Source organism: Humulus lupulus, chromosome 1 (genome assembly GCF_963169125.1).
Source record: "Humulus lupulus chromosome 1, drHumLupu1.1, whole genome shotgun sequence".
NCBI classification, from domain to species: Eukaryota; Viridiplantae; Streptophyta; class Magnoliopsida; order Rosales; family Cannabaceae; genus Humulus; species Humulus lupulus.
Genome location: NC_084793.1, coordinates 181857305 through 181929393, shown reverse-complemented (window position 1 = coordinate 181929393; position 72089 = coordinate 181857305). Strand labels below are relative to the sequence as shown.

Genomic DNA, 72089 nt, shown 5'->3' with positions numbered 1-72089 from the left:
ATACTTTTAATTCCAAATTCATTTACCCATTATTTCCTTGAATTGGTTATTGTCTTTGTGAATTGTTTTTAGTTGATTTTACAATAATTTAGTTTAAAATCCCTGTGGAGACGATCTCACTTTACATTATATTATTTGTGCGGCTACGTATACTTGCGTATTTTAATTGCTATAATTTTCGCAACAAACGACAACAGCGGGAAATACACGAGCAGGTCCAGAGGATGATCCAGAGGGAGCAGGATGCTGACAGGAGGCACCAGAAGGCTGGTGTGGCCCTAAAGGCGGCTACCCAGTTAGCTCGAGCTAACGCTAAAGTTTGGCTCAGGCGGTGAGGGAGGCTTAGGCCAAAGCAGCAGGGATGCAAGACAGCAGTAACATGAAGTCCCAATGGAGGAGTCGAACCCCAAGGACGCTCTCAGAGCCACTTTCCTAGAGATAGGATGAAAAGGCGCAATCCAAGACTGCTTCCTCCAAGACTATGATGAATAACACTTCACCTTGGAGTAAGAGTGTTACCAACCCGAAGGCCCTCTCCCAAGGGGATAGACGAAACGGCACAGGAGAAGAAGGTCAGAAAACTGAGAAGCGTGACAAGAATGGAAATGGTTGCTCAAAGTCTCGTAGTCATATAGGAGGAGAGGCTAGAGGACAGGATCGCACTGGCAAGAGCAAGGCGGACCTACCACCCCTACACCCTCAGTCTCGTAAGGCAAAGAAATCAATGAACAACACCAATTCCATGTTCGATAGGCTAGGAAAAGATGCACAACCTCAGAATCTGAGGGAGGTCATCAACAGGAGAACAAGCGCTCAAGAGGGGGTACCACAGATGTCTACCCCACCTGGAGCAGTGATCCCACCAGCAGTGTAGGCTCAAATAGATGCACTCAACATGGTTGTTTAGGGCCTGACAAAGAAACCTTCTGATAGCGAGGTGGCTCATAGAAGTGGGAGTCCCTTTAGTGCCAAGATCCAAGCTACTCAACCATCACTGAAATACAAGACCCCGACACTTCCAACATACAATGGGGAGGAAGACCCAGTACGAAACATTGGAAAGTTTGAGGATCAGATGGAGTTACTTGGTGTGGAGCATGATTATAGGTACAGGGTATTCCCTACCACTCTCTCTGACTCGGATCAGGAATGGTATTGGAAATTCAAACCTGGATCTGTCACTTCTTGGGAACAGTTCAGGAAATAATTTTGTAGGGTCTTCAATGCTGGATGGATTCAACCAGTTTATGCCAATTAGCTAGTTGAAATCAAGCAACAGAATGATGAATCCCTGAAGGACTACATCCAAAGATTCATGAGAGAGGCAAACCAAGCATCCACAGTAGGAGATGAAGGGAAATTTGTTGCCATCTCAGTAGGAATAATTTATTAAAGTCCCTTATGGGATGGCATACAGAGGAACCCCATCAACACCTTGTAGGAGTTCCTGGACCGAGCAGACAAATACATGAAGCTAGATGACGGTATCATAAAGGAAGATAAAGGCATAAACCATCTGACCACTATCAAGGTAGGAAAGAATGGTGCACACCCTCAGGGCAGCAATGGGGGCAATGTTAAGAAGAGGAGTACCTCAATGGTCGATCAGAGTGGAGAAAAGAAGGCTAAGTCAGCATGAACTGACAAACAGCCTAAGCATCAGCCCTACCAACCAAGGTTCACCAACTATGTTGTCCTGACTACATCAAGGGTTGAGATTTACTTGGAAACATACCAGGAGGTACTATACCGAAAGCCACCACCCTTGCACTCAGAAGGAAAGAGGGACAAGAACAAGTTTTGTCGTTTCCATAATGACTATGGGCACGACACAAATGAGTGCAAACAGTTGAAGGATGAGATAGAGTTTCTCCTTCGATCAGGAAAACTCTTGAGGTATAGAGTCAAGACCGAAACCCCAAGCAGGAATCCAGATTTCCGAAGGCAAAGGAGTCCACCACTAGAACCAACGGCCGTGGACATCACATTGAATACCATATGTGGGGGGCCCACATAGCACACAATAGTAACAATGCTCGTGAGCAATATGCAAGGACCCTAAGACATGAGGTAGGAGAGTCTTCCCAGTGCATGGCAGTCGAGGAGAGGTCTCCAAAAAAATCGGAAGTATGAAAGTGAAACTCACTTTTATGGAGAATGACGCCAGGCACGTGAAGTACCCCAACAATGACCCTCTGGTCCTTACCATTCAAATCGCAATGCTCGGGTGCAGAGATGCTTGGTGGATATGGGAAGCTCAGTAGATATCATCTACACATCATCCCTCGAGAAGATGAAGTTCGCGGTCAAGGACCTGACACCTTGTTCCCAAGTGATATATGGGTTCACGGGAGAATACCTAGCACCAGCAGGAACTATCAGACTACCAGTGACGGTGGGGGATGAACCTAGGCACGAGACTGTGATGACAAAGTTCCTGGTGGTATATTTATCATCGGCTTACAACGTAGTGCTCATGAGACCCCTCCTGATGGCATTACACGCAGCAATGTCTATATGGCATCTGTCTTTGAACTTCCACATAAGAGTAGGGCAAGGTTGCGTACAGGGTAACCAAAGGGAGGTACGGGAATGCTATAATGCGTCATTTGTCAAGGCAAAGAAAGGACCATGCACAAATAACATGGTAGTAACCTGCTGCGAAAGGAATGAAGAAACCGATGAGGTTGTCAACATGGAAGTTGACATTGAAATAAACACTCTATTGGAGTTGGGGGCTCCTTTTAACGAAGATTTGTTACTATAGAAATGTTCCCAAAGTGAGGGAAACGACATCAATTCTCACTTTGGGGATGATTTCATGGGGGTTTGACCAGTCGAAGATCTTGACGAAGTCTTACTAGATGAGGAGGACCCGACTAGAGTAATCAAAGTTAGGAAGGAGCTAAAGGTGGAAATTAAGGCACAGTTGGCAGAAATTTTGAAGACGAACCAGGACGTCTTTGCCTGGTCACATAAGGACATGGTTGGAATTTCTTCATACGTGATAAGCCATGTCCTCAATGTGGACAAAAGCTACCCACCAATTCAATAAAAGAGGAGACTACTTGACAAAGACCGATCTCAAGCTGTAACGCCCTACTTCCTTAGAGCCGTTACTAAGTGAGTTTTAAGAAAAAATAGTGTGCAAAGAACTCGCTAACCGAGGTTTTGAAACAAAAGTGTGACTAATTAAAAGTTAAGGCTGTAATCTTAGAAAAATGTGTTGTTTCAATAAAACTTCTAGTATTACACATTTGGGATCCCAAAATAAGTTTACAATTGATCAGTTATAAAAATCATAGATTATTACAGCCATTTTCGAATAAACCCCCAACCAAAGCAGTCGGGCAGGCCAAACATGTACGCGTCGCTTCACGCTCTCCGTACTCATGGTTAGTTGACTCAGTCATTGCCCTTACCTGCAACACAGAGCACCCGTGAGCCGAAGCCCAGCAAGAAAACTCATGCAGAACATAACATATGCAATGTATACAGTTTATCATAACAGATAATCCACAAATAAACAAGTCAACCATTAAACTAAGCAAACACGGCCATGCCGCCCCAGAAACCTTACCAAAGCCCTGGGGTATCGGTTCTCACCGTAAGGATAACTCATGTATCCACCGGGCCCTGCCCTGACTATAGCATCCCATGTGCTAGGTGTTACATCTGGCCCCGCTGCCGTACCCGGCCTACGCCGTTCTCGGCCCTTGCCGTTCAATTTACTATAATCACACATAAAGCATAACACAACAACATTCCAATAAATATTAATTCATTTAAGTCTACACCCTAACATGTAATGCAATATAGGGCCATGCCCGGCAATCATCTCATCATGCAATATAGGGCCGTGCCCCGCAATCACACTATGGGCCCACGCCCTATCCTACGGGTGATATAGTTCTCTTACCTGTATTCCGAGCCACCTGATGCACTCACGCCGCGAGCACGGTCCTCTAGCACGAGCCTCTCCAATATCCTAGTCACAACACACAAGAATCTTCCTTAAATACTAATCAATTCACAACCACTTCCCGGGACCAATCCCGCACTCTCGGGACTCCCAAATTCCTAAAACAACACCCCGGAGACATCCCCCGAACCCCCGGAGCAAAGGCCTAAAATTTCCCAAAAATGACATCCTGAAATTGGCCTTGTGCCGCGGCACAACTTTCTTGTGCCGCGGCACCCAGCAAGACAGGGGCTCCACGCCGCGGCACGCCTTCGCAGGCCCAGATTTCTGGGTTTTCTCTTGCGTTTTCACCGAGCTAAAACCTTCCCAAATCATACCAAACCAATACCCAAACCCCAAAATCAATTTCAAACATCAAATAGACCATCTAACAACCCATAAACATCATCAAAGACATCCAAACACACAATCAAATCCCCAAAATCCACATCCTTGATTTCAATTTCAGAAAAATAAAAACTCAAAGTTCAAACTTAAACCATGCTCAAATTTCTTAACCCATAACATAATCAAGCCTTAAATGTGTACAAAATTCCTTACCTCATATGGAGAATCCATCCCTAAGCTTCCTTCATCTCCTAGGTCTCCAATTCAGCTCCTCCACTCATCTTCTTCTTCTTCATGCCCTAGCTTTTCCCTCTCTTTTCTCTTCTCTTCAAACTCTATCAAGACCAAAATGACTAAGCCCCAAACCGTGTACCCCATATAACCCAGCTGCCATTTATCTAATTCCCAACCAAATGACCATTTTGCCCCTCCTTGCCTAACCTTTCCTACCTAAACCTCAAGGGCACTTAAGTCCTTTCATTTCTATTTCATATCTACCATTTTCTTTCTAAAACTTGTTACTCTCAGCAGTAACTAATGGTTACTCAGGTTACTAAATCTCCAATAACCATTACCCGCTAAATCTCAACTTAACCATAAAATTCCCGAGGTACCCCTAGGCTCCTCCCGAGCCGGGTATAGAAATCCCGTTGTGACTCTTGAGTTAACTAGCTCTCTAGGACTGTCTCGGCACGTGCATCACAATAATAAAACCACACTCACGTGGTACAATTCACAGAATACAATTATCACATATCAATACAGTTATGCCCAATCATGGCCAAAATTACAATTACGCCCTTCTAACACGATCCGGGCCTACATGCTTACTAATATACATAGCCATGCATCTCAGATAAACACATAGCCAAATAACATGCTTTAAATCATAACCATGCATTTAACTCATAAAATCACACATAATCCCAACCTGCCCTCCTGGCACACTAATCAAGGCCCTTAAGCCTTATTAGCTAATTTGGGTCGTTATACAAGCCCTAAAGAAGGAGGTCAAACGGTTCAAGGAAAATGGTTTTACAAGGGAGGCCTACTATCCAGACTGGGTACAAAACCCTATGCAGGTCCCAAAACCTATCGGGAAGTGGAGGACATGCGTGGACTTCACAGATCTGAACAAGGTCTGCCCCAAAGACTGCTTCCCATTACCCATAAAAGACCAACTGGTCGATGCAACTGCATGACATGAAATAATCTCGTTCATGGATGCATATTCTAAGTATAATCAGATAAGTATGCACCCTCCCGACGAGGAACATACCAGCTTCTGGACAGACAAGGGATTGTATTGTTATAAGGTAATGCCATTTGGCTTAAAGAATGCAAGAGCCACATAGTAGCATTTAGTGAATGGCATGTTCTGAGACTTGATCAGCAAAAATATGGAGGTATATGTCGATGACATGTTGATCAAGTCCAAAGAATCTTGAGGGCATATTCAAGACTTGGAGGAATGCTTTGCAATACTTAGAAAGTATAGCATGAAGTTTAAGCCTCTCGAGTGCTCGTATGGAGTTGGTTCTAGTAAGTTTCTCGAATACATAGTCAATTCACGTGGAATCAAGGCTAACCCCGAGAAGATCAAAGCATTGATCAACATGAAGTCACCTATCACAATCAATGGAGTGCAAAGCTTAACAGGGAGAGTAGCTGCCCTCAGTAGGTTCATATCAAAGTCTACGGACAAGTGCGTCCATTTCTTTAACTTATTGAGGGGCAGCTAAAAGATCCAATGGAGCGAGGAATGTGAGAAAACCTTCCAAGCCTTGAAGGATCATCTCGCTCAACCTCCCGTCGGAAGCCAATAGATGGTGAAGTACTATTCATCTATTTGGCAATCACCGAGCATGCAATCAGCGCTGCTTTGGTGAAAGAAGAGAATAGGGTACAACACCCTATGTACTATATCAGCAAATGGCTAGTAGGTGCGGAGTCTAGGTATCCCCCTCTTGAAAAGCTAGCCTACTATTTAGTAATCGCCTTTCAAAAGTTGCGCCCATACTTCCAAGCTCACTCGATCCGAGTCCTAACAGATCAACCGCGACAAGTTCTTCAGAAACCAAACGCCTCAGGACGATTACTCAAATGGGTGGTGGAGTTAGGAAAATTTTATATCACTTATCATTCAAGGACGGCGATAAAAGGACAAGAATTAGCAGACTTCATAGTTGAAGGCATCAACCTTGAATACCCTTTCTACCAATCAGAGAATGGAGATATCGAGAAGGAAGATACTCCCATATGGAAGCTATATGTTGATGGAGCATCCAATGAACAAAACTCAGTTGCAGGAATCATACTGATTACTCCGGAGAATCATTGAATCCACTGTGCTCTCAAATTTGGATTTAACGCTTCAAACAACGAGGCTAAGTACAAGGCATTATTAGCAAGATTACGCTTATCTTGTGCATGCACACTACCTGGAGATATTCAGCGATTCCCAGCTAGTGGAGTACTAGGTACTGGGGGAGTATTAAGTCAAGGGACTTAGGATGGTGCAATACCTGAACAAGATGAAGGACTTGTTGACACATTTCAAGAGATACTCGATTACACAAGTCCCGAGGGACCAGAATGCCAATGATGATGCCTTAGCCAAAGATGTGAACACCCTGAATGTCATTCCGGTCGAATACTTGGAGAAAATAAGCATAATCGAGCCAGAGGCACTACCTGTTGAGTTAGGAGATACATGGATGGCCCCTATTATTAACTATCTCAATCAAGGAGTAGTACCCAACGATCAGAACAAAGCAAGAAAGTTGGTGAGATAAGTCGTACGATATATGACAGTCAAAGGAGTCCTATACCGATGAGGGTACTCCCTACCACTGTTAAGGTGTTTTACACCAGACTAGTCAAAGGTGTTAATGATGGAGGTACATGAGGGATTTTGTGGATATCATGCTGGGGGACAGAGCCTATCAAAGAAAATTCTAAGACAAGGATACTTTTGGCCAACAATGACCAAAGACTCGATGGAGTATGTCAGAAGATGCCACAAGTGTCAAATGTTCTCCAACATACCCCGGGAGGCACCTAATGAATTAACACAAATGCAAAGCCCTTGGCCCTTTCTTGTATGGGTAAACGACATGATCGAAAAGCTACCCATGGGAAGGGGAGGAGTTTAATTTGATGTTGTAGTCATAGACTACTTCACCAAATGGACTAAAGCAGAACCACTCACCACCATCACCTTGAAGAAAGTCCTAGACATATTGGTGAAGAATATCATATGTTGATTCGGTCTATCGAAGAAGATAGTCTCGGACAATGGGATTCAATTAGACAGTGATATGTTCACCAACTTTTGTACGAGGCATGGAATCACAAAGGGCTATTCCTCGGTAGGACACCCCTAAGCTAATGCTTAAGTATAAGCAGTGAAATAGATTGTGAAAGACACTATGAATAAACGCCTTGAACAAGCCAAAGGAGCATAGTCAGGATTACTTCCAAAGGTCCTATGGTCACATCGAATGACGGCCCGAATGGCGACAATCCATACACCATTCTTTTTGGCATTTGGGTATGAAGCCATGTTGCCAGTTGAACTCACTCCCCCATCGCATAGATGAGAGACATATGATCAAGGGGGGAACCATCAACTAATAGAAGAGTTGCTTGATTTAATCGAAGAAATGCAAGAAAAGGAAAGTCTCAGAGTAGCAGCACATAAAAAAAAAAAAGTGGCCAAATACTTCAACTCTAGAGTAAAAGATTGAAAATTCCAAGTCAGAGACTTAGTACTCAGGAGGGTTTCCTAAACACTAAGGACACTGCAGCAGGGGTACTAGGACCTAATTGGGAATGGTCATACCTTATGGAGGAGGTGATCCCACTAGGGACGTACAAGATAGCTCGACTGAATGAAGAACTAAACAAAAACTACTAGAATGGAAAACACCTCCAACGGTACTATCAGTGATGCAGTTCAGCAGCGACACAAGTTTTAATTTGCAAATGTAGTATTTTCAAATTAAATATGTAACAGCCATTGTGCTTCAATGAATGAATGAATTTAAATTCTTAAGCTGCTCTTAATTCTTTAAATTACGTTCAACATGAGACAGGTTCTAGGACCTTGTCGCCAAACTATTTGATCATGTTCGATCCCGGTTCTTGAGGAACCTATCGACCCACACAATCAACAAGAGAAACAGGTCCTAGGACCTTGTCATCAAAATATGGATCAAGTTCGATCCTGGTTCTTGAAGAGCCTATCGACCCATACGATCCAAACAATAGACTGGTCTGAGGACCTTGTCGCCAAGCTATTTGATCATGCTCGATCATGGTTCTTGAGGAACCTATCAACCCACACGATGAACAAGAGAGACAGGTCCTAGGACCTTGTCTTCAAATTATGGATCATGTTCGATCTTGGTTCTTGAGGAGCCTATCGACCCATATGATCCAAACAAGAGACTGGTCTGAGGACCTTGTCGCCAATTTATTTGATCATGTTTGATCTTGGTTCTTAAGAAACCTATCGACCTATACGATCAACAAAAGAGACTGGTCTGAGGACCATTCTCCATTATTTGATCACGTTCGATCCTTGTTCTTGAGGAACCTATCGACCCATACAATCAAAAAAGAGACTGGTTCGAAGACCAGTCACCATCATCGGATCATAATCGAATCTGGTCCTTGAGGGACTGATCAATAATTTTATCTATGACTCGTTACAGGCTCGATTAGCCCATCTAGACCCATATGGTCCAACTTAGACACTTCTGTCTACAATCATTATAACTAGTACATGAGAGATTACGTAGATCGTGATCGACACTTGCTACCCAATCTGCATCTGTGTATAGGTATCATTACTACTGAGTATGAAACCATCACTCGACTACCAATGAGGGACAAGCATTTGTTGCTTGCATCATTTGGTGAAATAGATAGTACTATGTGTCTAAACGCTCGAAGCAAGGCATGGTCAAGTAGCAAGTGACCAAGGCTTTTAAACCCATGATCACTTGGGGACATATAGTACATACCGATCGGGGTATACACAAGCAATGAGGACGTGACCTTAAGTACTAAGCAAGCTCAAATTTTTCTAGGACATTTGTTCAACATATGTTCCGAAAGTGAAAAAATAAAAACAAAAAAAGGCATTGGTGGGGAGACTCCTAGCCAAGTCCCTTATAGGGTGGTCGGCCAGATCATCAACCCTATAGGGTGGTCGGCCTATCACCCATGGGGTGGTCGACCTGACTGTTTTGTTCATGGTACTTGGTGAAGTATCATACTACTCACATTACCAAGGTTGTTAGCATGAAAAACGTAGAGTAAGGTTAGTATGGCACGTGAAATACATGTGTTCAGAGTATACTAATACCTAAACTGATGAAGGTTTTGAGTTGATATACTTAGTAAGCATTGGAAATAAAAAAATTCAATCAATACATTGAGTACTCATAACAAAAAAAAATGCATAAAGGCATAAAATGTCATATGTAAAAATTGTCAAGTACAAGGTGCCCCACCAATGGCACGAAAGGAAAGACAGAGTAAAAGATCAAAAGAAGACTAACTAGGGAGTGGAGTATCATCCGAAAGACCACCCTAAGCCTCGGAAGCCTCACGAGCCAGACATTTCCTAAGCTCCTTCGGTCGCGTCTTCTCGGGGAGGAAATCCAAGTTCAAATCTTTATTGGACTTCAAAATCAAGTAGAAGCAATAGAAAGTCATCTCTGAATACTCCTCTCATCCCTTGTCCCAGGCAGCCTTGACCTCTTGCTCCTTCTCTACAAGAGCATCCTTCCGCAGTTGGTCCATGTCGGCAATTAACTTTTCTTTCTCAGCTTCAGACTGTTTGAGCTACTTGGCAAGTTTCCCCTCCATCTGGATTACCCTGAGAGTCAACTCGGTCACTTCCTACTATCTAAACTCCACGGTACAGCGGAGAGTGTTGATCTCTTCACCTTTCAATGAAATGTATACATCCATAGAGCCAAGATCGCGCCTAAGGTCCAGGCCTCCAGGTGGACAACTTCAAGCTCAGAACGAAGGTTGGAAAGCGTAGAGGTATCTCTACAAACCTATCATGGACATGGGAGACCAACATCAGCACCTGCAAAAAACATACAAGTGTTAGATAACGTCAACACACAAGCTAACCAGACAAAAAGAAAACTATATAGGACTTACACTCTGAATGTCAAGGAGTGACTTAGTGAGGATGGTGCTCAAGTCCTTATTCTTAATCTCCTTAAAATTCGTTGTCGTCTGCTCCAGATGGGACGTTTGGTCCATGATGGCACCTATATTATGTATGGCAGACTGGTGTGGCTCAGATAAGAGAGGCACCCACATCAATGATACTGGGAGGAACCGGTGTAGGCAAAGATGGCTCTACCTCTGTGACAGGACTAGACGCCAAAGGAGTCGGAGGAGGCACCTTGGGAGGAACCTCCGTTATCAACTCAGCATCGACCCTGGCCCTCTTGGCCACTCAGACGGGAGGGCTAGTCTCAGTTGGAGTCGACCTTTGTTGGGTGTGAACAATGTCGAACTTATCTGAACCTGCAAAAGAAGATCAAATATTAGCGAGATATCAAATACATAAAGTAAAGATGATAAAAGTGTCAGACCTTCTTAATGAGATTCGGGTTCGAACGTGGTTTCATCAAAATCATCTGAAGCAAGCAGCGAATGCATGGATGCACCCACCTCATCACCCTCCTATCCAGCTAGCATGGCTGAAGAGGGTACCTTCTCGATATGAATAGGTCCCAGGGAGTCTATGGCATTCATGGGCTCGGGACCATCTTCATCTGGAACATTGGCGATAGTAGAAGGAAACAGCTTAACCTTCCTAAGGTTCTCTGAAGTAACGAGGGTCTTGACATTCTTCTCCTCGTGGGTCAAGGAAATCAACGCCTTAGTCCTAACAATCATAGCCTGGGTCGAGAGCAGTCTATAAAAAGGCATGACGTGCTTAAACTTGGAGTAGTTGGCCTCTGCATCCTTAGTGAAGAAATAGTTGTCAGCATATATAAACGCCTTGCTATTTCCAAAGATCTCTTCCAAGAAGGTGTCGGTACCCTCGCTCGTATAATGTTGAAAGTGGAAGTACCCCGAGTTGCGCTGAGAAGGGTTCGTCTTCAGATCAAATAATTAGTGAATCTCAAGGGTGGTCGGCCTAGGTTAGGGTTTTACAAAGCCTAAAAATCGCCCAGGCTAGTGAATCTCAATGGTGGTCGGCCTAGGTTAGGGTTTTACAAGCCTGGAAATCACCTAGGCTAGTGAATCTGAAGGTGGTCGGTCTACTAACCTCTAAACCCTAAAGCATGATGTAGAAAGTGGCAAGGATCAAGCAATTTTTTTATGAAAAACAAGTTTTTGGTTCAGACAAGTCAGTTGTTGTGAATCAAAGTAGTGCAAAGCAAGAGATTCATACAGATTTATCAAATATTCAAAGTATTTCTACTAAATCTAACACATTTAAATTAAATGATGTGAAGATGAGGAGAAAATACTTACCCAAGTGAAGATATACAAAGTTGATGAATAATTGGATAATCACGCTCATAATACCCTACACTCTATGCGCATGGGTTTGAGAATGTGATGAGTGAGTCTCTACTTATAGCCTCTCAGGCTAACCATATTTTTAGGAATTCAAAATCCTTGAAAAATATCTGGTATTGTTAGAAATTCAAATTCCTTTAAGAATATTTTGTATTTTTAGGAAGCAATATCCTTAAAAATATATTTTATTTTTAGGACTTCAAAACTCCTTGAAAAATATAATTATTTTTTGGAATTACAATTATCTTTGAAAAAGATAATTATTTTTAGGAATTACAAGTATCCTTGAAAAATATGTGCCGAGCAAATTATCGATAGTTGATAAAAGTACTGCGTAATGTCCCGAAGGACTTTGTTGTTAGAGTACTGCTACGATATGTTTCTCAGGCGAGATCAAATTTATCGTAATGTTGAACACAATACGATAAGCTTGGGGGGGGCAAATGTTATCCCTCAAAACCCAAAAGATGACGTGGCAAATAAGAAATCGGCACGTGGCATCACAAGTCATGGAAAAACAACAAAGTATTGAGAAAAGACCGATGAGAAAAAAAAAGGATAGGTCCAGCACTTATAAGGAAGTCAACCAGGCCTAAACCCCCTAGGGGTGGTCGGCCTAACCCCAACCCCTAGGGGTGGTCGGCCTGACATGCTCAAGAGCCACATGGGTGGTTGGCCCACCCTATTCTTCATAGAGTGGTCGGCCTAAACTCCCAAATACACATAAAGTTCACACTCGTTTCATCAGGCCTAGCACCCAGAAGATCAGCAGGCCTAGTACCCAGAGGTTCATCCAACCTAGCACCCAAGCTCTAAAAGGTCATCGGACCTAGCACCTAAGTCTCATAGACCAACCAAGACTTAAAGTTTTCCCGAAGGTTTCACTCGTGCATCGTCAACCACGATCTGGAGAAACAACAAGAAGATCCACGATCTCATAATCATGGGGAGGTGAACACGTATCTCCACTCACAATGATCGTGTACCAAACCATGATCCCTCGTCTCTTGCTGATCATGTAATAGCCCCTGGGTACTATAAATAAAGGACCCAAGGCTTCATAAAGGGGATTTTTTTGGATCTTTCTTTGAACGATTAGAAGAGAGATATTTTTTGGGGAGAAACTCTAGGCAAATTAGTGATGAGTGAATACTTCAATTCATCCGTGTAATTGTCTGTCGAGTGATTCAATACTAAAGACTAAGTGGATTAGATTATTACTGTTCATGGACTGAACCACTATAAATCTTTTGTGTGTTTGTTTAAGATATTTGTACTCTGTCGTATATTATATTTATTTCGCTCAAGAGGTGTTGTATACTATACATACAACCGTTGGCCAATTTCAAAGGTCAACAAGCTCAAATCTATAATATGATTATAGATTAATTGTTCACTGGTGAATTAATTGTACGTAAGGAACAAGAGGTAATTAGAACGGTAAAACGGTAATTCTTGACTAGCTTTAATTAGCAAACCAATAAATGGAGGACAGAATAACAATGAACTGCAAGATATTACTCTATAAATATAATTCTATAACTACTAAGAGTGCAATTCCATAATTATAGAGGATTAATAATGGAATTAATAAATAAGATTATTTAATTAAAGAGTTTAATTAATAGTCTGGTTTATTGGAGCTTAGTATTATAGGTTCATGGTCCCCGAGTCGTCTCTGTACTACATTGTTAAGGGTAAGATGTCACAGGCAAGATTAATGAAGAAAATGACTAAGTTGCAAAGGAATTAATTTGCAAGGCCCGAGTGATAATTAATTAATTATTTGACTAATTAGTTTTATTTGAAAGACTTTATATTAGTTAAAATTAATATTAATCAGTGTTTGGATTAATATTATAGAGAGTTAAATATTTTTCTTAGTATAAGATAATTATTCAAACAGATAAATTAAGATAGGGTAAATTTTTAATTAACTAATATTTATTTTTGAAATAGTATTTATGTTAATTTTAAATTAATATATTATCTTTAGTTTTATTAAACAAACAAATGAAAAAAAATTAGGGACACTCATGTGCCAAGTGTCCCTGAGATTTGATTTTGAATTTCAAATATTATTTGTTTTATTTAATTATTGTTTTAATTTGATTAAAATAAAGACGTAAAATAAAAATCTAATGGATCAGTTTTGAATTAATGAAATTTAAGAAGAAATAAAATTATTTTATTATCTTTATAAGTTTAAAAGATACGATCTTTAATTTTAAGAATCAGACATATCAATCAGAAAGGATCGATAGAAATTTTCTAAGCCTCAAAATTTTCTAGAACTCTCTAAAGCCTTCTCTTCTCCAAATCTCTAGATCTCATGTGTTGAGAATATCTAGAGAGCCTAAACAATCAAACCAGTGAATTTTATGTGCCCACACACATCCTTGTGTGTTTGAGGAACGGCTTGAAAGACTGTGGTGTGAGTCTTCACGTGGATAGGAAGATCATTTGATTATACAAAAAGATTCAAGGACTCTTGATAGGCTACAAGAGGTATTCTTCTTTCTTATTTGTATGTAGATTTAATGTATAAATATATGTATTGATCCTGGATCAGTATTAATGATTTTTAAAACAACCACACCCTTCTGCTGCATCCCTGATTTTATTCAAATTAATACCAACAACTTCCTTACTAGGATTTATAGCTCACTCAATTACTATGTGTGCAAGTAAGAATAAAACTTTGTTACTTAGGGCCAATGTGGCGAAAGGGGATCTCGTTTGAAGTATGCATATTGTGATAAACCTGACCACTAGGGTAGGTGGGTTCTAAGTTTTTCGTAATTGAGTAGTTTAACTATGATTAAGCATAAGTTTGCTTTCTAAACTATTAGTATGACTTGTTGGTCAAATGCACTCTATTTTTATATGCTATCAACTAGGTTTTGTTTTAAACTATTGAGATATCAATACTCTATCTTGGTTTATGTTGAAAATACTTTGAAAAGGTTTATGAAAGTTAGTAAAAAACGACTGATTTTTAAATGTTTGTCTTTTCTTATGGATGTTGACCACTAGGATACACTGTTGTATTCTACTAAGTCAATAAGTTAGAATTTTGGGTTGTTACAATATCACACTTGTATTTTCTAGATGATAGTTTGGTATTCTTTTGAACTTTAGTGTAGAGTTGTCTACAAATTAGAAAAGTGGCTAGACTTCTATGAGGTGGCCTCTGGATAGGTAATCAACTATGAGAAGTCTACTCTTGCCTTTGCTCATAACACTTTGGATTATGTGATTAACAATAATCGTGGTGCATGGTCATGAGTTGTATTTATGACTTCCCACCTTTACTTTACAAAGTAAAAGACTGCAATTTGGGTATTAAGGGAAAGAGCTTTTTTTTAAAAAAAAAAGTTCAGGGGTGGTCTTCCAAGTGTTTTTTCTATTGGGGAAAGGAAGTTCTGGTTAAGTCTATCATTTACGAAATATATCAACCTATGCAATGTCATGTTTCAGAATTCTAGCCTCTTTGTGCCATGAGATAGAACAGGATTGTGCTAATTTTCGGTAAGGATGGAGAATGGAAAGTTGAAACTATATTGGAAGACATGGGACCTTCTTTGTAAACCAAAAGGTTCGAGGTTTAGGAAACTGGTCCGTTTGGCTAACAACTTTGAAGAGTTATCAGGAATCCTCACATGTTAGTTGCTAAAATTTTGAAGGATAAATATTTCAAACACGTTGATGTCATGGAAGTTGGGTTGGGCACTAAGCCTTTATTTTTATTTTATTTTTTTGGTGTTCTATCTTGTGGAGTATGGACTTGGTGTATAATGGGTTAACCTAGAGAGTAGGCAATGGCAAAACATAATGGTTTATAAAGGATCCATTGATTCCAACATTTCCTAATACTAGAGTCATCTATCCAAGAAAGTTTGATAAGGATACTAAAGGTAGAGACACTATAAGAAACGAGACTTTTGCCAAAGCGTTTTTACACCGTCAAAAGTCCCCAAAAGCAATGGAAATTTTCGAGAACCCTTTCCCAGCAAAACCATCAGCTAAAGTTCGCCACTAAATGCATTATTCCCCATCAAAATTGACAAGCACTAGAGAAAGGTGACATCACTGATGAAATAATGTACCAGGAAAAATTGACACAACGGGCAAAATATTCCACAGACGAAGTAGATAAAGTGACTTTTGTCAGCGCATAATGTGGCGGTAATTAGGTCGATTTTTCCTGACACTTTATTATGCCTAGAAAAAAATGGACTTATCTCGACGCTATTAAGCACTGACAAAAGTGGGCTTTTCCTGGTGCAAAAAGGTGTTGGGAAAAGTGCCTCCATATTTTAATTTATTTTATATAAATTTTTATAAAACTAAAATTTAAATTAATAAGACATAAGGATAATTTAGAATTAATATGTTTTTTCTTTTAAAAGAGATAAATGACAAAATAATTAATTGTCTTTCATACATTAGAACAAGAAAAAGTTATACTAGATAGTTAATGTCTTCATATAAAGAGATAAAATAAAAGTAATATTGTGACATCCCGTATTTTGAACACACATTAGTTGCTGGTGTGGGCTGGTGAAAGATTTTGTGAAATATTTTTTTTAATAATATTATATGAATTTGAGACAATTCGTGATTTGTTATAGCCGTTGTGATGATCTGGTGAATGATCTAGTCTTTTTGCAAAGAAAAAATTAGTCTTTGACCAAGGGGTAAACCCTAATGGGAGAAAAGTCTCGGATTAAATAGGAAAAATACTATGGCATAATATTATTTTCAGACAATTGGAGAATTTATTGTTAAGCCAATAAATTTTAAGAAATTGGTTGAGGTTTGAATTCCAATCAATTATGTTTAAGGGTTTCTTGCTTTTGGCCTTGAAGGGTATTTTGGTCAATATGAGATCAATTGACAAATTATTTTAATAGTGTGACAAATATTATTTTTGGTCACAAAATATTCAAATTAATTTATGTATGAAAATTTAAAAAATATACGTTAAAAGATGGAAAATACATATTTAGCATATTGGTGAAAATTAACTAATAGCTAGTTTGGACATTATTTGAGGTATTAGTTTTAAAATATATATATATAAGTAAATATATTAGGGTAGGGTTCGGCCAATAGGGGGATTGAAATGCATGAGGTGTCACTCATGCATGCAATAGCAAAAAAAACCCTACTCCTAGTTAGTCTAGAACCAATCACATAACAAGACTCTTCCACTTCCTTCTTTCCCTCTGTTTCCTTTTCATTTTCCAACTCTGAAAAAAAATCAGAACCTTTCTCTCTCCCTCTCACTTTGGTTCTCTCTCTTTCTCTCTCAAGGAGAAACTCCGTTGGAGCTTGAAAGCAAGCTTGAGAAACTAAGTTATAAGGTTAGCTCTTGATCTCTTCTTTCCCTTCTACATGCCGAACCTATGGCACCCCAATCTCCTTTTTTTCTTCTCTCAGTTTACTCACTTGTGTCCATGGTTCTAAGGTCTATAGATTTAAAGAGCAACCCCAAGTCATGCGAGCCCATTTAAGTACATGCATGCAACCTTGAGCACCAAAAGATGTAATTTCTTTAGAGTTTGAGATGTCAATCCCTCTCTATTACTTCCTCATTTCCTTGTGATACAATCTGAACTTGTGTATTACTTTGAGAGTACTTGACGTTAGGCTTTGGAAAATCACAGAAAGGTATTTTTAAGCTCAAGTTATGCACTTTTTGGCATTGTGATGCAAATCTGGAAAAAAAAATACTAGGCAGCATGCACTGCCCAGATTTCATTAATTATTTGAGTAGGTTATACTATCCTAAAAATTATGAAATTTTATAGGATAATATTCTATGTGTATATAAAGGTCTTTGTAAAATTTTAGAGAAAAATAACTTACGATTTAATAGAAACAAATTTTTAAAGTTTGTCCTAAAATCTGGAAAATGTAAAATACTGACCATAACGAAATGAGGTTTTTGGGATGTTGGTTCTCCCAACCTGAAACGTGTTTTGACACGAGGTTTTTCCCTAGTTATTTTTCTTATGGCAAGGAATAGGTGGAAAAAAATTTAAGGACTTTGGCCCAAAATTCGAGATATCTAAAAGGTTTGAAAATTTACTTTTATTACTAAATTAAAAGTAAAAAGTTAAAATTGTAAGAAATAAAAATTTGTTCTTTTTATGAAATTAATTAAGGACTTGGGATATTAAATCAATCTAAATCAGTTTGAGATAAATAAAATATTAGTTTTACCATTTTAACAAATTAAGGCTTCAATTGCCTTTCTTTTCAAAAATACCATAAATCAGGTTTTAGGCTATCTTTTAAACTTGGTAAAAATTGAAGGATGTGCTAAAAAGAATCTTTATAAACAAATGGTAAATTTTCAAAAAAAAAATTATATATATATATAGGAGTCAAAAGAAGTATTTTAGTATTATAAATGAAAATGGTGAATTTCCTAAAAGATGGAAAAATTATGGTATTTTTCTAGAAAGAGATTTTGTAAACTCTTTTGATTCTAAACAAGAGTACATAAGTGTTGACCCAAGATTTGGCCAACTGACACGAAGTCGGAATATGCTTGATATGAATGAATATGTAGAGAAGAACTTAATGACAAAAAGTAGTAACAACACGATATTTTTATAGTGGTTCGGCCCCATGATCTAGTAATAACCTACGTCCACTTAGATTGTTATTGATATGAGAACCAAAGGAGTGATCAAAGAACAAGGTTTCAATGAGTTTCACTAACCTCTCAAGAACAATACAATATCACTAGGAGAATTACTATAATCTCAAATGACTCAAAAGCCAAAAAGTCCCTTCCTTGAGCTATATCTTGCTATTTATAGGCTCAAGGGGGATTACATAAAATCGTTACAGATATTCTTTCCTGAATAATCGAATACTTAGGAGATTGTGTGAGTTAAATTCGGGATTTACAAAGATCTTCTCATTAATGTTGCTTTGTATGCGAAACTATCGACCAGACTGGTCGCAGGTAAGACTGGGCTGCTTACTGCTTCTAATGCGTCTTCTGGTCGATACTCTAGCAGAACTTTTCCAGGTGTCAGCCACGTGTCCAGGGATCACTTGCCACGTCATCAATGCTAATTTTTTGGATAACATTTGCCCCCCAAGTTTATTTATCACGAGCAATAAATAAACTTTTGAACGAACGACTCTTCGGTAATCCCGCCTTACGTGTCAGAACCCTTCGTGTGTTCTTGGAAAAAGTAACCTACTTCTGTCTAATCACATCTTTTCGGTTCCCCAGAAATAATTCGACGGCCATTCCGCTTCCCCATACTTCGAAAAAGGGAAACTGATGATTACACCTTTTTAATGCCACAGACAAACTTATATAATACCTTCGAAATCTTCCTTTTCTTTTTACACACGCCATTGTCTTCACAAGAAACCCTAAAAGCCAGAGCTTTAATCATCCCTGGAGACCGTTTCTTCTGTACTTCCAAGGCTCAGACCGAGAGTTCCTTGATCTCCGAAGGCCCTTTTTCCATCTCCACGATCATTTTCTTGGTAAGTTTTCGAATTCTTATGCTCCAAATTTTCGTGGTGCATGCTTCTGTATGTTGACTGTATGAGTTTATCTATTTCTGGTTCGAGATGCTTGTGAGCAGAATGTTTTGTAGGCAAAAAAGGGTTACGAGTTAGTTTAATAGTCAGGATCATACTTTTAGGACGTAAGATCGAAGTAAAAATTCAATCTTTAGGCTAGTTGGAAAATAGGTTTTTCCCGCCCTAAGGGGAGTTGAAAAAGCTTTTTTGAAAAACTTTTTACTTTCACCTTTTGATCCTTCTTTCAAACTGCTCGTATGGAACACTTAGCTTTTTGTTAGAATGCTGTTGTATAAAAGCTTGGCTTTCGTACTCGACCAGCGTTATTCTAAAAAGCTTTTTAAAAATTCTTTATCCTCACCACCCCATTCTTCTGTTTGCAGACATTGATGCCAGATTTGTGGGGAGGTGAATGGCCCATCGACGACGACCTTCTCGCCCAGCTGCTCAAGGGCGAAGAACAACCAGCCGACCGAGTTCACGAGATTCCCTTCTCACGATCCTCCACTAGACCTCTTCCTTCTCCTCCTCAAATGGCCCGTTCCAAATCCGTAGGCAAGAAAAGACCTGAGTCTGAAAACAGTCCAAACCTTCCTCCCCAGCCTGATTCGCAGGCTAGGGCTCCCTCGACCAGTGGTCGAGAAAATCCTATTCCTGACCCTAATATCCAAACCAGGGCACGCCTTCGCCATCAGAATTTGCCTGATGTCGAGTGGTATACTGCTCCGACCAGCTCAGTGACCATGCGGATGGTTGCTAACTACTTCAGGAAATACCCTCTTACGGGGGTTTCCATTACAATTCCTGCCGCAAACCAAAGGGCTAACCTCCCTGGGGGCATATACAGTGCCTGGTCTCGGTATCACTTAGAGTCGGGGGCTTACCTCCCTCTACATCCTTTTTACGAGGGGGTGGCCAATTATTTCGGTGTCGCCCCCTTCCAAATTACTCCAAACGGATATAGAATGCTGGCCGCACTCTATATCCTGTACAAACTCAAGAAATGGCCAGAACCTACCCCTCATGAGGTCAACTATCTTTTCGACCTTAAATCCAACCCGCAACAATATGGAACGGGTTTCTTCCACTTCTGTCACCAGGAGACCAACCGGACGTTCCTGAGTGACACCACGCATATATCGAACGTGGGGCAGTACAGTAAGGAGTACTTCCTTACATCGGACATAACCAGCAACAACCTGGCCTTCGCCCGAGGAGGTAATTGCTTGTCTTTGACTGATCGATACCTTTAATCAAAGAGTTTCCTTTCATTTTTCTCAAATTGCACTTTGTCTTTCAGGCCCATGCTTACGTCCAACCCCAACACCAGACATGGTGTTGAGGTCCAATAGACTGGCCAGGATGACAGACACAGAAAAAAGCGTCAAGTCCCTGGTTACCGATGAAAACTTGAGGCTGTCTGGCCTCCTGGCTCCTCGCCATGAAACGAGAGGGTCCGTGGTAGACGATGCCACTGCCGAGGGGGTTCCCGAGCAGCAACCTCCTGCGTCCCCTCGGAGGAGGAGGCCAACGGGGGTTACAATCAGGGAGCCCACGGGCAATCCTTCTGCAGAAAGGCCTTCTACTCCCCAAGGCAAGGGGAAACAAAAGGCTAAAGAGCCAGTTGTGGACCTGGGGGAATCCTCTGATGAAAATGGTAAAGTTATTTTGCTTTTAAGTAGCTTGTCAATTCCCTGTCATTTGTTTGACGGGGAAGGCAACTTTACATATACTCCAAATTTAGGGCCAGAGTTCTTCATGCCAGATAATGAGTGTATGACTAATAGAGTCAATAGTATACCGACCAGTAGTTGTAGCTCGGGTACTAACTTTGTGACCTTCTTCTTCGTTTTGATAGATAGTCTTCATCTGCTTTATCTTTACCCATTGCATGTTTTTCCTTGTGTGCAGATATGGCCACACCCAACGTCTTTGATCTATACAATGTTGAGGAGGAAGAAGAAGTTCCTCAGCTCCGAAGGAAGTCGTCACGGAGACAAACTGGCGAAACAAGCCAGAGACCGGCCAAGAAAGGTCGAACAGAGGACCCTCCCAGGGACGTGCCAGCTGGGCAAACTACTATTCATCCGCCGACTCCTGCCGAGAAAGAGACTCCTCCCGCTCCAAAGATCCCTCCTCCGGCTCCAAAGAACCCTCCTCCGGCTGCACCCAGCAAGGAACAAGATAGGCGGGAAGAGACCCTTGGGGCCAAACTCTCGAGCCGTGCCGTACGAGTAGCAAAAGACCGCATCGCGTACATCGGGAAAAATGACCGCGTCAAGGATGCAATGGTTGAGGCAGAAAATATGACGGTCGACCTGATCTTGAACAGGACCTTGAACGAAATAGCCAGCGTAAGTACTTCTTTAATCCTTTTGGCCTTAGTCTTTTAGTCTTTTCCACAGGTTCTAACCCTTATCCTCTGTATTCAGGCTTTGCTGTCTGCCACCACTGCTCGCACTCGCACCCAAGCCACCATCGAGCAGGCTAGGGCAAAGGCCATTGAGGGGTACCAAGTGAAGGCAGCCGAGGAGCTCTCGGCTGCGGAGGCCAGGCACGCCAAGGAGTTGGAGGCGATGGTCCAACAGAGGGACGCTGCGGTGACAAAGTTGTCGGAGGCTGAAGCTGTAAAGGAAGCTGCGATAAAGTCGAGGCAGGATTATCAAGATGCCAGCCGCACTCACCTTCGCGAAATCAGAAGATTGGAAGAGGTGCTTAAGCCCAAGGACGAGGCCATCACCACTCTCAAGGGCAAAGTAAAGCAGTTGGAGCTCGACAACTCCAAAAATCTGGAAAGGTATAAGAGGACGACGCTCCGATGTTTCTACAACTTCTGGAAACACAATCAGGGATCCAACTTCAGCTATCTTTCAGAGGATATAAGGGCTGCCGAGCTAGCTCGCTGCACTGCCCAACTGGCTGAAGAGGAGGCAAGAGCGAGGATCCCTGCTTCCCCAAGTCTGGCTGGTGCTAAAGAAGGAGGGGCTGTTGAGGATGTTGTCAACCATAATGCCGCTAATGACCCTCCAGCCCCAAATGCCTCTTGAGCTCTTTTCATTATTTTTTCTTTCCTTTTGATTACATGACCCACAGGTCGTGATGTAAAGACAATATTTTTATTTTAAACTTTGCTGCACGGGCAGTAAATCTTTTTCTTTTACTTGAACAATTACATCCAAGCAGTGATGCTTGCAGTGTAAAAGGTTGCATGATGCTATAATATTTTCATTTATTATAACAATTGTCTGTATGACCAAACTTAGCATAGTACTTTGGCATGATTTAACAAAATATAAATTTTGAAAAATACTCTAAGTACCTTAGCATGCTTTCACTCATTTTGTTCATGTGTTTACATACCTCATGGTATGCTTTGCTATCGATGTGCCTTATGTGCCCCCCAAGTGATCGAGGAGCTTTAGGTCCTTGGTCACTTGCCTTGACCATGACCTGTTCGAACATTCCTGTTCATGCCTAAAATAATACTTTGAAGAAAATAATACAGCAAAACAACACACGTAATGAACAAATACTTGTAAATATAAATTCACAAAGGTTGGCAAGAATGACTGGCTGCGCACAGTCCCTTCTAATCTCGTATTAAAAATGGACTAAACATGTCTTTACGAGTGATTCTGAAATAGAATCTTACATATACGAGCGATTAGCCATATAGCGTGGCTAACCCTCTTTGCTAAACTTGTAAAAAGAAAAATTAATACAAGCCAGTCCTTTAAAAAGGACTGTTCACTGATAATACTTGCGCAGGTGTTCTCCATTCCAATAGCGTGGAACGAGATCTCCGTTTAAGCGTGCAAGTTTGTAGGTGCCCGGATGAAGGACTTCTTCAATCTGGTAAGGTCCTTCCCAATTAGGTCCGAGCACTCCAGCAATAGGGTCGCGGGTATTTAAGAAAACTCGTCGTAGCACTCGGTCTCCGACGTTGAATTTTCTTTCTTTAACTTTGGAGTTAAAGTACTGGGCGACTTTTTGTTGGTATGCAGCAACTCGGAGTTGTGCCTTCTCCCGTATCTCGTCAATCGAGTCTAGGGATTCCATCATTAGTTGGCTGTTCTGGTCCTGGTCGTATGTTAGACGTCGATGTGAGGGGGGGCACACTTGTCTGTTGATTTTGAAATGAATCTACTTAGGGCTGCGATTCTCCCAGTTAAACTTTGTACATCCTTGATCCTCTCTGTAATGCCTCGGATTCCCTAATGTGGTTTAGCGGCTGGATTTGTAGGTCGGGAGGGCCATAACATCTTAATTACATCATTTAATGTGTTTATGCATGTTTATGAGAATTATATTATAATATAATGTTAATTGTATGCATGTCGGTGATATATGTTGAGACCACATTATGATGTGGGTTTGTTCAAGCTGTTCGACATGAGACGGTCGTAGATTATTGATTAGCAGTTTAGTCACAACAAGTTTAAGTGTCGGGACTTGGGTTGAGTCTCGGGGTGATTTTGATGATTAGAGCGTTACCGGGAGATAAAGGGTAACGGGATGTGAATTATTGGTGTTTAAGATTATTGAGAATAGCGGGAATTAGAGAGCGTTAATTATGATTAACGAGTTAGGAGGAAAGTACCAAATATGCCCTTGGGAGCCTTTAGAAAGTATTAATTGACCTAGGGGTAAAATGGACATTTCACCCCTAGGATAGATATATCACTTGTTGGCTGAAGGAAATGATGGAAAAACAGAGTATACTTTAGAGTTCTCCCGTACCTTCTTCTCCTCACTGTTCTTTGTGGTTTCTGAACCAATTTTGAGGATTCAAGCTTAGGAAGCAAGCCTTGGGAGTTTGGGAGTGTGTTCCACCATTGAATACCATCATAAGCCAAGCTTTGGGTAAGTTTCTAACCATAGTTTCTCTGGTTTGCTCTGTTTTGGTTTTACTTTACAGCTGAGATTACTAGGATGAATTCATGGGTTTTGTTGGGAGTTTTGGCTAGGGTTCCCATGCTTGTGATGTTTGGGGTGTGTTAGGATGGTTTTTGGGTTTATTTGGCATCAAGAATAGGCTTTGGAAGAATGGAGATCGAGTTAGAAACGAAGGAGATGAAGAAGGTCGGTTCAGGGGTGTTTTGGGCTGGAGGTAGCGCTACAGCGCCCACCCTAGGGCGCTATAGCACTCCTCAGGAGGCTTTTTGGCTTTTGGGAGGTTCTGAGTAGAGCGCTGTGGCGCTAGGGGTTGAGCGCTGTAGCGCTACCCTGTTCCTTCCAAACCCCGTTTTGAGTGTTTTTAAGGGTTTTTTACTTGGGGTTTCAATCCTTAAGGCCCGGGATCGATTCTACTGACCGTGTGGGCATGTTTCGAGGTCCCGAGGATGGTGCTTAGGTTAAGACCCTATTGTTGTGGATTCTCATTAATGGAGGTTATAATTGGTTGTGATTAGGTAACCGCTAAGGGACTAAAAGATCGATCGTTCTCAGGGGTCGTCTTTATCATACTTCTCACTCAAACTTAAGGTAAGAAAACAGTGTATGGGTACAGTTGCACCCTATACAGGTATATGACATGCATGGTTTGATATTGAAGCAGGTTGGTTGATATGTGTGAACGTGGATTGCATATTAAATGCTAATTACCTGTTTAAGACACCGACTAGTCAGGGACCGACTCTAAAGTCGATGATCACGCATTGAATGGCTCTATGGCGTTAATGCGAGACCGACCCTAAGGTCGAAGAACTTATAAGCGCTTGCCTGGTCTACGACCAGATGACTATAGCCAAGGTATATGACCCCGGTGACCGTTTGTCACGTGGCTAAGGGACGTTGTCCATAGTTTCGACTCTAGAGTCGTGAGGAAGGTTATGTTGGTGACCAATCACCATGCACCTGTCCTGAACAATCTTATGAATGAAACACTTATCGATTAAGCTCTGGTGACCCTATCGTCACATGGCTAAAGAGAGCGATGCTCATTATTGTGACTTTCGGCTATTGTCACCTATTTGTTGGACTGATAGTCCTGGATGATTATTATGATCGTTGTTGATATTATATCGTATTTTATTGTGTTTTCTTGCTGGGCCTTGGCTCATGGGTGCTATGTGGTGCAGGTAAAGGAAAGGAAAAGCTTGGCCAGCCTTGAGCAGAGAGCTTGGGCGATGTGATGTACATACAGGGCCACTTGACTGCCACGGTCAAGGAGTTCTCGGAGGGACTAGGGGTTTACCCTATTTTTGCCGCTTAGGCCGGCAGAGTTTGTAAATTTAGAACTGTAGCGACTCTTTTGTATTACGAACCACTTGTAAATATTTTGAAAGACTCATGAGCAGTTTATTTACTTAATGAAATGTACCCTTTCCTTTTTACTGGTTTTCTACCTTAACCTGATAATAACACTTAGATCACGTTTTTAACCAAAGGACTCGGGTAGCGGGTCAAATTTCTGGTTCACCGTTCACCGTAACTGTTCTGGGGTAACCAGGGCGTTACACTCTCTAGCGACTTCATGTCGATCAGGGCTTTTATCTTGTCGGGCTTGGCCTCGATTCCTCTTGAATTCACAATAAACCCCAAAAACTTCCCTGACCCAACTCCGAAGGAACATTTGAGGGGATTTAAGTTCATTTGGTACTTGTTTAACACACCAAAGCACTCTTGTAAATCCCTCACATGCCCTTCTGCTTTCTTAGACTTTACCAACATGTCATCCACATATACTTCCATGTTTACACTGATTTGCTCCTTAAACATATGGTTGACTAGCCGTTGGTAAGTCGCACCTGCGTTTTTCAGTCTGAAGGGCATTACTTTGTAACAGTACAAGCCCGTATCGGTCCGAAAGCTGGTGTGATCCTTGTCAGGGGGATGCATGCTAATCTGTTTGTAGCCTGAATATGCATCCATGAATGAGAGGATCTCGTGCCCTGCAGTTGCATCGACCAGCTGGTCGATTCTTGGGAGTGGGAAGCAGTCTTTTGGCCAGGCTTTATTGTGGTCCGTAAAATCCACGCAGGTCTGCCATTTGCCATTAGGCTTGGGAACCAGCACTGGATTTGAGACCCACGATGGATAAAATGCCACCCTGATGAACCCATTCTCCTTTAGTCTTTTGACTTCTTCTTTTAAGGCTCTTGATCTATCTTTATCGAGCAGCCTTCTCTTTTGTTGCACGGGTGGAAAGGTCTTGTCTATATTCAGGACATGGCTGATTACTGCAGGATCTATCCCAGCCATGTCTTTATGGGACCAGGCAAAAATCTCCTGGTTCTTTCGCAAAAATTCCACTAGCACGTTCTTCGTGGTAAGCTCTAAGTTTCTCCCAACCTTTACGACTCTGGTCGGGTCTTTTTCGTCGAGTTGGACCTCCTCCAGGTCCTCGACGGGTCCAACATTTTCTTCAAAATCCCCAAAGCGAGGATCTAAATCTCTATCCTCACTTTGGGCAACACCCTATTTGGTGACTTCCTCACCGGATTGGGCTTGTGTATCAACCGCCATCTGCAACCTATCTGAGGTAGCGCTCTTCGACGTTCCACTCTTCGCCTTTGTGATTGAGGCGTTGTAGCACTCCCTGGCTTCCCTCTGGTTTCCCAACACGCGTCCTACCCCCGCGTATGTTGGGAACTTCATGGCCAAGTGCCACATAGAGATGATAGCCCGCAGATCAACCATTATGGGCCTTCCAATAACGGCATTGTACGCCGAGGGACAATCGACCACTACAAAAGTGGTGAGTAATGTCCTTGTTGCAGGCGTTGTACCCATCGTTACTGGGAGCTTGATCAATCCAGTGGGGGCAAGTCCTTCTCCAGAGAAGCCGTATATCATTTGGTTGCAGGGCTCCAAGTCCTTAACGGACAATTTCATGCGTTCCAATGTTGATTTATACAGGATATTCACTGAACTTCCTGTATCGACCAGTACTCTCTTCACCATCATGTTGGCCATCTGGATGTCCACGACCAGTGGATCGGAATGTGGGAACCTGACGTGTTGGGCGTCGCCATCAGAGAAGGTTATCTCACCCTCCTCTGACCGAGCCTTTTTTGGTGCACAGTCCTCCACAGTCATCATCTCGATGTCCTGGTCGTGGCGCAGAGCTCGAGCATATCGTTCCCTGGCCTTTCCGCTATTTCCCGCGAGGTGCGGGTCGCCACAGATGGTTAAGAGTGTTCCAGTCACGGGAGCAGGCTGTAAGGGTGGCGAGCGTTGGGGCGTGGTCGCTTGCTCATTGCCACCCGGAGCTTCTCGTTGGGAATTTACCGAGGCCCGTACGTATCTTCTCAAGTGCCCTTGTCTAATAAGGAACTCGATTTCGTCTTTCAACTGGTTGCATTCATTGGTGTCATGTCCGTAGTCGTTATGATAATGACAGAACTTGGTAGTGTCTCTCTTCGAAATATCCTTTCGAATGGGGCCAGGTTTTTTGTAAGGCACACTAGAACTTGTGGCCTGATAAACCTCTCCCCGAGACTCAACGAGGGCAGTGTAGTTGTGAACCGAGGTTCATAACGATTACCCTTGGCTCGTTTGTTGTCGAAGGTGGAAGGCTCGTTATACGGCCGTTTTCCACCATTCTTGCCATTGCCGTTGCTGTTCCCGTTGCCTTTTTCGTTGCCATTAGGTTTGGAACCATTGGCGGCTTTGGCGGGTTCGAAAGCCTTCTTACCCTTGTCTGAGGGCTTCCCATCATCAGCAATGGCTTCTTCGAGCTTGATGTAGCGATCAGCTCGGTCTAAAAATTCTTGGGCAGTCCTTACTCCTTGGTCTAGGTAGTCCTTACTCCTTGGTCTGGATTGGAGCCTGGGCAGCAGTAATATAGTCCAAGTTGGAGACAGGACGTTAAGAGTGAATCCAGGTTGGAGCCAGGATCCTTTTTGTTTGTTTGAATTGATTATATTGTGTAATTATATATCTTGAATGTTCTGGGATTTTCTGAGTGCAGGTTTTATGATATGTGTGGAATTTGGTTGTTACGTACAACCAAAGTGTTAGTTTCATATATGGCTATTATTTGAGAAAATTGTGTGATAGGGTTGGAACTTATCCAATACCCTAGTGACCGGTAGTGGTAACTACCTAAGTTCAACCTATTATCGGGGTTTAGTATACTTGTGTTGAAAGGCTATTCTTACTAATGTTTGTTGCTTACCTAGTTATTCATGTTGTAGGTAAGAGAAAGATGAAATGGTGAGCGTCAAAGCCTGTTTGTGGGTATGTACATGTGGCCCGACCTGGGGATGATTTTGATGGATCACCATTTTGAAAAGACAAAGTTGAAAACTCGATATGACTTTTGGGATAATTACTAAATTATAACTCTTTGGATAACTACTTGTATTTTAGTTTGTTAAACTGAAAGTGTGCGCACACACTATTTTAAAAGTTTTTTATATGGATTTTCGATAAGGTGAGCTAAAGTAATAATTTTAAATTTTTCTAAAAATTTTGGTCTTGTATATTTTTGGGGCGGTCACAAGTGGTATCAAAGCTCAAGTTTAGCCGATTCTGTAGACAAAACCATATGTTCATTCTGTAAGATAGACTAACACTCACTGTAAGTATTTTATTTTAGAATCTTTGACTTTACTTGTTTTACTTAACAGAGATTCTATAAATTGTAGGTTATAGCTAAGATGTCTGAGATAGGTGACCCTATGATAGAGGACCTACCCATAATCCCTATGCCCAGGATCAATTACTATAGACTCTTTAACGATGAGAATCCTCAACACTTTGAGTACGATCGGGAGCATTGGCATGCCATTTGGCAATGGACGCATCACATGACATTGGTCTTTGGTAGGGCTAACACACCTGCACGGCTGAGGGTGAGATATGGTAGCACTTTCCTGAGAGGCTCGACACAGATATGGTTTCAACACAAACGTTGGAGGCTAGTTCACAACACGTGGGTCGTATGCAGATTGAGATACATTTTGGACCATGGATTGGTCTATCTCCTTGGTTAAGGGCATATCTTAAGGTGAGGCAGTATATCCCGAGCAGACCGATGAGGATACCGATATAGTGCTCGATGTGCTAATGGATAGGATAGATTAGATTTTCACTGTGAAAGTCTTGTTGATACTTTTGTAAAGACTTTACAAACCTACTAAGTTGTAGAACTTTTGTATAGTTGTAACAGGCGTACGTAGAAACCCAACATGTAGTTAGGGCTCTCTTTTGTATCAGGCATAACTAAAACTTCGTGGCATGATCTGTCATGATCATTTTGTATTTCAAGGTTGTACCCCTGAATGTTATGACTAGCTGTTTTGAGTTGTTTTGTTGTTTTTCGTGTGTGAGAAAAACTTGTATGCTCAGTTATTGTTATGTTAGTAATCTTCCCTGCTATACATGTTGTATAGGGGGCTTGAGATGGCTTCTAACACTCAAGCCAGGGGAGGTCGAGCTATTAATCCACAAGATCCAATCGAGAGAGCGAAAACTAACCAAGATGTAGGTCACGGCCAAGGCAGGGGAAGGGGAAGAGGTTGAGGACAAGGAATACATCCGGAACAAGGCAGGTGGAGGACGTGAGAAGGATTGTACATGAGCAGAATGCAGTGAACACTCAAATGTTTGAGACATAATTGCAAAGACTTCTAGAGGGGAAAAACAACTATGCACCCCCAGCACCTCAGGAAGACATTCCATAATAATAGGAAGCACCAGCACAAGAAGACCCACCGATGGGAGCAAATCCGCCAGTGGATGCACCCAAAGCAGAATTTCCAAAACCGATCTCTGAACAATTTTGTAGAAAAATCCCACCCATTTTCGAAGGGACATCAAACCCCCTGATGGCAAAAGAATGGGTCAGTGTGCTAAAAAGGATCTTTGACTTTGTTGAGGCCACAGAAAGAGAGAAGGTGATCTATGCGGTGCACATGTTGAGAAAGGATGCCCGCATCTAGTAAGACATCGCTAAGGAAGGGCGTAATGCTGTACAGATGGAATGGACATAATTTTTAAACGTGTTCAATGCTAAATACTATAACCAGACAGTGATAGAACAAAAAGTGGTTGAGCTCTCCAACTTGGTACAAAGGTCATCTAGCGTACAGGAGTACGTGCGCAAGTTTGACCAACTCTCAAGATTTACTCTAAATCTGTTAAACACTGAAGCTAACCGGGTACGCAAATTCATGAAAGGGTTCAAAAGAGAGATAGCTCAATTCGTGGATACCGAGAAGACCAGCCTGGATACTTATGATGAAGTCATAGAGAAAGCAATCTGCCAAGAATCATGGTTAGTACAAGAGAAGAAGGAGCCCTACAAAGCTGAAGAACAAGCATATATTTCAAATGACCGAGGAAGATACTCTAATAACCAGAGGGGACCTTCTGGGAGGTTGGCATCCAGAGGCAATAGAAGTATAGGGAATGCCAATACTCAAGGAAGCTCTAGGTTTTCCAATGGTGGGAATAACAAATGAAGAATGCTTTCGCCAAACCGAAGTTCAAACTTCAATAAATAACAAAGGCGAGAGAATAATTATTGGCGACAATGTAACAAATGCAATCGACGCCACCTAGGTGAGTGTAACAACAGTAATTGCTTCACCTATGGAAAACGTGTACATTTCTCCAGGCATTGCCCGAATCTTGCTTAGTAGGAAAGGAACAACCAACCAAAGCCAATTGGAGCTGCAACGCGAGTTTACGCACTCACCCATGGTGTCATGTTAGCTTCATATGGCTAATAACGTAGCATATGCATTGATGGACACTGGTGCATCTCATTTTTTTATTGTTGCATCCTTTGTTGAAAAGATAGATAGAAAACCTAAGCCTATGATAAATGTATGCGATGTATCCTTAACTTCAGGAGAGGACATGCTGGTACGGTCTTGGGTTATAGCCGTACCAGTCTGGGTAGAAGGCTGAGAGTTGACGGTAGACTTGTTAGTATTAGATTTCTTGAATACGATATCATCTTTGGTATGGATTGGCTAACCAAATGCAGAGCGATGGTGAATTGCAAATGAAGGAGGGTGATGTTTAATCCACCTGGGGAAGAACCATTTGTGTTTCAAGGCACAGCTCGAGTGAAGAATTTTTGCTATGATCTCCACTTTGAAGGTGAGGAAACTATTGGATGATGAATGTATCTGTTACTTGGCGAACATAATAGACAAGGATAAAGACACTAAGCTCCAACCAACCGAAGTAGAAGTGTTGTGCGAATTTCCGAAAATGTTTCCTAAGGATCTTCCAAGGAAACCCCCAGACTGAGAAGTTGAGTTCGAGATCGAGTTGATTCCAGGTACCACACCTATTTCAAAGGCACCATACTGGATGGCACTGGCGGAGCTCAAAGAACTGCAAGGGCAATTACAAGACTACTTGGATAAAAGATTTATACGACCAAGTCATTCTTCATGGGGAGCCCCGGTATTATTCATGAAAAAGAAAGACAGCTCCATGAGGATGTGTATAGACTTCCGCAAACTTAACAAGGTAACGATCAAGAACTGATACCCATTGCCCAGAATCGATGATTTATTCGACCAACTGCAGGGAGCATCGGTATCCTCGAAGATCGATTTAAGATCCGACTACCACCAATTGAAGGTGAAAGAATCTGATATTCCTAAGACTGCATTCCATACTCGGTATGGCCACTACGAGTCTGTGGTAATGTCTTTTGGACTCACCAATGCACCCGCGACATTCATGGATCTTATGCACAGGCTACTAGGTTAGTATCTAGACAAATTTGTGATCATATTTATAGATGATATACTTGTATAATCGCAAAACCAGGAAGAACACGCTAAGCACTTGTAACTGTTCTTAGAACGATTACCTGAGAAGAAGTTGTATGAAAAATTCTCCAAGTGAAAATTTTGGCTGACTCAAGTTTCCTAGGGAACATGGTGTTAGGAGGCGGTTGCAGTCGACCCGGCCAAGATCAAAGCGGTAAGACAATGGAAGGCCTCAAAGAATGTACAGGAAGTTCGCAGTTTCTTGGGTTTGGCGGGGTATTATAGGCTCTTTGTTGAGGGTTTCTCCAAAATAGCGATGCCTATGATCGCACTGACCCAGAAGAACATCAAGTTTGAGTGGACAGACAAGTGCGAATAGATTTTCCAAGAGTTAAAATCCATATTAACGACTGCTCCAGTGCTCACTATCCCAAAAGGCACAGAGGGTTATGCCATTTACAGTGATGCATCAGGTCAGGGACTCAGCATCGTATTAATGCAACACGTGAAGGAGATCGCATATGCCTCCCGACAACTGAAAAATTATGAGAAAAACTATCCAACACATGACTTGGAGTTAGCAGGAATAGTGTTCACATTAAAAATATGGAGACATTATCTATATGGGATCCACTGCGACATATATACGGACCACATGAGTCTGAAATATTTCTTCACCCAAAAAGAGTTAAACATGAGACAATGGATATGGTTGGAATTGTTTAACGATTATGACTGCGATATACTGTACCATCCAGGCAAGGCTAACAAGGTAGTTGATGCATTGATTCAGTAGCCAATGGCGTATGTAATGATGATGAAGGAAATACCCCAAGAACTACAAACCGATATCTCCAAATTGGATTTGGAAATAGCAGTAGATAGATTAGTAAATTTTTCTATGCAACCCACAAACATGGAAGCAATCCAAGGGGACAACTCGCAGATTTGTGGATCCAACGGCTGGTGCATGAGACTAAGAAAGACATGCGACCAGGGTTTCACATCTCGAAAGATGGAGTGTTGGGTTACAAGGGTAGAATATGCATGCCTGGTGATAAGGAGATCAAGAGACAAATCTTTTATGAGGCTCATAATACTCCTTATGTGATGCATCCGGGAACCACTAAGATGTATTGAGATCTAAAAAGATACTTGTGGTGGATGGGAGTGAAGAAAGATGTACTGGAATATGTGCACACTATTTGTTGTGTCAGCAAACCAAGATGGAGCATCAACGACTAGCAGGGTTACTACAACCGCTAGAGATCCCTTAATGGAAATGGGAGATGGTTACCATAGACTTTGTCACCGAGTTACCACACACTCCAAAAGAGCACGATGCAATCTGGGTTATTGTGGACAGATTGACAAAATCCGCTCATTTCTGAACCATTAAGATAACAGACAGTGCGGATAAGTTGGCAGACTTATACATTGTTAAGATAGTGCGACTACATGGAGTTCCCATCTCTATAGTGTTTGATCGTGACGGACGATTTACATCAGCATTCTGGAAGAGAATGCAAATGGGATTAGGATTAAACTCAAGTTTAGTTCTTCCTTCCATCTGTAGATGGATGGCCAGAGCGAACAAACGATCCAAATCTTGGAAGACATGCTAGAGCTTGTGTGCTGGATTTTCAGGGTTCGTCGAGTGTAAAACTTCCATTAATTGAGTTCGCCTACAATAATAGTTACCACGACTCAATAAAGATGGCTCCGTATGAGGCACTATTCAGGAGAAAGTGTCGATCTCCAATCCACTGGCATTAGGCCAGTGAGAGAAAATTCTTGGGATTAGAAGAAGTAGACCAAGCTACGGAGGACATTAAGTTGATCCGCCAGAGGTTACAGACCGCTATAGATCAATAACGTAAATATGTCGATCATCAAAGGAGACCTTTATATTTTGAAGTAGGGAACAAAGTGTTGTTAAAAATAGCTCCACTATGAGGGGCCATGAGGTTCGAAAGAAAGGGAAAGTTGAGCCCTAGATACATCGAACCGTTTTAAATTTTTGAAAGCATTAGGGAGGTGGCATATCGACTAGTCCTTCCGCCCATGTTATCTAGATTTCACAATGAGTTCCATTTGTCAACATTGAGGAAGTATGTGAATGACCCCACCCATGTGCTATGTTACGAGGAACTTAGTGTGGATCCTCAATGAGTTATGAGGAAAAACCAGTAGCAATTCTTGATCGGAAAGACAAGGCGTTAAAGAGCAAAATGATACTTTTGGTGAGGGTGCAGTGGTGTAACCACGACACTGAAGAGGTGACTTAGGAGACGAAAGTCGAGATGCAGGAGTTGTATCCCCACCTGTTTTGAGTTTCGAGGATGAAACTTCTATAAATTGTAGGAATTGTGACGTCCTGTGTTTTGAACACACGTTATTGGCCGGTTCGGGCCAGTGAAATATTATTTTTAATAATATTATTTGAATTTGAGACAATTCATGACTTTTTATAGCCGCTTTGATGATCTGGAGAATGATATAGTCTTTTTGCAAAGAAAAACTTGGTCTTGGACCAAAGGGTAAACCGTAATGGGCGAAAAGTCCCAGATTAAATAGAAAAAATACTATGGCATAATAATATTTTTAGACAATTGGGGAATTTATTGTTAAACCAATAAATTTTATGAAATTTGTTGAGGTTTTAATTCCAATCAATTATGCTTAAGGGTGAAAAATTCTTACTTTGGCCTTGAAGAGCATTTTGGTCAGTATAAAATAAATTGACAAATATTATTTTTGGTCACAAAATATTCAAATTAATTCATGTATAAAAATTTAAAAACTATAGGTTAAAAGAAGGAAAATGCCTACTTAGCATATTGGTGAAAATTTACTAATAGCTAATTTACACATTATTTGAGGTGTTAATTTTATAATATATATATATAAGCAAATAAATGACGGTAGAGTTCGGCCAATAGGGGGATTGAAATGCATGAGGTGTCACTCATGCATGCAATAGCCCAAAAAAATCCTACCCCTAGTTAGTCTATAACCAATCACATACAGAGCCTCTCTCTCACCCTCTCACTTCGGTTCACTCTCTCTCTTTCTCTCTCAAGGAGAAACTCCGTTGGAACTTGAAAGCAAGCTTGAGAAACTAAGTTCTAAGATTAGCTCTAGATCTCCTCTTATTTTCCTTCTACATGTCGAACCTATGGCACCCCATCTCCATTTTTTTCTCTGAGTCTACTCACTTGTGTCCATGGTTCTAAGGTCTAAAGGTTCAAAGAGCAACCCCAAGTCGTGCAAGCCCATTTAAGTGCATGCATGCAACCTTGAGCACCAAAAGATGTAATTTCTTCAGAGTTTGAGATGTCAATCTCTCTCTATTATTTCCTCATTCACTTGTGATACAATCTGACCTTGTGGTGTTTTGGAAAGGTTTGAAGGTATTGGAAGCTAGTGGTGAGATTCAAGGCTTAGGAGAACACAAACCCAAAACCTGGAACAACAAAGGGTAAAAAATCTTGTGCTTTTGGTTAACTTTGTGTATGATTGGTAAATCTGATTTTGATGTGTAATTTTTGTGTTTAATCCTTCATTTTGCATGTAGTAATATATTTAGTGTGGTATGATGATTTTCATGCATTCCTGTGGCCTAGGTTTATGCTAGAAATCTTGGTAATATTGTTGTGAGTAAAATTGCATGCTGTCAAAATTCGTGATCTGACTTCAACCATGTCAAACCACACTTTTTTGCCTCTGTTTATGAAAATAAATTATGTATTTGTGTAGTACTTTGAGATTACTTGATGTTAGGCTTTAGAAAATCACAAAAAGGTATTTTTAAGCTCAAGCTATGCACTTTTTGGCATTGTGATGCAAATCTGGAAAAAAAAAAAATAGTGGGCAGCATGCATTGTCCAGATTTCATTAATTATTTGAGTGGGCTATACTATACAAAATTATGAAATTTTATAGGATGATAGTTTATGTATGTATAAAAGTCCCTCTAAAATTTTAGAGAAACAAATTTGTAAAGTTTGCCCTAAAATCTGGAAAATGTAAAATATTGACCATAACGAAATGAGGTTTTTGGGAGGTTGGTTCACCCAACCTAAAATGAGATTCGACACGAGGTTTTTGCCTAGTTCCTATCTTGAAGCTAAGGAATAAGTGAACAAAATTTCAGGGCCTTTGGCCAAAAACACGACAAATGGCAAAGGTTTGAAAATTGACTTTTATCACTTAATTAAAAGTTAAAGTTAAAAATGTGAGAAATGGAAATTTGTTCTTTTTTGAAATTAATTAAGGACATGGGATATTAAATCAATATAAATCAGTTTGAGATAAATAAAATATGATTTTTACCATTTTAATAAATTAAGGGTCCAATTGCCCTTCTTTTCAAAAATACCATAAAAGTGGTTTTAGGCTATCTTTTAAACTTGGTAAAAATTGAAGGTTATGCTAAAAGGAATCTTTATAAACAAAGGGTAACTTTTTCAAAAAAATATATATATAATTAAGAGTAAAAAAGGAGCATTTTTGTATTATAAAAGAAAATGGTATGTTTTCTAAAAGAGGGAAAAATTATGGTATGAGATTTTGTAAACTCTTTTGATTCTAAACAAGAGTACATAAGTATCAAATAAAATAATTTCTTCATGAAGAAGTATTAAATCACACGATATGGAGAGCATGCTACTTTGAGACCGATTCCTACGATAATTTAAAGACCGAAATGAAAATCTGACCTTTATACATTATGAAGTGTGTAGGACACTACTGTATAGATTCTATGTGTATTGATTAAGTTGAACTATTATAGAATATTAGCTATAAGTATATGTATTAGTTTAATCCGAGTACATTGTATTAATAACAGTAACTGCTATGGGTAAAATGATTAGCAGTATTAAGGATTGTGCTAGAAGCTAAGTATTTCATGTAAGTTAGCCTTTTCCTTTCTTGGCTATAACATGAATATATTAGTGTGTGCTTGTAGTAGTAGTAGATTGCACTAGTTTTTTTGGGTCATTAAGACCAGGGTATGCTTGATACCCACCTTTGTAATGCTTATGCATTCTGCAGCTTAATGGTAAGTGGGTTTGAGTTGAAGCCATAACTTTGGTGTAACACCGTCCAGGTTGGAGCTAGGACATGGTAAAATATAGTACGGGTTGAAGCCAGGCCATGGTGAAATATAGTCCAGGTTTGAGTCAGGACATGGTAAAATATAGTCCGGGTTGGAGCCAGGAGAAGGGTAAGACATAGTCTGGGTTGGAGTCAAGACAAAAATGAAATGGTCTAGGTTGGAGCCTGGGCAGCGATAATATAGTCTGGGTTGGAGTCATGGTGTTAATAGTGAATCCGGGTTGAAGCCAGGACGTTAAAAGTGAATGCAGGTTAGAGCCAAGATCATTTGTGTTTGTTTGAATTAATTAAATTGTGTAATTATATATCTTAAATGTTCTGAGATTTTCTGAGTGCAGGTTTTATGATATGTGTGGAATTTGGTTGTTATGTACAACCAAAGTGTTAGTTTCTTATATGGTTATTATTTGAGAAAATTGCGTGATGGGGTTGGAAGTTATCCAATACCCTAGGACCGGTAGTGGTAACTACCTAAGGTCAACCCGTTATCAAGGTTTAGTATACTTGTGTTGTAAAGCTATTCTTACTAAGCTTTGTTGCTTACCTAGTTATTCATGTTGTAGGTAAGAGCAAGATGGAACGATGAGCTCCGGATTCTGCTTGCGGATATGTACATGTGGCCCGACCTGGGGATGGTTTTGATGGATCACCATTTTCAAAAGACAAAGTTTTAAACTCGATATGAGTTTTGGGATAATTACTAAATTATAACTCTTTGGATAATTACTTGTATTTCAGTTTTCTAAACTAAAAGTTTCCGCACACGATCTTTTAAAAGTTTTTTTATATGGATTTTTGATAAGGTGAACTAAAGTAAAAGTTTTACATTTTCTGCAAAATTTTGTTCTTGTATATTTTTCAGGTTGTCACAAATATAACAGTCGAAAGCATGATTGTTGTTATCTTCTTGGCGACTTTTATGTGGAAATGTTTAGATGACATAGAGGAAAATGAAGTTGGTGCGCGCTTTCCTTAGCGAAATTTCGACAACTTAACGGTTGCACTTTAACAATCCTAAAACTTTAAACCTGCAATTTTCAAACATGCAGAATATTAACAACACTTATATAAAATAATATATAAATATATTAACAGTATTCATAAAAAATAATATACAAGCATATTAACACTAATAATTGTGTTACCTAACATAGCTTATTTTAACTATTCTTTTTTTCAAATGAATTTAGACTAGTTAGCAACTTCAATTAAAATACATATCACATTAACTAAAAAATTATACCCATTTTCAAAACTCAAAATAAAAAATAATATAATTTTTTTAATTTTTAATTTTAATTTCAAATCTAATTTATCTTTTTTCACACAAAAATATTAGTAAGATACAAAACGTCACACAAAACATAATACAACACAAATATCACATTAATATGATTTAAGAAAAAGAAAAAAGCTTCCACTTTTCTTCAAATGTCCAAAGCAAATTTATCCAAAGTTCTCTTCCAAAATGTCCTTTAAAACTAATTTTTCTTCCAAAATGTCGACAAACGATCAGAGTATAAAGAGGAAATTAAAGTTGCTCGATAGGCTTAATGAATATGTTGAGCAATAGGAAAAGAAGAGGTGCAGATGCATACTGTAACGTCCTGCGTTTCGGGTACCTTGAAACGACTTGGGTCGGGATTTGATTAGTGCTCAAAAATATCATTTTATTAGTCTTAAAAGTGTAAAATTAATTAAGTTTTAATTAATATTTTCATGGATTTATTGTCATATATTTTATATTTGAAAATATTAATTTTAATTTAATTTTCAGGAAATCAAATGTATTTTGTCACAAAGAAAAAGAAAGAAGAAAGAAAGAATTAAAATTGAAGAAATCCTTAAGAAAATGGCATTTTTGAAGATGGAATGGCCCAAACAGCCAAAGCCCAAGCCAAAATCTGCTCCCCCACGCTACCACATGGCAGCTTGCCATTCGTCCACCCGAGCCAGCCGAGCCGAGCCGAGCCACCAACAGCTGCCACCTGCCACCGTCTGACACGCTTCCACGCCTGACAGCCGCCTGCCGAGCCAATCAGAGAAGGACACGCGTCCCACTCGCCTGCGGCTGCTCCCCACGCACCCGACCGCCACCTGCCACTGTCCCCCACGCGCCTGACGTACTCCTTGCTGAACCAATCAGTGCTTGACACGTGGCCACGTGTCTGCTGCATTTGTCCCCACTTCTCCCACTTTGCACCTATTTTGCAGCCATTTTTCCCATTATTTTGTACACGGTTCTACACGTTTTTTAGTCCTATTTACACTATATATAGAGTACCAAATGGGGTAAAATTTCATCAGATTGGAGAAGGAAGTGTAGAGAGTATTGTTGGAGAGAAAAACACTTATTTTCTTCATTTTCTTTCATTTATTTTACATTAATTTGAGTGAAAACAATGCCTATTTTAGGCTAAATTCTCTTGTGGAAAGGCTAGAGTGGAGTTCATGTTTAACATTATATTTTTAATATATTGATTCTTTATTTTGTTCTTCATTTCTATATATTTGTTACAATTAAATTTATTTTCTTCTAATATTTATTCTAAATTTATTATTATCTTTTACATAAGTCTAGTCATGCTCTTCTTATGTAAGTTAGGTTTTTAATTTAATTTAGGATATTTGTTATATTATATACTTTTTACTGCATTCTGCCATTGGTATTTTGTCGCTCTAAAGTATATAATATGATAGGTTTTTAAAATTAGAAGTTAGTATAATTTAAGTAAAGAACATATTTTAAGGTGAGCTTTATTATATATATTTTCCAACTATAATTAATGGTGTAGAATTATAGTTGAGTATAATGAATCAATTTTATTAAAATATAGATATGTTTGCATGAATGAAACTTATGTCTTTCATATTTTCTTTCTAATTTTAATTCCTCAATTTTTTTTATTTAATGTTTATATTCTTTTTCAAAGTTACATCATTTCAAAGTTTATTATTTCTGATTTACTAATCTTCCTTTTTACTTGTATTTTACTTCTCTGTGGATACGACATAGCCCAATTACTACTGCGACCGCTTAGGAATTTATTGGGCGATATCAATTTTTGGTGCCGTTGCCGGGGAGGCAATTCTACAATTAAAGGTTTGCCTAGTAAATTAATTTTTTTTATATAAAAAAAAGTAGTATAATTTTTTTATTTCTCTTTTATTTTATTTTTCCTTAGTAATTTTTTTTATTCATTTATTTATTTTATTTATTTATTTTTTGTTATTGTTTTATTTTATTCATTTTAAATTTAGGTTTAGAATTTTATTTTCTAGATTTAGGTTTTTTTTCTGAAAAAATCATAAAAAAAAAATTTTTAAATCAAACAAAGTATTGAGAACATTTACGTAATTTTTGGAAATTAGTAAAATCCAAACTTGTTCTGTCTTAGAAAAATTGGTTCTTAAATAAGGTATGTGTTAGCGTTACCCTCCAATCTTTTCTAAGAACCTCGGGGAGTTCTAGAAAAGCTCTTGGGCCTAAAGTGGTACCTTGGCAGCCTTTCCAATTGGCCTGGGAACATTTTGGTGTATACTTATTACATTATTACACACTTGCGCTTATAATACTTACAAATTAAAAAATATTTAGGCCACGAAACAGAGACGCACTAGGGAGATTTGTGAGACAACAAGTAGAAACTTGAGAAAACTCTCCTAGTTCGTCGTTTTCTTCCATTCGTTCAAACACTCCCGATTCACTTAGACTTCCTGAACCACCCACGATGGCTCATCAAGATGAAGTCCAACCAAGAATACTACAGGAATATTTACATCCTACGCGTACAGCCACACCTTCATGCATAATGTATCCCAACAATATGCCAAATTTCGATTTCAAACCCGGCATGATTAACCTCTTACCAACCTTCCATGGGTTGGAAAATGAGAGTCTGTACGTGCATATACGGGAATTCGAAGAGGTGGTGGCTACAATCAACAACCGAGCTGATGTCACCAACATTGTGAGATTGAAATTTTTTCCTTTCTCTCTCAAAGACAAAGCAAAAAGCTGGTTGTATTCCTTAAGGCCTAGATATATCGGAACATGGGACGAAATGACAAAAGCATTCTTTGCCAAATATTTCCCGCCCCATAAGACTAGCAGCCTTAAGAGGCAAATCTCTACCATCATCTAGAAAGACCATGAAACTTTCCATCAGGTCTGGGAGAGGTTTAGAGATTTGATAAATCAATGCCCACATCATGGATACGAAAGCTGGCGTCTGATCAGCTATTTCTATGACGGTCTCACAACCGGACAAAGACAATTTGTACAAATGATGTGCAATGGAGAATTCCTTCAAAAAGATCCCGATGAAGCTTTTGAGTACCTCGACGATCTTGCTGAAAAGTCCTACACATGGAATGGACCGAGTCCTATGGACAAGCCACGATCAACTGGAATCTACCAATTGAGGGAAGAGGACAACGTCAAAAGACAAATTGAATCATTGAGACAACAATTCGAGGCTTTCAAATCTCAAGAAGGTAGAGGAATCCACATGGCTGCAAAGGTAGAGACACGAGATCCATGCTTCATCTATGGAGGGACGGAACATCAACCGCAAGAGTGCCCAACTCTTGGTGAGCTAAGAGGAGGAAATGAGGAACAATGCAATGCTTTAGGGGATTACAAGAAGCCTTATAACCCTTTCTCAAACACTTACAATCCCAATTGGCGCAACCATCCAAATTTCAGCTGGAAGGATTCAAACCAAGCATCTGGAAGCCAATGGAGGCATGAGCAGCAACAACCACCAAAATCATACAACGCTCCTCAAAATAACATGCAGTCAAGTAATTCTCTTGAGAATACTTTGCAAATGCTTGCGAAAACTCAAATCTTGTTTCGCACAAATGGTAGAGGAAATGAAGGACATGAAAATCCAAATGACAAAGCTAAACACTACTTTGGCGATTCAAGAGCATGGGAGACTTCCCGCTCAACCTCTAATCCATCAAAAAGGGCAACACATGGCACAAACCTCCTCCTCTGCAGATATAAATTTCAAAGAGGTTAATGCCATCTCTACTCGAAGTGGTCAAAGTACGGTTTCACCGTTAACTAAGACAACGAGTATGTCAATGCCCACTCCAGATGATGATGTGCCAATAAGCATTCCAGTAAAGGCACCCTTTCCTCAAGCTTTGAAATCCACTGTAAAGGTACTGGAAAATCATGGTGAAATCCTAGACCTTTTAACACAAGTGAAGATCAACTTGCCATTGTTGCATGTGATCAAACAAGTGTCGGCTTATGCCAAGGTTATCAAGGATTTGTGCATCGTTAAAAGAAAGCATCATGTCAAGAAAACTGCATTCTTGGCGGAACAAGCTAGCGCGGTAATTGACTGCAAAACACCGCCTAAGTACAAAGATCCTGGTTGTCCCACCATCTCGTGCCAAATAGGGGAACAGGAATTTGGTCAAGCACTTCTAGACTTAGGAGCAAGTGTAAATCTCATGCCATATTCAATATACTTGCAATTAGGTCTAGGATAACTCAAGCCCACATCTGTGGTGCTACAACTGGCTGATCGATCAGTTAAGAAACCTCGGGGAATAGTAGAAGACATTCTGATTCAAATTGAAAAATTCTATTACCCTGTTGATTTTCTCATCTTGGACACTCAATCTAAAGTGAGTATAGAGTCAAAAATTCCCATAATTCTCGGTAGACCTTTCCTCGCAACAGCAAATGCACTCATTAACTGTAGGAATGGTCTCATGAAAATCTCTTTTGGGAACATGACTCTAGAAGTGAATGTTTTCCACATCGGCAAACAACCACCCGACAACGATGAGTGTTTCCAATCCTATCTGATCGATACACTTATTTCGGAAGAGGTCGAATCGAAATACACGTCTAGTCATTTTAATCACCTCTTCCAAATTTCAGAAAGTTCTGAGCCCGATGAGTCTGTAATCAACCCACGAAATCGTCAAACACTCACAGGCTAAAAGAACCATGTTTTGGAATCCAATCTTTGAGGAGCTCCCTCAAGATCGAGAAACACCAAAACCATCCATTGAACAAGCTCCTCAACCAAAGTTGGCCCAACTTCCTGATGGTCTTAAGCATGTTTTCCAGGGAGCTGACAACACTTTTCTTGTCATAATATCTTCCAAGATCAATGCCACACAAGAGCGCCAACTCATTAATTTGTTGCAAGAACAAAGAGATGCATTAGGATGGACAATAGCTGACATGAAAGGTATTAGTCCATTAATTTTCTCCCATCACATTCAATTGGAAGACGGGGCTATACCGCGTCGTGACCCTCAAAGAAGATTGAACCCAACGATGAAGGAAGTAGTAAAGACTGAAGTCTTGAAACTTCTGGATTCTGGCATAATCTATCATGTTGCTGACAGTAAATGGGTCAGCCCAACTCAGGTTGTTCCCAAGAAATCTGGGGTAATAGTGGTACAAAATGAAAAAGGGGAACTTGTTCCTACCAATGTCACAACTGGGTGGTGCATGTGCATTGATTATAGAAAGTTAAATGCAGCCACCCGCAAAGACCATTTTCCACTTCCATTCATCGATCAAATATTGGAACGTGTGGCAGGTCATCCTTTCTATAGTTTTCTCGATGGTTATTCAGGGTATTACCAAATCGAGATTGCCTTAGAAGATCAGGATAAGACCACATTCACTTGTCCTTTTGGTACTTTTTCCTTTCGGCGCATGCCATTTGGCCTGTGCAATGCTCCAACCACTTTCCAGCGATGCATGATGAGCATATTTAGTGATATGATCGAGAAATGTATGGAAGTATTCATGGATGATTTGACAGTCTTTGAAGATTCCTTTGAATCAAGCCTTCTCAATTTAGAGTCTGTGCTTAAACGTTGCAAAGAAAAGGGCTTGGTACTCAGCTGGGAAAAGTGTCATTTCATGGTACCATCAGGCATAGTCTTGGGGAATGTCGTGTCAGAACGAGGAATTGAGGTTGATCAATCAAAGATTTAACTCATATCAAAGCTGCCCACCCCCAAGACTGTTAAAGACATTCGATCTTTTCTTGGGCATGCAGGATTCTATAGGAGGTTCATACAAAAAATTTCAACAATTGCCCGCCCTTTGTCAAACCTCCTAGCAAAAGATGTTGTGTTCAGTTGGACACCTGAGTGTGAGGAATCTTTCTGAACGCTCATTGCAAAACTCACTTCCACCCCTATCATTCAGCCACCAGATTGGAACTTACCGTTCGAAGTCATGTGTGATGCTAGCAATTATGCTATAGGGGCCATCTTAGGTCAAAGAAGGGAAGGGAAGCCCTTCGTTGTCTATTACGCAAGTAGAACTCTTAACAGTGCTTAAATGAACTATTCTACCACTGAAAAAGAGTTACTTGCTGTAGTATTCGCACTTGACAAGATCGTTCCTACCTGATTGGTTCACCTATCACAGTCTTTACGGACCATTCCGCCTTAAAATACCTCCTTTCAAAAAAGGATGCTAAGGCGCGTTTAATTAGGTGGATCCTTCTGTTACAGGAATTTGATCTGACCATAAAAGACAATAAAGGAGTTGAAAACGTGGTAGCGGATCACTTATCTCGTCTTGAATTTTCTAATTCCGCTGATGGCCCAGCCATTCGAGATGACTTCCCTGATGAACATCTCTTCGCGGTCACTAAGTTGCCATGGTACGCTCATATAGTCAATTACTCAGTGACTGGCGAACTTCCAACTGCATGGAGTGCACAAGATAAACGTAAATTTGTGGTCGAGGTTTGTAACTTCTATTGGGATGACCCATATCTTTTCAAGCATTGCCCCGACCAAATTATGAGACGTTGCATTCCAGATGATGAAATTTTTAGTGTTCTGAACTTTTGTCATAATGATGCTTGTGGTGGTCATTTTTCTATGAAAAAGACTACTCCAAAAATCTTACAGTGTGGTCTTTATTGGCCCACTTTGTTCAAAGACACTAACAATTTCTGTCGATCATGTGAAAGGTGTCAGAAATTAGGTGCCCTGTCCCGACGACATATGATGCCATTAAACCCAATTCTTGTAATAGAAATATTCGATTGTTGAGGGATAGACTTTATGGGACCATTTCCACCTTCTTCTGGCTACCTTTACATTCTTCTCGCCATAGACTATGTCTCAAAATGGGTGGAAGCTATGCCTTGTCGAAATAATGATAACACAACTGTTGTGAAATTCTTAAAGGAAAATGGGTTATCTAGGTTTGGCACACCTCGTGCTATCATAAGTGATCAAGGCACCCATTTTTGCAACTATTCTTTCGAGACCTTAATGCAAAAATATGGTGTAATTCATAAGGTTGCACTGCCTTATCACCCACAGAAAAATGGCCAAGCTGAGTTAGCTAATCGAGAAATCAAGCAAATCTTAGAAAAAACGGTTAATCCTAACCGCAAAGATTGGTCCTCACGACTTCTCAATGCTCTCTGGGCATACTGCATTGCTTACAAAACTCAATTTGGTATGTCTCCTTATAGGCTAGTCAATGGTAAAGCCTGCCACCTTCCTGTTGAGCTAGAACACAAAGCTTATTGGGCAGTTAAAAGCCTAAATTTTGATCTCAAGGCAGCAGGACTCAATCGTAAGCGTTGTCAAAAATTGAATAATTAAGAAACGATGCTTATGACAACTCTAGGATCTACAAGGCTAAAATGAAAGCGACCCATGACAAGCAGATCCTAAGAAAAGAATTTGAGCCAAACCAACGAGTGCATCTTTATGACTCTCGTCTGCATATCCACCCTGGCAAGCTGAGATCAAGGTGGACTGGCCCATATGTTGTGAAATCTGTCTTTCCCAACGGTGTTGTTGAGGTCATAGACCTAAATGATGGGAGAGAATTCAAAGTAAATGGCCAACGAATGAAACACTACATAGAGAGGGTGACCCAGCCTGAAGAAGTCACTCTCGTGGAACCAGTTTACCAAGTCTGAGTAGTATTCCAAATTGTTTGTACATGGGTTTGTTTTCTGTTTATTTCCCTTTTGTCATTTTATTTTATTTGTTATAATTTTGTGTTTTCAGTTTTTCATGTTATAGAGAATCAATATTCGCTCTACCACTTGACGCTCGCTATCCAGGTGTTCTCTTTCCCTGCTCTTTTACATTTATTATCTTTTGAGACATTGAGGACATTGTCAGATTTTGGTTGAGAGTGGGGAGCATATTCATGCACTTTCATGTTGATTTTTATCATATTAATATTTTCACGGTCAAATTTTTTAAAAATTACTTATTTATTTTTGCAAAATGTTACTTTTGAGTCAATTTTTGTTATCTGTATTACTAAGAGTTTCTCTAGAGTTACCTAATGCACATGCCAATTGTTGTGCACTACAAGAAAAAATAGTATTCATAACACTTAAAAACTGCTAACCGGGAGTATTGATAACGCTTCTGAAAACGCTAACATAGCCCCTGTTATTAAAAGTCCTGTCTTTTCTATAACAGTATTCGAATGTTATGTTCGATGTTATCTTAAACTATCCAATAACACATTTTTAGTTGTTATAATATTCAAATAATAACATTTAGTTAGAGTATTTGGTTATAAATTTGAAGTTTAATCTTATACTTTATGCATAACACTTTCCAACTGTTATGAAAATTATTATATTTGATCATTTTATAACGTTTTTAGCTCATTCTATTATATAAATCATAACTTTTTTCCCAATTATAATATATTATACAAAACAACCATAATTATTATAAATTCTCCCAGTTAAACATTTTGTTATTTTGTAGTATGCATTTTTAATTGTTTTAAAAAAAATTATTATTGTATTTTGATTAAAAAAATCACAATTGATCTCAAGTGTAATATTAAATAGATCAAAAAATCTAAAATATTCAATATATATGATAAACCATGAGTATTTTTACATTTGCAGACGAACTACTTCAAACCATGACACTATCCACTTCAAAAGTTCTTAGTTCTAACTTGAGTTTGAAAGCATACATAATAAAATTCTATAGTCTTGCACATCTTTTGCTCCAAAAGTAAAAAACAGAAAAATAACAAGATACACAAAAAGTAAACCATGAAGCTTGCTCCACCCTCCAATTCATCATCCATTCCATTGTGCACTTGTCTTTGTTGTGAGGTTGATTTGCTTAGCTACACAAGAGTTTAAATAATTAATGCTTAAACCTCATTACGACTTTATAAGCTGGCCATGCAATTACACTAACTACAACACATAGACATGAAAGATTGAAGATTTATGCTTGGTAAAATACTCATTAGAAAAGTTAGCTCAAACACTTTATGATTATGAAATGAAAATGCAAATGATACACCAACCAAACATATAAATATATATATATACAATACAACTAATTTATAAAGAAAATCCAATAGCATAGACACATGAATTAGAATTAAATCAAATATAAAGTTCCAAATAACAAGAGCAATGAATTTGCCATTTTTATTGTAGATTTCACTACTGGACAACTAAAGGTTTCTCAAAATCCTGCAGACCTAGTTTCCATAAGCTAATCAACTAAGTATAAAAATCTACTAAAAATCGGACAACATATTCACTAATTTACTAGCCTAGCCATCTGTCACAATCAACACCAACAATTCAAACAAATCAAACAGAACACAGGTTTGCATCCATATATCACCGCAGCACACATAATTCTCAGAACCTACTTCACTAAGACATGTAAGTTTTCAACCTTCCGTTATCACCGCAAAACACAGAATTCTTAGAACCTACTTCACTACGGATGAATATCTAAGATATTCAAACTCCACTAAAGTTATACAAATTCTATTCAAAATTATAAAAGAATGAAAATTAAAAATAAATAAATCAAATACAACATACCTCTTGAAATTAGCTACCAATCCAATTCTTTACAAGAATCACTAAAGCATTTATAAATCATAAACACCTTATAAAAACTATCACTCAAAAATCTTCCTTAAACAAAATATAAATTTAAAGCAACTAGATAAGTAACAGACCATAAACTTCCCATAACAACACCCCTATAAAACATAAGAGAGAATAAAGCTGACAACAAATAGAACAACATCAGAGCAGAAACAGGACTAACAAAACTTAAGAAAAAATAGGCTCCACAGAGAAGACAAGACAGAAATGGCAAAATAGACCAGTGAGAGTCACTAAGGAGCGACAAGTGACTAGCATAACAACCAAATAATATCTCACTACACTTAATTAATAGTAACTACTCTTTAAAAGTTTTATGCATCTGCCTTTATATAATATGCAATGTCCTAATTGGAATTTATATTTGGAAAGACAGCCAAAGAAAAAAAGTTACTTTTTGATGCATAATTGAGTTGTCTAGACATGATTAACGAATTTATAACAGGACAAACAATGATATGAAGTTCCTTTTCTTTCTTCTCCTACATGACATATATATTTATATGTATTGACGGTTACGCAAGAAACACAAGAAACCCAATCCCACAACACAGAAAACTAAATAGATCATATCCTGACATGATGTTTCAAGCCACTAAATCACATTAGCACAAAAAATAAGCATATATATATAATATGCATTATTCATTGGATAATATCAAGACAACACGCCATTTCAAAATAGAAAAATGTAGATTTTCGTACTTTGGTCCATCTATCGAACCCTACAATCTTTAAAAAGAAGAATAATCTACCATATTGCTAGGGAGGTCTCACGAGAATCACACCACTCAAACCATGCTTAAGTAACAATTCAATATATTACTACAAACAAACAAAAAAAGCAAACCAATATTAAACTGGAACTAGACAGCAAAAGAGACCAAAAGAGATTTGAGGGACATAATTCAATAAAAGCCAAAATCTTTACCATGCAAAAGTGTGTGTGTGTGTATATATATACACCTTCTGAGATATATTATGGAACTAGACACCAAAATATATTTGAGGGACATGAGATTGGTCAACTATGAAGAACAGAAAGACAATTGTTATACATTTTTCCAGCTTCCACTACAGAAAAAGGACAGAACATAAGAAATGAAAATAGAATAAGTACTAAAAAAATAGAATGATGAAGAAAAGTTCAATCTCTATTGGGAATATGATTTATACATATATATATATATATGCAGGCCTTGATAAATTCTCACTCAATCAGTAACAAACCCCAACTAACACTCAATCAGTAAATTCTCACTTTGTCAAAAAAATCACAAAATTACACCACAATAAATTCTCACTCAATCAGGAACAAAAGGGGCTTGATTTCTTGGAGGAGAAATCCCAAGCTGGATTTCTACAAGTTGAGCTTTCTACAAGAATTGATCATTATCATCATAGGTACCAAAAAAATTCAATTCATTTTCTCACTGTAAGTATAGAATGAATACTTCTCATAAACTTTGGAAAACATGCATATTCATATTAACAGTCCTTATTTTTAACCAATACCCTAAATTTGATTGATTCAACCCTTGTTTTTAAGTTTGCTACTATGTAGCAATGAGAAGCTTATGTAAAAACAGCAATTTTTTTTTCTTTGTCCTTAGGCTCTCCTAATTATACAGTTATCTTTGGCCTCCAAAGCATGCGGTTATATACATAATCAACAATACATTAATACATACATATTAATGTATGAACAGCATGTTCTATGTTCTGTTTTTTGAAGCATGAATAACATGTTCTAGAGGCTTTGAACTATGTTTCACAAAAGAGTTGAAACATAAAATATACCATTAATTATGTAGCTACTCCTTTCAGCATTACAACAACTTCCCTTGTAGCTTCCCCGCTCGGAGACCGGTCAACATCTTTGATCTTAAGCCTTAGTGTTTGATTTTTGTATGTTTGAATACTTATTAGCCGCTGCAACCACACGAAATTTTTTTCCAAAAATGAACTTCCCCAGGAGCATATTAGTTCACCCTTAACTTTTGTAATAGCAGAATTTATCAAAATTTTGAGGCTTTCCAAGTCATCATCCTGTAATAGCATGAAGAGTTTAGCCGAAACCAGCATCATTATGAAGTGATAAACTAGATATTTCTAGACAAGTTTAGATCTATTTTGTTCCTTTGTTTACTTTTTAGTTTTAGGATATACACAAATAAGATTTAACAATAAATATATCTTAAACAAAGAAAGAAAAGAATTTAAATGTTATAAATTCTATAAATATAGGTGCATCTATAATTAAACAAAGAAAACTTACAGTAAAAGTAGTTACAGTTCTTTTGGTGCATAGATCCAGCCTCAAGTCCAGATTCTTTTCATGGCAAGATATGTCTCTGAGCATGTGACGAGTATAGACATGTTCAATCTAAAAGAATAATTAATTGGAGAAAAACACAAACCTCAGAACTTGATGATGAAAGTTAAATATCATCAACCTGTTTTCTTGTTACAAAATCTATTATCATGAATGTCGCTATATAACTAAAATTCTACTTACCTTGTATATATCAAACTTTCCATCTTCTAGTACCCTGCATTTGCACCACATATTTACATTTGGTTGTGATGCATCACGAAACTAAAAAAATGGAAACATGTTAGAAATTTGATAAGTACTTTTGAAGGATTCCACAAACCAAATAAACTAAACACGCACAAAAAATATACATATAGCTCTGCTGATACAAAACTAGTATATTTTTGTTGAAGCATTCGATTCATAAGTTTATGCTGAGCAAAGACTTACGCATACACGAAACACTTCTTTCTCTTGTTCAAATTCAAGTCCACTCTTTGAGGCACCTTCTTTTTCCAAGTATTCTACATATGAATCCAGAATATCTGTGTAAAATGAACCTCTCAGTGGCCTCAGTGCTTTTTCAGAAAGCAAAATTCTTGTGACAGACTTTTGGTCATAATCTGAACACCTCCTAAACAAACAATTCTTTCTCAGTTATGATATTAAAGTTGGTTTGCAATTAAATATATAAGAAAAAGATATTGTTGAAATATTCACTGAGGTGAGGAGAAAACAAATCTATTCAAACTTTTTCACTAATAATTGTATAGTGGATTCAGTTTCACTTTAAAATATGCCTCAAAATGTCTATAAAAAAAGTGTCAAACACCCACTTTTTCATCAATAAATTTATATGAAAAGACTAACCCATGAAAAAGATCTTTCCCAAATTCATTGTAATCTCTAATAAGAGTTTCAACTTCCAAACCAAGAATCCCAATCACCGTTGAAAAAGGGACCCAGATAAGTAAATGTAGAGCTCAATTTATAAATAAAAAAACAGAACTCTTAAATAAAAACACTCAATCAAAGACAATTATTTTCATTATTCCTCAAAGTTCAACTACTTGAACAAAGTCCCAGTAACTTATATCATCTCATATCCATTGCAATCAACCTCATTTGCTTCAAATTGAACACATCCTCTATCAGAGTGCTAAAATAATCAACTTTCAAAACAACAATGTAATGACACTGAAAAAGAAAAGAAAAGAAACAGCTAGAAATGTAATGTGATGGATTTTGGGATTTTTGGAAACTCGCCTTCAAGCTGGTTCTCACTCAAGTCCAAGAAATCAAGCCCCTTTTGTTCCGAAATCCATCTTATTTGAGTAATTTATTGATCTTACCGATTAAGAGGAATCAGCTCCTTTTATACAGAGGAGAAGTTAGAAACTAACAGAGCTAACGAAGCTATTAAGAAACAGTAAAATATAATAACAAGGCCAAACAACACAAATACACACACACATATATATACATATACATTGATGATCTGATATGACATTGAAATCTAAATGAAAAATTACCTCACAGTTTCGAATACTCTGGCCTGGGTTCGTGCTTCCAGCAGGAGAGTTAGCAAGCGCGCGACTCGTGAGGGAGATGCCTGGGTTCTTGCTTCCAGCAGGAGAGATAGCAAGCACGGGACTCATGAGGGAGATGCCTGGGTTCTTGCTCCAGCAAGAGAGGCAGCAGCTTGAGGGAGATGGCAAGACTCGCTTGTGGGAGAAGGAGCTGCTTTTGGGTTCCTGCTCCAGCAGTTCAAAGGAATGGAGAAGACAGAGCCTTACGGGATGGGCAAAGGAGGCGGCTGGGAATAGTTTAGGTTGTGGATTAGGGATTTAGAAGATTAGATGAGGAAGGGGGTTCAGATGATTTCATTTGATTATTTTCGTGATATTAAGTTTGGCACTTCATTTTGGCGCCTGAGCCTTTTTTTTTTATTCCGTATTTTTTTTATAGGTGAAACCGTGTTTTATTAATAACACTTTGAATATATGTCTTTTATTTACCGTAATATATGCTCAAAAATGTTGTAGTGGTGGTAAGATGGTTGTTAGCACATATTAGCTTAGAAATTTGCCATGTTTAAGTAATTCATTCTTTTGTGTGAGAAGTGAGACTTGAGAAAACAACTTTTTAATTTTTATTGATTCTTAGAAATTGTTATAATTATTTGGACAAGGTATTGTGGTATGAATGGATGATGTTTTAGGGATAATATTTTCTATAGACAAATCTTATTAGAGAGCCTTTTATTATGTTGTTCATGAAAAAGAAAATTAAAAAAAAAAAGAAGAAGAAAAGAGAAAAGAAAAAAGAAGAAAAAAAATAGAAGAAAAAAAAAGGAGAAAGACACAAGAGCAATATTTCTATCATTTTCAATTATGTTGTCTCTTGTGTCCAAAAAAAATTTGTGTTTATTAATTTCATGTTTTATTTTATGGCTCTTAGAATAAATGTAAAGATTGTCTATTTAACTTAAAATCTCGAAAAACTGGTTTTGTGGTACTCTTTATGGTGGTTGTCCAAATAGTTTATTTCCTATCTTCGTTTCAATAATTATTTAAGAGTTTGTCCTAAATATATACCCATTTGATGAGTGCTTACTTCTTTTCCAACTCCATGAGTGAAACCCTTAAAATTTAAATATTTTCAATTACATGAGAGGTTAATGGAGTTGAGACTTTTACTTGGCATAATTTCGAAGGCTTTATGTGCTATGGTTTGTGGTAAGAAGGTTCAAGTTTGGTGCACACACTCACAACTCTAGATTTATTCGAAGTAATTTTGATAACTCTTGTTGACTTGTTACTAACATTTTGTGTTAATACTTAAGTTCTTTTATAATTTTTTACCGGAAATATATCATGTTGACATTTATCATTTCGCTTGAATTGCTAGAGACTAGCAATAAGCTGGTTGGGGGTTGTGATTAGTGCTCAAAAATATCATTTTATTAGTCTTAAAAGTGTGAAATTAATTAAGTTTTAATTAATATTTTCATGGATTTATTGCCATATATTTTATATTTGAAAATATTAATTTTAATTTAATTTTCAAGAAATCAAATGTATTTTGACACAAAGAAAAAGAAAGAAGAAAGAAAGAATTAAAATTGAAGAAATCCTTAAGAAAATGGCATTTTTGAAGATGGAATGGCCCAAAATTAAGCCCAAAGAGCCAAAGCCCAAGCCAAAATCTGCTCCCCCACGCTGCCACATGGCAGCTTGCCATTCGTCCACCCGAGCCGCTGAAGCCGAGCCGAGCCGAGCCGAGCCACCAACAGCTGCCACCTGCCACCGTCTGACACGCTGCCACGCCTGACAGCCGCCTGCCGAGCCAATCAGAGAAGGACACGCGTCCCACTCGCCTGCGGCTGCTCCCCACGCACCCGACCGCCACCTGCCACTGTCCCCCACGCACCTGACGTACTCCTTGCTGAACTAATCAGTGCTTGACACGTGGCCACGTGTCTGCTGCATTTGTCCCCACTTCTCCCACTTTGCACCTATTTTGCAGCCATTTTTCCCATTATTTTGTACACGGTTCTACACGCTTTTTAGTCCTATTTACACTATAAATAGAGTACCAAATGGGGTAAAATTTCATCAGATTGGAGAAGGAAGTGTAGAGAGTATTGTTGGAGAGAAAAACACTTATTTTCTTCATTTTCTTTCATTTATTTTACATTAATTTGAGTGAAACCAATGCCTATTTTAGGCTAAATTCTCTTGTGGAAAGGCTAGAGTGGAGTTCATGTTTAACATTATATTTTTAATATATTGATTCTTTATTTTGTTCTTCATTTCTATATATTTGTTACAATTAAATTTATTTTCTTCTAATATTTATTCTAAATTTATTATTATCTTTTACATAATTCTAGTCATGCTCTTCTTATGTAATTTAGGTTTTTAATTTAATTTAGGATATTTGTTATATTATATGTTTTTTACTGCATTCTGCCATTGGTATTTTGTCGCTCTAAAGTATATAATATGATAGGTTTTTAAAATTAGAAGTTAGTATAATTTAAGTAAAGAACATATTTTAAGGTGAGCTTTATTATATATATTTTCCAACTATAATTAATGGTGTAGAATTATAGTTGAGTATAATGAATCAATTTTATTAAAATATAGATATGTTTGCATGAATGAAACTTATGCCTTTCATATTTTCTTTCTGATTCTAATTCCTCAATTTTGTTTATTTAATGTTTATATTCTTTTTCAAAGTTACATCATTTCAAAGTTTATTATTTCTGATTTACTAATCTTCCTTTTTACTTGTATTTTACCTCTCTGTGGATACGACATAGCCCAATTACTACTGCGACCGCTTAGGAATTTATTGGGCGATATCAATTTTTGGTGCCGTTGCCAGGGAGGTAATTCTACAATTAAAGGTTTGCCTAGTAAATTAATTTTTTTTTATATAAAAAAAAGTAGTATAATTTTTTTATTTCTCTTTTATTTTATTTTTCCTTAGTAATTATTTTTATTCATTTATTTTTTTTTTGTTATTGTTTTATTTTATTCATTTTACTTTTATGTTTAGAATTTTATTTTCTAGATTTAGGTTTTTTTTCTGAAAAAAGCATAAAATTTTTAAAAAAAAATCAAACAAAATATTGAGAACATTTGTGTAATTTTGGAAATTAGTAAAAACCAAACTTGTTCTATCTTAAAAAAATTGGTTCTTAAATAAGGTCTGTGTTAGCGTTACCCTCCAATCTTTTCTAAGAACCTCGGGGAGTTCTAGAAACGCTCTTGGGCCTAAAGTGGTACCTTGGCAGCCTTTCCAATTGGCCTGGGAACATTTTGGTGTATACTTATTACATTATTACACACTTGCGCTTATAATACTTACAAATTAAAAAATATTTATGCCACGAAACAGAGACGCACTAGGGAGATTTGTGAGACAACAAGTAGAAACTTTAGAAAACTCTCCTAGTTCGTCGTTTTCTTCCATTCGTTCAAACAATCCTGATTCACTGAGACTTCCTGAACCACCCACGATGGCTCATCAAGATGAAGTCCAACCAAGAACACTACAGGAATATTTACATCCTACACGTACAGCCACACCTTCATGCATAATTGAATTATTTTTATTAAAGAATTTTTATTCTTTCTAAAAATAAAAGAATTAATTTATTAATAAGTTAATAAATTAAAAGAGGGTTTAAAACCCTATATGTTGAGAAAATAATTAAGTTAATTATTTTGCTAGTAAGTAAACTTGATTTATAGACTTTGGAAAAATTAACTAGTCAAGATGGGAAATTTTTAACGGTTTTCCTAATTAAGATAAATTATGTAATTTTCTTAAAATGATTTTTAGAGATTAAAACCTTGAGAAAAATAAAAGGGAAAATTAAGAGTTTATTTTCTTGAAAAATAATTAAGTAATTTAATTAGTATTTTCGGGATATAATACCGGCTAAAATCTTTTATATATTTTACCGACTATTGAAAGTACGGGTTAATAGCGGAACTTTAAAAAAAAAAAAAGATTTTTAGCAGATTGCGGGAAAATACTATTGTGATACCCGAGCCTAGGTATCGAGACCATAGGGGTAGGTCTCCCCGAGACTTAGGGTTTAGTCTCAAATATTTTTGTATGAATTTCCTTAATAGGTTTAAAACCAAATAAGGATCTTTAATCCTTACTAATGATTTTGAATATGACCAAACTGCCCAAAATAATAATAATGAATTATGAAGTGTCATAATTAATCCGAGTATGTTGTATGGATAATTACAGTATTGGCTAAGCATAACTGGATTATACATTGGAGGGTGAAATCTTGCTGAGAGCAAAGGACTCCAAGTAAGTCAACTTATATTGTGTGGCTGCAACATGAAATGATTATTGTATTGTATGTTAGTATAGGGACACATGCACATATATACATTGTCGTAGAAAGTTGCTTAGAGACGTTAGTCTAGTGGGTGCAGAGTTAGAAAATATGAACGGTAGATATCCATCATATCCTAGATAGCTAATCCCCGTTACACTGCTTGATTTTATTTATGTCTAGTTCATTACCACGACGAGTGGCCAAGAGGTGAGGATTTTTGTTTTAAACCTAGGGGCATCAAAATGAATGGGACCTAGGGGCCCTCATGCTTACTTAATCAGGGAACGGTTAGAACCCGAGAAAGTGCTCTGATAAGTTATTTCTGAATAGTAGCTGTGAATATTGGCCATTCAGTGAGAGTGCCTAGAGATACTAGGGGTTGCCAAGTTTGAGTGAGGCTGAACACTCTAGGGGCAACTTCTCACTAGCACCACTGATTAACTTTGATTACACTCTTGGATAAGTAGTGATGCCCTAGGTAACTTGATGGTTACCCTTGTGAGGGATTTACTCTTGGATAAGTAGCGATGCCCTAAGTAACGCGATAGTTACCCTTGATGGGGATATTTATTGGCTAGATCTTAGTATTGAGACTCGATTCTCTCTTATAGATTAGCATTTATGCTGAAGGACGTGTTACGCCTAAATTGTTGGAAGTTGTCGAGTGTTGGTCTCAAATTATATTGTGATATATTATATCTACTAGCTCTGGGATTTTCTGAGTGCAGGAATTTATTTGTTGATAAGAAATAGTTGTGATATAATATAATTGCTTGTTCTGGGATTTTCCGAGTGCAGGAATTTATCTATTTATATGAAATAATTTGTCGTTGGTTATCAGGCATGGCCATAATTTTGCCAGGACGCTTTTACGTTCTTGAAATTGATTGTGTAGGGTCCGGATGGATCCGGAACCCTAATTCTCTGCATGCTTTTGTTTTAAAGTTGAACTTACTAAGCGTTTTCGCTTACCTAGTTATTTCCTGTTGTAAATCTGCCCTAAAATCTATTTTCTTCTCTAAATTGTATAACTTTGTGAAACTATGCAAAATTGACATGGTCAACTTTGATAATTCTAATTGATAATTAAATCAATTAATTGAGACTATCTAGATAATTGTATCCAAGGTACAGTGGGGACCATGGGCCTGTAAAATCAAGCTCTAATAAGTCATCATAAATTTAACAAATAAATTTACTAACTTATTAATTCTTCGTGACTCCACTAAAGACTCAAAATTGCATCTTGAACTCATAGAACGCTCTATAACCAATATAGATATGTTATTAATTATCCATTCTTACAACCATAATTTTCACTCAATCCTCTATAGACGGTCTACAATGAGATAGGACTAAAATATTGTTTCACCCCTCATTGTATTTTATCCTTACACTTAGCTCCTTGTAAATGATATTTCAGTAAACTAATATTAATTACTGAAATGAGATCTCTATCATTTAGCACATTGAACCAAACTAAAAGGAAACCATCATTTTACTTCTTCATCAGAAGCTATAGATGTTCATATCTATGATTAACACTCTCACTCAATTATACTACTGAGTTCCCAAGATGTAAGTATGGGTTAGTCCATAGGGTAAGCTGGTAACGAACAAGTCAAAGAACTCAAATAATACAATCAGTTAGAATACTAACCACTCGAAATTGAGATTGAATTGACATATGGTCAACTATATGATATGACTAGAATAGATAATAACAATATGTTTACTTATCCTATCTACTGTCAATATCGGTCCAGTCTGATGTAATACCTCCGATCTTATCTACATTGCTAATGTTCTAAAAAGAAAATAACACTACAATGTGTAAGTAGATCAGATCGTAGATTGGCAAGTCGATGTAAATCATTTTCACTGACTAATCTTAGGACTAACTTATGTTTGAACACATAATCACATTTATATTCCACTATGATTATGTCACTATAAATATGATTAGCAATATGCTCGGGATTTAATAGAAGTTTATATCAAACAAATAATCATGAAAATAAAACATGTGAGCAAAGTGATTGACCAAATCAAAATTTGATTTCTATTCTTTTATTGATATTAAAATGAGATTACAAAGAAATTGGGTTTTAATTAGGGAATAAAATCCCAACAAAACTTGCTCGCTTAAACGGAGATCTCATTCCTCACTATTGGAATGGAGAACACCTGCGCAAGTATTATCAGTGAACATTTCTTTTTAAAGATTTGGGTTGTATTAATTTACTTTCTACAAGTTTTTGAACAAGGGCTGGCCAATTAGATGGATAGTCGCTTATAAGTGTAAGATCAATTTTTGATCACTCGTATAGACACTAATTTTTGTCCATTTTTATGAGAAATAAAAGGAACTGTGAGCAGCCAGTTATTCTTGCCAAATATTGTATTTATTACAAGTTTTTGCTCATTACGTGTGTTGTTTTACTATATTATCATTGATTGTTTATAAGTACACGAGCAGTAATGTTCGAACAGGTATTGGTCAATGGCAAGTGACTGAGAACCTTAACCTCCTTGATCACTTGGGGACATATAAGATACTAAGTGAGCAAAGCATATTATAAACGTATGTAAACACACGAGCAAAATAAGCGAAAGCATACTATGACACTTAAAGTATTTTTCAAAAAAAATTAGCTAATTTTGTAAGATAATAAAGTGTTATGCTAGGTTTGGTCATACGAGTAGATGTTATAATAGGAAATGTAATATCAAAATGAAATATCTTTACACCACGAGCAATTGCTGCTCGGATGTAATTAGAAATATTACAAGTAAATAAAACTGCCTTGGGCAGCAAATTGTCTTAACACCGTGAACAGTCTGTTCAAGTGTTCTAGTTACATATATATTAAAAAAAAAATTAATGTACAGCTGTGGGGGCTCCTACTGAGGTTGCTGGTCAATGGTCATTCCAGCTTCTTCTTCTTCAACTCTCTCAACGTCTGTCGCCAAGGAAAATTTAGGAGACTCTGAGTCGTTCTTCTCCTCCTCCAAGCGAGCAGCGCACAAGGCAAGCTCAGCTTGTTTTACCTTCTTGGGAAGGTAATCAAAGTTCACACCTTCATCTTTTTCCAAAACATGTAGAAGCAGTTGAAGGTGGCTCCTTAGAAGCTCTCCAAATTACTTGCATTCTGCTCTTCGAGCAGTTTAACCCGATCCTCCAGTTTGTTGGCCTCCTTCATACTTGCGACCAGATCTTCTTGTAGCTTGAATGCCTCCTTATAGTTGGTCTTAGAGGTTTCCTTGAACTTGTCCTTAGCAGCAACAGCCTTAGCCAGATCTTCTATGCTCTTCTTCAACTCCTCGGTCAAAACAGCAACTTTGTCTTCAACTGCTTTGACTTTGTCCACAGCTGCTTTGATTTTGTCCTCAACTGTTTTGATTCTATCTTCAGTTGTCTTAACCTTGGCTTCCAACACTCTGAAATGGGCCTCCCATGCCTTGATCTCCTCAGCATGTTTTGACTCAACCTCTTCAACACGGCGCCAACCATTGTTCACGAACAGAAGACCCTGCGAACAGTTGAGACATGAAGCTGGCAGAGCTAATAAAAGGAAATGTTGTTCGACTAAAATAAAATACAGAAAAGAAACTAACACTAATTACTTCGTTGAATCCAAAATCAAGGACCTAACTGGGTCTCAGCGAAGGGAGAGAAGCAAAGGCCTCTTGGTTGCGGCGGTGCCTGGCTACATACTAGACTTTATCAATTGTTGAGCAAGAAGTGTTGCTCAACAATTCTGTCACCAAGGATCCTCCCGCCTAGTCGGTGGAGGGCTCATTGCGGAGAGGATGAGTGATTGTTCTGGAAGGATTAGGAGCTGGAGGATCCTCTGATCGAGCTTTTTTTCTCAGAGGTTCCCCATTGGCATCTCTAGTACTTTTCCTGATCGATTTCTTTAAGCTGGCAGGTTTGCCTCCAGAGGCATAAATGTTGAATGCAGCATTGGTTTGCATTACTTTAAGAAAAGCAAGAACGAGCAGACATATCAAAAAATAGTTCTACATAATAAGTAAGTCAATCAAAAGAAATTCTAAGTACTGTACCCGAACTACAATTACTGGTCGCTACATTATCTAAGGAACTACAGCTACAATCAATATCTGCCTCGAAGAAGTCCAAGCTAAAACTACTGGTCGGAAATTTAAAGTTGCCATCCCTATCAAATAAATGATAATGGATAGGCAATGTCCTAAAAGTGAAAAATATGTATCTTTCTCCTTGGAGGATTCAAATATAGGACCAGCATATTCAGTTAATTTTTGTTTTCCCCTCCCATGTTAGGGAAGGATATTAGCTGGTCTGGCATTGAGGTTGTGCTCTTGAAGGGTCACTCCTGTTGGACGACGCATTTGGGGTTGTGACACATCTTGTTGTTGTTCGGGGTTTTCTTGTTCCTCAATACCATCTCTGGTGGCACTCCCCGCAGTTGATTCCCTCACCTCTCGGTGAGGCTCTAGAAGGTTGACTAGCCTCAAATTGATTTTCACGACCAGCTCCTTGATGTTATTTTCTATATGTGTCATGCTCGCCACGGTTGTATCCCTTATCTCCATCTCTGGAGTGGGTTTTGGTCGATACCAAGGACCTAGACATAAAATAAACCAACTAAGGACAGAAAAAATAAAAAGCGACTAGAAGAATGTCGAACAGATATTAAAGAGTTCACCTCATCGTGTGAAGGCCATGTTATTTGCGACCAGATCGGTCGTGAGGAAGTACTCTTGAAGTACTTTCCCACGTTGGATTTATAGGTTATATCACTCAGGAATTTGTGACCAGATTCCTGGTGATAAAAGTGGAAGAACACCGTGTTACTTTGGTTGGGGTTGGATTTGAGATCAAACAGGTAATTGTTCTCGTAAGGGGTAGGCACAGGCCATTTTTTGTGGTTGTACAAGATATAGAGTGTTGAAAGTACTCTATATATCCGTTGGAAGTTATTTGAAAGGGGGAGAGCTCGAAATAATTGGCTACCCCTTGGAAGAAGTCGTGGAAGGGCAGAATTACCCCTACTTCTATGTGATACCTCAACCAAGAGCTAAATGCACCCCCGGGCACGTTCGCCCTTTGGTCGGGTGTAGGCTTGTGTAGACTAATCCTAGGAAGTCCGTACTTCTTGGGATATTTTGCCACCAACCTGGTCGATATGACGCTTGGAGGAGCGATGTACCAGGGTACCTGTGCTCATGGGCCTTCATGTGGACGGGCCTTAGGTTGGATCTCTGGTGGTGCAACTCTCAATGGTTCAGGGTCATTCGAAGGACCCTCGGTGTTAGCGGCTGGCTGGTTAGTAGGTGATTTTGTGGTTTTTCTTTTCCTATGAGCAGTATGTTTGACACGACCCATGTTTGGTTGTTTCTTTAGAGAATTTTGAGGAAGGCTGGTCGTAGGAATTGGGGGTGGTGTCGAAGGCTCTGGAAAGGGAAGAGAAGGTTGTTTAATCCTCGAACTGTAGAGAAAGCATATCATTGTCTATTGGTCTCTCACCTCCCTATGGATCATGCATGAATATCTGAGAAGAGCAAAGGGGAAGTGAGAATCTACGACCAATAGAGAAAGAAGAAAAAGAAAAATAAGGATAACGTTGTTCATGGATAAAAGTTAAGCTTTTATACGACAAGCAGCATCCTGATAAAAACACAACAAACATGTGAGCATGTTGAAAAAACGAATCAAAAAGTGAATGTGAAGAGTTTTCTTGAAAAAACTTTTCAACTCCGAAAACGGGCGGGAAAAACCCAATTTTTCTGAAATACCCAAAATTGAATTTTCACTTAGATATTGGACCTGAAATCAGTGTAAACAGACCCCAATACTTCTTCTAAACATTGTTTTATGCACTACATTGCCTATAATACCTATTTTATCATAGTGTTTCTGGTTGTTTTTTCCTAAACCCGATTTACCCAAAAACTCATTAAGAACATTCAAAATCCAGTTGTGAAAACAAACAAATCACGGCCAAAATGAATAAAAATTGCTACAAAGATAAGAGGATGGGTACAAAAACCTACTTGGAGTATGGAATGTAGAATAAATCATGAAGATTTTGCTCGAAGTTGCTTGAAGACGCCTCGGATCACACTAAAATGTCTGAAGTTCTTGGAGGTTTTTTCTGAGTGTTCTTGAAGAGAGAGAATAATCGTGTAAAAATGAAATAAAGGAAGGAGATGGGTATTTATATCGTTCAGGGGTATCTGATAAGTAATAATGAGATTTTAGGATTTTTGCATGGGGAATAACAATAACCGTCGAATCATTTCTAGGAAACCGAAAAGGTCATGATTACTTACCATTTCGAGGGAGTAAGTACAATCGGATGTGACAGGTCAGCGAGAATGTTGGTCAAATAAGTTTATTAAATGCTAATCGCATTAAAATAAACTTGGGGGGCAAATGTTTCCCAAAATATTTGCATGATAACGTGGCATGTTTAAGAGGCACATGAACAACACGTGACTGGTTATTAATGAAGACCTGGTCGAAAAATGACCAGAGTATCAAGAGGAAATTAAAGTTGCACGACAGGCTTAATGAATATGCTGAGCAGCAGGAAAAGAAGAGGTACAGATTCATATGACCAGAGCTGCTCGTTGAACCAAGCCAAATTCTCAGAAATGGTTATGAGTTAGATATTCCCAATATATTTGATTATTTTTATATGTAAATATCATTATTTATGTTACTATTTGGTTATGCTTGTAATGTAAGTTAAGGACGGCCCATAGACCCATATGTACATCCTTGAGCTTATAAATAGGATTCATGGGATTCATTTATTTCAGGCAAAATATTTGGCATCTAGAGAGAAATAGTGCTTTTATACACAGTAATTGTATCAAGGTTCAAGACTTGTGAAACTTGGTGAACCATTGTTTGCTAATCACAGGTTTCGTAATTCTTTTACATTAATAAAACACTAAGTGGACGTAGGTCATTACCAATCCTTGGGGCTGAACCACTATAAATTTGTGTGTCATTTATATTATTGCATGCAGTTCTTTAATTGATATCGCTTTCTGTGACTTAGTGTCGTTGACTAAAACAAGGGTCAACAGTTAATAAAAACAATGTTGATTAGTCTGATTGTTAATCTTAGAAAACTCTAAGAGAAATTAGATCATTGATTAGGTCAAAAATACCCAATTATTAGCAAAGGATGCAAGAATACAAAGAAATTGCTGCTAAAATTTGTTAAAATTGTATCTTTTTTTTTTTTTAAAATACACATTTTATGGTGCTATTTATACCTTTCTCGGTGTTTTTATGATATTTCCAACATTTTCTCTGACTTGCCAGCGCATTTACGTAACCCATTGGAAAAAGTCCCCACGTAAATCACACAATCAACTTTTTCTAGCAAAATTCGATTAAAAGCGCTGCAAAAAGTTTTGCAAAATACCAAAATTTTCTTAATCATACTTTTCCCAATACCTTCGTATAATGCGTCAAGAATAGCCACTTTTTCTGGCGAGAAAAATCCCTAGGAAAAAATATGGACTTTTTTCGGGGCTCTTCATGAAGTGTGTCAGAAAAAGAGACCTTCCCAGTGCTTTTGTGAAATGTGTCGGGAGAAAATTTCCGATGTAAAAAAGTCTCAGCAAAAGTTGAGACTTGTGTTGACACACTTCATGAAGAGTGCCGGTAAAAGTTACCAGTGCTTTTGCGAAACGCATTGAGAAAATGTCATGATTCTTGCAGTGAGAAATTGATCACCCCATGTGAATTTTGGAATGAAAGGCTAATTAGGGATAACTCACTTAAATTTGAAGCTAATGAAATTATTTCTATTCCTTTTTAGAGATTGAAAGGTCCAGCCAGTAGATATTGGGAAGTATAATAAAAAAGGGACGTATTTAGCTATGAGGATTACTCGTCCTCATCCTAATCAAACTCAGTCCACTATTGTTTCTTGGTGGAAATTCATGTAGAGTTTAAATATACCTCCAACGGTGGGAAGTTTCTTGTGGCGAGCTTGTCATGACAGTATACCTATAGAGTTGAATCTAAAAAATGACCATGTCCCTATGAATGAACTTTTCCTTTTATGTGCATACCCTTACTACTTGACGTCTCATGATTTGTTTTATTGTAATGCTATTAAAGTTGTTTGGAAAAGGACTCTGTTTTGGGGACTTTTAAAGGGGAGGGAGGATATGATTTTTTTTTAGATATTTTGATATAGATAGAGAGCAGTTCTCACAAGCTAATTTTGAAACATTTGTGATTTATATGTGGGCAGTTTGGGCTGAGGTTAGAAGATTAAAAATAGAAGGAGATTGTGTAGTGAAAGTTAGATGTATCAAGTAGGCTAGTGAATATTTAGATGACCTTCATAATTCAAAGTTGGTTGAATGGCCTTTTATTTTGAGAAATTGTTTGACAGGGTCTCGCGCTTGGACTAGACCATCTAGGGGTTGGTCGAGACTATTGATGGTGGGTTTCATCAAGAAAGTTCAAATGTGAGTGTTAGTGCTATGATAATCAAGGACCATAATAATAATGTTGTAGTTGATTTGGCAAAGTAGATTATGTTTTCTGGATCAGTGCTGGCTTCAAAACTCTAAGAGATTCTGGAAGGCTTATGGAGGGTCATTAATTAATAGCAATTTGAAGAACTTAACGGCTTTTTTGTACTCTTTACATGCCATGCAACTATTCAATGACTTGGAAGACAATCTTAGTTCGGTTGCTTACATTGTAGTTGATATTCAAAAGTTCTAAGGGCTTTGGTCCATGTCTAATATTGTTCACGTGTACCAACTATTAGGAATATGGCGGTAGCGTTCCAAATTTGCAAATAAGGCTTAGGGCCTTGATTAGTGTGCCTGGAGGGAAATAAGTGATTTATTGTATTAATATGTGAATTTCATAAGTATGTGATTAGAAATGCATGTTTAAGTGAATTAAATATGCATGTGGGCCCCATTTGTTTATTAGGGGCATGTTTGTAATTTTAGCCCATTGAGGGCATAAATGCAATAATGTGATTGACACCACGTGTTAGTGGTGATATATTTGTGATTCACGATACGAGACAGTCCTAGGGAGTCGTTTAGTTTGAAAGTCACAACGAGGTCGGATATCTAGCCCGGGAGGAGCCTAGGGGTATTTTGGGTATATAATATGTGTTTGGAATTATTGAGTAATGGGCAGTAATTTAGTAATGATTGAGATATGTCGGGATTAAACAGGGATTTATAGGAAAACTCGAGGACTTAACAGGATTTGGTAAATAACTAAATTGCCCTTGGGTTACTTAAGGGTTAATGATAAGTTTAAGGGGCAGTTTGGTCATTTGGTAGGGGTTATATTCAGCTTAGAGAAGCCTTAGGAAATCACTAGAACAAAGCAGAAGACCCTCTCCCTATGACTCAGTTTCTCTCTCTCTCTTTGGGTGCTTGAAGGCTGAAGAAAATTTTGAGGGAATTAAGCTAGGAACTCATAACTCAAGGCTTGAGTTTGGGAGGCTAGTGACTTGGAACTCAGGAGATTAATTCAGAGATTTAATTAGGTTCAAAGGTAAGCTGTAAAACACGATGATAATTTAAATTTTGTTGTAGTTTTGGTTAGAAATATAAGTTTATGCATGTGAGCTAGGTAGTGAATTACTTTTGACTATTTGGGTGAGTTTTGGGATTAGCTTCTGTTGGGTATTGTTGTTGGGAGAATAATAGAATTTTTGTGTTGATTGAATTATGTTATTGGGATGGTTTTGGGTTATATGGGATATGATTTAGATGTTGAAAATGGGTGATTTTCTTTGTTCGAATGGGGCGGGTCGTGGCACTGTTCTTGGTGATTCGCGGCCCTCTAGAACAGATAGGAGGCCAAAATGAAGGGCAGGCCGCGGCGCCCCTTAGGTTGGGTCGCGACGCATGTCTGCGAAATTGGGAGGCCGAGCCTCTGGTTGAGGTGAGCCACGGCACAAGGCCTTGGGGCCGCAGCTCTTAAGGGGATTTTGGACCCCGAGAAGGTTTTAGGCTCGAGAATCCAAAAGTTAAGGCTCAGGATGGATTTTATCACCCGGATTGATAGAATTCAAGGTTCCGGGGATTAGAATTTCATTCCAAAGTTATTTAGTGGATTAGAACTTGATGGATGAATGTCGTTGATACGTTGTGACTAGGTTTTTAGTGAGGCTTGGACTAGGGGACTGTGCTCAGGATATCTGTGCTCGAGAAGCTTGAGACACAGGTAAGAAAACTGTTGTACCCATAGAGCAGGGCATGGCCCTATAGTTTGTATTGCATGGCATGGCCCTATGTGATTGTGCTGCAGGGCGTAGCTCTATTGTTTATGTGTGTATTTGTTTATGTATTTGTTGAATATATGCTATGTGTTGCATATCTGTGAATGAACGGTGAAGGCCAGGAAAGGCGAAGGCCAAGAATGGCAGGAAGCCGAGTACGACAAGAAGCCAGAAACGGTGTTAAGCACGTGGAGTGGGAGGCCGAGTACGAAAAAGGTCGGGAGCAGTGTTAAGCACGCGGAGTGCAAGTCGCTAGGGTGAGACCCTTCTTGGATGCCTGAGTCATCCTCACGGTGTAGACCACGAACCCAGGGTCTGGTAAAGCGCCTGGGACGGCATGGCCGCTATGTGTTTAGCCTGTTGGTTGCCTTGTTATATGCTGATTGATAGTTATGCATATGTTGATTGTTTGTGTTGAGTTTTCTTGCTGGGCTTCGGCTCATAGGTGCTCTATGGTGCAGGTAAGGGCAAGGGAAAGGTCGACCAACCATGAGTACGAAGAGCGTGAAGCGACGTGTACATGTTCGGCCTACCTTGCTGCCACGGCCTGGGGTATTTTTTGGAGATGCTATGTACTAATCCAAATTTTGTCGTTTAGTTGACTTTAATCATATTTTTGAGTTGTAAATGTTTCTAAACAGTATTTTGGGATCCCAAATGTATAACACTTTATAATTTCAATGAATGATTACATTTTCAAATTATATGACTTTTATTATAGTTTAGCCACACTTTTAACCTAAAACCTCGATTAGCAAGTTAATTGCACATTTAAAACTCACTTAGTAACGGCTCTAAGGGAGTAGGGCGTTACTACTTGGTATCAGAGCGAGCCATGGTTTATGGTTCCTAGAGATTGACCGAACATGTATGCTCGCTGCCAGTGGCAAGCTCGACTCAAGGTTGGTTGGTAATGATTGAATTGTATGCTTGATTATGTGCTTAAGTGCCCTGTTTGCCTGATTATTTTATATAGAGCATGATGAATGAGTTAACATATGCATGATGCTAGGGCATGGCCCCTCGAGTGTTGTATGCTATTTGTGTATTGTGGATTGCTGTTATGGTTGGTTGATGTGAATTGGGAGGTGGTTTTGGAGTTTGTTATCATGCCTCATGAGTGGTGTTGTTGATTGCAGGCATATTGTTGAGATGCCTCGAAAATCAACCAGACTCTGCAGCAATAGGGCCAAGGATGACAACCAGGGTCAGGACCCTCCACCTGCCCCACGAAATTGGCAACAGTTGTTTGCCGACATGGAAGCCAGACTGCACCGAACAGAAGAAGAGCTTCGACAGCTGAGGCAACAGGCCCCTCCTCAGGGCACTGGGTTGCAAGTTCAGCAGGTTGTAGCGCCAGTGCCAGTTCAGCCTGTTATGGAGAATAAGTGGGAACTTTTGTATGACAGGTTCAGGAAGCAGCATCCTCCCACCTTCGAGGGTGGACCAGACCCACTGTGGGCAGAGCAGTGGATGAATATGATTTCCTCCATCTAGGAATTCATGAGGGTGGAAGGGAAGGAGAGGGTAGCTTGTGCCAGCTACATGTTTAGAGAGGATGCCCGCATCTGGTGGGATGTAGTGACACAAAGAATGAATGTTGCAGCTATGACCTGGGAAGAGTTTAGAAACATATTTAATGAGAAGTATTATAGTGTTGCATTCTGAGCTGGAAAGGTTGATGAGTTTACCAATCTGACCCAGAACCGGATGACGATTACAGAGCATGCGTCGAGATTTGACCCGTTGGCGAAGTTCGCACCGGATTTGGTGCCGACTGATGCGGCACGAAGGGATCGGTTTGTGCGAGGGTTGAATGTCATGATCGCACGTGATGTTAAGATAACTTTTGACCCGAGGACTACCATGTATGCTCAGGTAGTGGATAAGGCCCTTACAGCTAAGGGGGTCGAGGATCAGATATGGAGAGAGGGCGCTGCTAGGCGCGATGCCAGGAGGAGGGTGCCTCCTTTCACTAGATCTAGTCAGAGTAGTGGCCCCAGTGATCATAAGAGAAAGGCCTCAGATTCTTTCGTTCCTCCTAGCTCAGATAGGAGGGATGGGTTGCTTTTAGCAGCCGTCAGGGCGGAGGTGACAACTAGAGGAGTTTCCCAGTGTGTCCTTGATGCAAAAGACGACATCAAGGAGAGTTCAGGATCAGGGCCTGCTTTATTTGTGGGAGTGTTAACCATTTGAAGAAGGACTGCCCATAAGCCAGGAAAGAGGAGCCGAAGCAAAGGGACAGCCTCGCTCGTGCCAGAGTATTCACCTTGACTCAAACTAAGGCTGAGGCTAGCCCCTCGGTCGTGACAGGTCAGATTTCTAGTGTTGGTTCTTCTTTTACTGCATTGATTGATTCGGGGCTACTCATTCATTTGTGTCTGCTAGAGTGATAGATCAGCTGTGTAGACCTAGTGATTTGTATGCTAGGGGATTTCAGACTTTGTTGTCGACTGGGGAACTGGTAGTCTCTAAGAGATGGATTAGAGTATTGCTAGTAGAGATAGACGGTAGAGAGTTGTATGTTGATCTGATTGAGTTAGGGATGGATGACTTCGATATGATTCTAGGGATGGATTGGTTATCGAAGTATGGGGCGACAATTGACTGCAAGCGCAGGATGGTGACTTTTGAACTAGAAGGGAGGTACCCTTTGTGTTTGTGGGGATAGTTAGTGGACTGCAAGTACCTATGATTTCAACACTGAAGGCTAGAGACCTGATGCAGGTAGGTTGCATAGGATTCCTAGCGAACATTGTGGATACTTCTAGAGTTGTGCCAGTTGGACCGAGTGAGACCAGACTAGTATGTGAGTTTCTAGATTTATTTCTAGCAGACTTGCCAGGGTTGCCACCACTACAAGAGATCGAGTTTGTTATAGAGTTGGCACCAGGGGTGGAGCCAATATCTAGGACACCTTATAGAATGGCTCTAGTGGAGTTGAAGGAATTGAAGATTCAGTTGCAGGAATTACTGGATTTGGGGTTCATCAGACCGAGTTTCTTGCCATGGGGTGCTCCAGTGTTGTTCGTCAAGAAGAAGGATGGATCTCTTAAGATGTGTATTGACTACAGGGAACTAAATAAGTTGACTGTTAAGAACAAGTACCCATTATCTAGGATCGACGACTTGTTTGACCAGTTACATGGGAAGACAGTGTTCTCTAAGATCGACCTCCGGTCAGGTTATCAGCATTTAAGGATTAAAGAGGAGGACATACCAAAAACCGCTTTCCGCATGAGATATGGACACTATGAATTCCTGGTTATGTTCTTTAGATTAACCAACGCCCCAGCAGCCTTTATGGATTTGATGAATAGGGTCTTTAAGGACTACTTGGACAAGTTTGTGATTGTGTTTATTGACAACATATTGGTGTATTCTCAGTCAAAGACAGAGCATGAGCAGCATTTGCGCCTGGTATTGCAGCGGTTGAGAAAGCATAGGTTATATGCTAAGTTCAGCAAGTGCGAGTTTTGGCTACCACAAGTCACATTTCTGGGCCATATTGTTGGTAAGGAGGGGATTCTGGTTGACCCAAGTAAGATTGAGGAAGTGAGGGATTGGCCTAGACCGAGCAGTGTCCCAGAAGTTAGGAGTTTTCTGGGATTGGCAGGGTATTATCAGCGGTTCGTTGAGGGGTTCTCTAGGATAGCCACACCATTGACTGAATTGCTGAGAAAGAAGACTAAGTATGTGTGGACAGACGGGAGTGAGAACAGCTTCAAGGAATTGAAGCGACGACTGATCACCGCCCCAGTATTGAGTCTGTCGTCAGACAATGAGAAGTTTGTGAGTTTATTGTGATGCTTCCAGACAGGGTTTAGGGTGTGTGCTGATGCAAGCCAGAAAGGTGATAGCCTACGCATCAAGATAGTTAAAGGAGTATGAGTAGAGATATCCCACGCATGATCTGGATTTGGCAGCGGTGGTAGTTACACTTAAGGTTTGGAGACATTATTTATATGGTGAGAAGTGCAAAATTACACCGACCATTAGAGTTTGAAGTACTTCTTTACTCAGAGGGATCTGAATATGTGCCAGAGACGGTGGCTGGAATTGGTAAAGGATTATGATTGTGATGTCCTATACCATCCTAGGAAGGCCAGCGTGGTGGCTGATGCATTGAGTCGGAAGGGCCCAGGACAATTATTCAGTTCGAGGTAGATATCTGATAAGTTAGTTGAAGAGATGGCAAGAGCGGGCATAGAGTTGGTGGTTGGTCGGTTAGCCAACATCACTCTTCAGTCTACACTCCTTGAGAGGATCAAGGAAGTGCAGGGGGAGGATCCCCAATTGAGAGGGCTCAGAGAGAGTGTCTTAGTCGGAGCGACTAGGGACTTCTCTATTTTGGAGATGGGACTACTGAAGTACAAGGGTCGGATCTGTGTTCCGATGGATTATGATATCCGGCAATAGATCTTGGATGAAGCACATACCACTCCCTATTCTTTACATCTAGGTATGACGAAGATGTACCAAGATTTAAGAACCTTGTATTGGTGGTCGGGAATGAAGAGGGATGTGGTGGATTATGTGGCTAAGTGCTTAACTTGTCAGCTGGTAAAGGTTGAACATCAGAGGCCAGCAGGGTTATTGCAGCCTCTAGGAATTCCAGAGTGGAAGTGGGAGGATATCACCATGGACTTTGTGGTTGGTTTGCCGAAGACTATGGGACAACATGATTCAGTGTGCGTGATTGTTGATACATATACCAAGTCCACCCACTTTTTGCCTATTAGGACGACTTATACTGTGGAGTAGTATGCTGAATTGTATGTGAAGGAAATTGTTCGACTCCATGGGGCTCCGAGGTCGATAGTATCCGACAGGGACCCCACCTTCACCCCCAAGTTTTGGGAGAGCCTGCAGAAGGCTATGGGGACGCAGTTGCGGTTTAGTACCACTTATCATCCTCAGAAGGATGGACAGTCTGAGAGGACGATTCATATACTGGAAGATATGCTACGAGCCTGTGTGCTGGATTTTGGGGGATCTTGGAGTAATTATCTCCCTTTGATTGAGTTTTCGTACAACAACAGTTATCAAACGATTATCGGAGTGGCTCCGAATGAGATGTTATATGGGAGGAAGTGCATATCACCTATCCATTGGGATGAGACAGGTGAAAGAAGATACTTGGGTCCTGAGATGGTTCAGAGGACCAATGAGGCGATTGAAAAGATTAGAGCTCGAATGCTCGCCTCCCAGAGTCGCCAGAAGAGTTACTCGGACTTGAACCGCAGGAGCATAGAGTTTCAAGTCAGTGACCATGTGTTTCTCAGAGTTTCTCCCATGAGAGGAGTGAAACGGTTTGGTGTTCGGGGCAAGCTAAGCCCTAGGTTTGTTGGCCCCTTTGAGATTCTTGAACGGGTTGGAGAGGTAGCTTATATATTGGCGATGCCTCCAGCTCTATCAGGGGTTCACAATGTATTTCATGTGTC

The 72089-nt window shown here is 39.1% G+C and overlaps 1 protein-coding gene and 1 non-coding gene across 2 annotated transcripts; one reads left to right on the top strand and one right to left on the bottom strand.

Moving 5' to 3' along the window:
• Positions 1-21354: 21354 nt before the first annotated feature.
• On the top strand, positions 21355-30852 carry LOC133825218 (uncharacterized). Its single transcript, XM_062258197.1, has 2 exons — positions 21355-21732; positions 30418-30852. The coding sequence occupies exons 1-2, from the start codon at positions 21355-21357 to the stop codon at positions 30850-30852; spliced, it is 813 nt and encodes a 270-aa protein (XP_062114181.1).
• A 10505-nt stretch (positions 30853-41357) lies between these two features.
• Positions 41358-41464, bottom strand: LOC133813643 (small nucleolar RNA R71). Its single transcript, XR_009884650.1, has one exon. It is a non-coding gene; the product is annotated as a small nucleolar RNA R71 (small nucleolar RNA).
• Between the last annotated feature and the right edge of the window lie 30625 nt (positions 41465-72089).

What these genes read in the sequence shown, in the direction of transcription:
- LOC133825218 (XM_062258197.1), top strand. Translation starts at nt 21,355, where the DNA reads ATGGCCACACCCAACGTCTTTGATCTATACAATGTTGAGGAGGAAGAA. An exon ending in ACCGCGTCAAGGATGCAATG is followed by an intron (nt 21,733 to 30,417) that starts GTTGAGGCAGAA and finishes TACTATAACCAG; the next exon opens with ACAGTGATAGAACAAAAAGT.